General features: G+C 42.9%; 4 protein-coding genes and 1 long non-coding RNA gene across 5 annotated transcripts in view; all 5 read right to left on the bottom strand.

The window, feature by feature from the left end:
- The window catches only part of fat2 (FAT atypical cadherin 2), a 103,452-nt gene extending 86,587 nt beyond the window's left edge, over positions 1-16,865 (bottom strand). Inside the window, exons 1-2 of the mRNA XM_068572052.1 lie at positions 16,516-16,865; positions 1-2,501 (exon numbers count right to left, since the gene is read on the bottom strand). The exon at positions 1-2,501 is cut by the window's left edge and continues 766 nt beyond it. Coding sequence (XP_068428153.1) covers positions 1-2,487 — 2,487 coding nt within the window. The 5' untranslated portion in view covers positions 2,488-2,501; positions 16,516-16,865. The remainder of the gene's footprint in view (positions 2,502-16,515) is intronic.
- Positions 16,866-17,676: 811 nt separating this feature from the next.
- On the bottom strand, positions 17,677-20,408 carry LOC137784938 (uncharacterized). The gene is made up of 3 exons (XR_011077446.1): positions 19,816-20,408; positions 18,519-18,617; positions 17,677-18,338 (listed from the first exon to the last, which is right to left on the bottom strand). It is a non-coding gene; the product is annotated as an uncharacterized lncRNA (long non-coding RNA).
- A 24,552-nt stretch (positions 20,409-44,960) lies between these two features.
- On the bottom strand, positions 44,961-46,620 carry LOC137784828 (sporozoite surface protein 2-like). The gene is made up of 2 exons (XM_068575776.1): positions 46,607-46,620; positions 44,961-45,948 (listed from the first exon to the last, which is right to left on the bottom strand). Exons 1-2 carry the CDS (start codon positions 46,618-46,620, stop codon positions 44,961-44,963), a joined length of 1,002 nt encoding a protein of 333 aa, XP_068431877.1.
- A 3,707-nt stretch (positions 46,621-50,327) lies between these two features.
- LOC137784092 (uncharacterized) lies at positions 50,328-52,551 on the bottom strand. The gene has a single exon (XM_068574530.1). The coding sequence runs from the start codon at positions 52,446-52,448 to the stop codon at positions 50,580-50,582; it is 1,869 nt and encodes a 622-aa protein (XP_068430631.1). The 5' UTR covers positions 52,449-52,551; the 3' UTR covers positions 50,328-50,579.
- Positions 52,552-53,920: 1,369 nt separating this feature from the next.
- On the bottom strand, positions 53,921-69,194 carry elp1 (elongator acetyltransferase complex subunit 1). The gene is made up of 36 exons (XM_068573626.1): positions 69,068-69,194; positions 68,401-68,596; positions 68,067-68,219; positions 67,644-67,725; positions 67,180-67,260; positions 66,991-67,076; positions 66,716-66,906; positions 66,472-66,595; positions 66,272-66,365; positions 65,894-66,124; positions 65,311-65,481; positions 65,081-65,159; positions 64,821-64,979; positions 64,126-64,232; positions 63,235-63,338; positions 63,090-63,143; positions 62,905-63,010; positions 61,969-62,084; positions 61,799-61,872; positions 60,417-60,495; positions 60,246-60,325; positions 59,609-59,746; positions 59,435-59,520; positions 58,694-58,842; positions 58,159-58,282; positions 57,965-58,062; positions 57,477-57,678; positions 56,787-56,848; positions 56,639-56,701; positions 56,492-56,552; positions 56,295-56,408; positions 55,972-56,071; positions 55,749-55,876; positions 54,828-54,979; positions 54,534-54,621; positions 53,921-54,412 (listed from the first exon to the last, which is right to left on the bottom strand). The coding sequence occupies exons 2-36, from the start codon at positions 68,548-68,550 to the stop codon at positions 54,345-54,347; spliced, it is 3,954 nt and encodes a 1,317-aa protein (XP_068429727.1). The 5' UTR covers positions 68,551-68,596; positions 69,068-69,194; the 3' UTR covers positions 53,921-54,344.
- Between the last annotated feature and the right edge of the window lie 2,341 nt (positions 69,195-71,535).

Below are 71,535 nucleotides of genomic sequence, written 5' to 3'. Positions count from 1 at the left end.
TTCTGGCACACGAATCAGATACCTCGGCTGATCGAAAACAGGAGGGTTGTCGTTGACGTCCGTGACGGTCACCGCGACGAACTTCCACGCGGATGTCTGCGGCGTTCCCAGATCGTAAACGGTGATGTTCAAGATGTAGAACGCTTTGCTCTCTCTGTCCAACGGGCAAACCAACTGAAGGTCGCCGGAGAACATGTCGATGAAGAAACAGCCGTCCTCATTCCCGCCTGATATGGCGTACACCAGCTTACTATTGAACCCGGTGTCCGCGTCTGTTGCCTTGAACTGAACTATGGTGGAATTCAGGGCGTGGTCCTCGATCAGGTCGATTGAACCCGGGAGGCTCAAGTCGAACTTGGGAGAATGCCGGTTGGTGACGTGCATGTCAGAGAACTGTTCTTCCTCTTGGTTGTTCAAAATGGGTTTGATTGACTCGATCAGTTTATCCGTCAGCTGTTTGAAAATGCCCGTTTCCTGGCAGCGGACGGTCGCATCGTCGCCTCTGTTGGTGACGGTCACCCTGACAAGCGTCTCTTCGGAGAAATGCTTGCCGTCAGTGGCTACGACCCTCAAATTGAACGCACCCTCCCGCAGGGGAATCGGCTGCTCGAGGGTGACGGCTCCCGACACCGAGTCAATAGCAAATACTTGGAGCTCATTCCCCGACTCGATGAGATACCTCAGCTGCTGCAGCTCGTCCACATCGATGGCCGACAGCTCGGCGATGGTGTGCCCCACGGGTAGATCTTGAGGTATCGTGGTGTTGCAGTCCACCCTCTCAAACAGAGGGACGTTGTCGTTGACGTTGTTCAGGGTTATCGTCACGGGGCACTCGCTGACCTGACTGAAGGGGCTGCCGCTGTCCGAGGCCCAGACTCTCAGGTGGTACCGCCGTTTCATCAGCTCGTAGTCCAAGTGTTCGGAGGTAGAAATGACACCCGTGAACGGGTCTATCGCGAAGGGCGAGGGCCCCGCGTTCGCAATGGCGAAGGTCACAAAGCCGTTTTTTCCTTTATCTTTGTCCGTGGCGGCGACTTTCAGAACACTGCTGCCAACGGGGGTGTTTTCATCCAGCGTGGCCTGATAGGAGGTGCGAGCGAACTGCGGGCTGTTGTCGTTTTCGTCGGTTATCTCAATCACCACGTGAGCCTCGGCATCGCCGTGGTTGGCCACGACGTCAAACTCGTATCGCTCCTTTCTCTCGTAGTCAAATTTCTCCGTTGTTATGATGATTCCAGTTTTGGGATTTATTTTGAATTTTGTGCTGTCCGGATTGTTTTTAATACCGAAGGTAACGTTGTAAGGCACCGAGGTGACCGATACCTTCACCACATGCGTTTTAGGGGGTGAAAACTCACTCAGGGTGACGATGTAGGTATCCTCCAAAAATGCCAAAGCGCTGTGACGATAGGCCGGAACGTGGATTAGTGTAATTGGCGAGAGTAAACTCGGGAAACTCCTGTCTTTAGCTTGGAGGGACAGATTCAACCCGAAAGGAGTTTGAGACCAGATAATCCTCTTTGTAGAGATCACTTGGAAGTCACTGCCCTGCACGCCTAAAGGGATTATCTCAAAACACTTGTGTGGATCCCCTCCAACAATATTTAGGGATTCCACAGGCTTAACTCCTGCCTCAACGTGGACATCGATAGTTATTTTGCCATCTGTGGATACCGTGGGCCTGAGGGCGGGTTTGATAACCGGAGACCCCACGGACGCCTTTTGAATGTTTATTGTCACCCTTGCAACATTACCGAATTTTTGAACACCGGATATCTTCTTTGTCCGGTCCTCGGCTAAAACCGTGAGGTCGTACCTCTCTGCTCGGGTGCGATTGAGCTTCTTGATGAGGCTGACTGTGCCCGTGAAAGGGTCGACGACAAAAGGATGAGCTCTGCTGGTGAACGAGTAATAAAACTGAGCGTTGCTTCCGATGTCGGCGTCCGTAGCGCTCACCCTCACCACACTTGACTTGACTGGAGTGTCCTCGCCGATGGCCTCGTTGTACGAGGCGGGGTAGAAAAGAGCCTTCAGGTCGTTGGTGTCCAGCACTCGGACGAACACCTTCGTCTTCGCCTGGAAGTCAAAAGTGTTTTCGGTCGCCGCCACCGTGAGAGTGTAAGCGTCTCTGACCTCCCGGTTGAGTTGGGCCGAGTTGCTGCTGCGCGTTTTGATCCGGAGGAAGCAGAAATCTCCGACTTTAACCGCCTCCGCTTGGAAAAGGCCGTCGTCGTCGCCCGAGACGACGCCGTATTCGATTTCCCAGAACGGGTCCGTCACCTCGACGCCCATCTTCACCGGCGTCTCGACGTACGTCCGTGGGGCCGAGTTCTCATTGATGGTGGCGTTGTAGAGGCGGTGCGTGAACCTCAGCGGCGAGCTGTCTTTTCCTTTTCCCACGCTCCCCTGACATCTCGCCACCTGCAGGAGGACCGACGCCAAAGTGAGGAGCGCCGTTCCTAAAGCTGCCATCTTCGGCACGTCCATGAAGATCCTCAGACCTGTAGAAAAGAAAAGAAATTTAATGTTATAAACCAGAAAAAGAAGATGAAAAGACTTTACGGAAGCAAAACTAGTTGTCTGCATCTCTGCAGAAACATATCTAATACGCAAATAATCCTCAAAACTATACCATTTTCGAAATAGAAACCAATCATTGCCCCTAAGCTCCAAAATGAATACAAAATGGACACAGAACACACAATGACACAACAGCACAGGGGAGGCCCGTGGCGAGGTATCTGACTCCTGCCCCAACTTGCCTTTTTTTTTTTTTAAAAGCACATTGTTTCAGCAGCGCAACGCTGCCTCTGAGCCCTCATGGACAGGCGGCAGCTCGAAAACCTTCCCCATAATTATTACTCTGGTGGCCAAATATTAGCTAAAAGTCCAAAATTACTACTTTTAAGCCTTTGTCATCACCGAGCTATGAGGAGGGATTTGTACTTTGATGACTCGGTGTGGTGCAGATGACAGTGGGTGGTTCAGTCTTGATCCGAGTGTAAACGGCCGCATGTGTACTGTGTGTGTGTGTGTGTGTGTGCTGACTGTCGTGTGTGTGTGTGTGTGTGTGTGTGTGCACGTCCCTGAAGGCATGAGCCACCAAACTGCCGCTATCATAATCAACAAAGGATCAAAATCCCACACGGCTGGAATTTCAATATTTCAGTTACGAGGACGACTCGACCAGAATGGCAGCGCGAACACCGGGATGAATTTAGATCTCGAGCCGCAATAAAGTCGAAGCGTCTCAAATGAAAACCACGGCCGTGACTATTTCAAACATTTACATTGCCTGTAAAAGATTTACTGAATGCTGCATCTAATTAGACAGGCAGTCGGTCTTTCAAGTTGTTCTTATGGTTTTTCCAAACATGCATAAAAAAAAGATCTGGAAGGAGGGCGAGAGACTCAAGTTTATTTTGAGTTTTCTGTCTAGTACATATTCTCGTTTCTTTTCAATAAACGCACCCTCCTGTGAAGGTTCAGCCTCACTTTCAGTTTCCGTGGGACTCGGAGAAGATTCAACAGTGAGAATATTGTCTCATTGTATTCCCTTTCACCATATCTAGATGTGAATCATTGTTATTCATACTTCAGTGGTACGGTGGCATAACTGATGTCAGGATTTAGCGTTCCCTGGCTATGCTAACTGTTTACATGTGTGCAGGTACGCCTGAGTCGACCCTCAGACTGATAGCGAAAAAAGAACAAAGTGCAGAGATTTGAGTAACGTGGGAAGAATCGAGCGATCTGCAAAGCTGTCCGTTTATTATTTTGGCACCGTTCATAAATCAAGGGACACGTCTTTAAAGAAATGAACTTTATTATATGAGAAACACTTTGGGAAAGAACAAGATGAGCTCACGAAGCCGAGATGACTTTAATTAACGTTCCCAAACAATAAAAACTGGACTGTCAATTATGTTTTAGGGGGCAAATCGAAATTAAGATTCTTTTTTTTTGACGAGTCACAGATGCATGCAAAAGATTGGCCACGGTCCATTCATGTTTTTACCAATGGATTTCCATGACTTTTCCATGATTTTTAACCAAATTTCCATGATCAAACATTTTGTGAAATCTCGGTGTATACAAGAAAAGGAAGATCATTTTGTATTAAACCAAATTTCATTGACTTTTTCAGGACTTTTAACCAAATTCCCATGACTATTTAAACTAACAATGAGGATTCAAAGCATACAGTGAACCTTAAATGACACAAATGAATGAGAGACAATAGTTTGATTAAAAGAATAAACATTTATATAGATGCCTGGATGTATGCTGGTGATATTTCTTTTAAAAGCATATTAATTATTTCAAAATCGGTGTAACATGAACATATGAATACAACACATTCCCATGACTTTTCCAAAACTTTTGGGATTTTGTATTTTTTTCAAGAACTATTTTAGGCCTGGAAATAACCATTAAACAAATTCCATGACTTTTCCAGGTTTTTCAATGACCGTAAGAACCCTCTCTGCTTATATTTTGAGCGTCTTTCTTTTAAAAGCGTATCAATTATTTCAAACTAAATGAACAACATGAACACATGAATATTAGATGCCTTTTCCAAAACTTTGGACTTTTTCTGGGAAATAACCATTTTTAAATTCCATGACTTTTCCAGGTTTTCCGTGAGACTGGCTAGGACTTTCACCACGGAGACCAGTGTTCATGTCCCACGTGAAACCGAAATGCAGCTTTTAAAAAGTCAACAAGTGGTTTTAAAACACGACAAACGTTGATCTGCGATTACGTAGAAACGTTTATGTGACACGTTGACGTTCAGGGTTTGCAGAAACACGCGATTATTTGTGTTTTATTCATGCACTTGTGTCGGTGTTTTACACATGCCTTTTAGCGTGTGGATTCCATGCTCTGTAATGGAAACGTGCACAAGAAACATGGAACGACACGAGCTGAAAAAAGCGAGCCGGGGCGGACGCACGACCGCGACCGAGACGGCTCGGGTTTCACGGACGCCGGAGGGGGAAGAACACGTTGCCCTTCACCGCCTCCCCGACAACTAAAAGGCAATCAGCAACGAGCAATCCGTGCACTTCACTTTACCTTATAAATCAGCTTTGTTCAGATAGTGTTATGAAAGAGAATCTAAACCTTTTGACCCCCCAATGTGAGGCCATTAAGAGTCCTAATGAATCACACAGGAGGGGAGAGACGTCTCCACGGTGTCGGACATTATCTATTACGGGATTGATGTGTTTTTTTTTTATAACAACAGCTCGAGGACGCCGTACCGAGCGTCTCCAGGTAGACTGGCGCTGGGGGCTTCAGTGGAGGGTGACAGGTATGTGGGGCTTTATCTCCGGTGACAGAAAATCAGATTACGACAGTCGGGGGGGTCACTATTTGGGTTTCGCAAGAGATTTAAGGCATTTTTGTGCTCCTGCGGTGTCATTTTTCCACCGTCCACATCTGCCAGTGGTGGATTAAAATAGGTTTTAACATAATTTAGAGTAGCCGCTGACCGGGGACACTTCACATGTTTTTCTTGTTTGGCTCAACTCCCAACGGAGAGGCCTGATTATAGCTTCCCACTGCATGAACGCATAAATAAGAGGACGGTTCAGTGTGAGCGACAGTGTGTCTGGTTCCTTGATTACAATATGTGCACCGCATACGCATCCCCTTCCACGTTGACGGGTCTCACAGATATCGATCTTCGGGATCAGCGTAATGAGGAATAAAGTAATCCTGAGGAAAAATTAAAGGTCTGAGGCAGATTTTCTCTTTGAAAAATACTTTCATATTGCTTATCCCTGTGGACAGAACAAATCTCTCTGAATTCAAATGCGATCAAAGTTCCTCTTAAGGGTCAGTTCACCCAAATTGCAACAAAAAAAAACTACTTTCCTATAAATAATAGTAAACAAAACAGAACAATCTGCACAGAGAATCTTTGTTGTGTTGTTTGGTGGGAATTACATTGAAAGGTTTTATTTTAATGACATTTTAAAAAGAAACACAAGAGTCTCTGTATCAAGGCCATCGGATCCTCTCGTATCGGAGGGATCACTTTACAGTTTCAAACTCGAGATCACATCGGGGTCGCCCAATTTATTTACAACTGAACCGGAGTGTGACGGCGATCTGATTTAAATTGCTGGTTGTTTTTTTTTTATCAAATAAGAGCAATCTTAAGCTCCAGCTTGTCGTTCGTGGTGCATGTAACATCATTTTAAGTTCTTAGTGAACTTCACTGAGTCGCAGTCACAGTTAACGTCTTAACTTGTGTTTGTTTTTATGCACACAGGCTTTGAACCTTTGAGTTTTTGCATCACACGCTGCACCGAAGAACATTTTGTTTCTGATAAATCTGATGAAGGCAAAGCACAAATGAGTCACATGTCCCAATTTACTTCTCAAATAAAGGAATAACCTTTTGAGTCTACCGTATTTTGATCACAACTATGAACTTCCAGCATGATATGAGCAAGATTCACCAAAAATACCTCCTTGAGCGCTCCTCGAGTTTTTCAAACTGCATGTTTCAAGGCCTTAACAACAGCCCACTTACTAATAAGGCACATTTTTGGAAAGATTAGAACCTAAAGAATTGGAATATGCGACAGAAATCACAATAAAACAAAGCATCGGCCCGTTAGGAAGGCATTTCAGTCAAAAAGCTGCTTTAAAAAAAAGAAATTCTTCTCACAACGGTTGCGTTATTGCAGCAATTAATATAAAGTTACTCAACCATGTGGTTGTGGAGATAAGTAAACACTGTGCTAGACTTAAACTTAATCGAAAACATATTACTTTATGAGGTATTGCAGTACCGCTAAAAAAAAGGGGTCAGCAATCAAAAAACAAAGAGCAAAATAAATCAAGAAAACATTTTGCTTATTGGAATAAATTACAGACGACTCTTAAGGTGAGGATGGAGAGCATCGAACACTTTTTGGCACCGTCGTAACTCAAAAGGAGGAACACTCGCACACACATTTTCCTTCTCCTGAGGGTGAAATATAGAGAAATCAGCAGCTGGAAGTCTTTGGTGACCAACCAGAGGAGCTCAGAAGGAGATGAGGATGAATTACGCAAACACGGGAATATGATTCCCTCCATTTGTATCCGATGAACACTGTCAGACATGTAATGAATCCCACAAATCAGCATTACCTGCCTCATCATCAGCGCGCCGTCTCCCTGCATACGCAGGGGAGTTATGAGTTATAGTGGAAGCGCACCTTCCTATCGCGAGCTGGACTTTCTGCATACATAAAAAAAAAACTCTGAATGAACAAAACTGCATTCGGTTTCTTTTTCCTAATCGAAAAACTTCACTTTCTAGCACAGAAACTACTCCTGCTGACGAGTATTTAATGTAACACCGCTGTAAAAAATATATATATATATTTTTTAATGATTTTGCAGCTAACGGACACGTCGCTTGAGTCTCTCAGGAGCCGGTAAACTCGACTGGACTTGAATGTAAAACCTTCATCCACACATCCAGCGCTGCAGGGGCCGAGACCTCAGGCCCTTACTGCTGCTGCTCGGGTCAGATCACACACACACACACACACTCCCAGTGTGTGTGTCTGTGTGTGTGTGTGTTCCAGGTAGCAACCTGCAGCCACATGTCGAGCTCCAGCTCCACAGCTCACGTTTCACCATCGCCCCCATGGCTCCCAGTACAGACAGAGCGGTATCTGCATCTTCTTCATTCCCTCCACCACCTCCAGCGTCTGTCAGCGTGAGGCCGACGGACCTCGTGGTTCTCACACACACTTCTTATCACAAGTCAGGGGTGTTTGCGGGGGTTTTCCCCCCCTGTTCCTCGCCTGAAGGCTGAAGCTACAAAATCACCGCTGCTCATCACGTCTTCATGGAGAGTTTCCAGTAGAGCGGAGCGACATGTCAGTAGGATGTGATCAACCTAATAAAAGGTTTAACACAGGTCCATCAGCATGTAAAGGTAGTTTTAAACGTCTTTAAAGTTCATTTTTAAGGTGAAAAGCACCATGCACTGAGATTTTAGTCTATTTTTTAGTCTACTTTCAGACTAGCGGGATGAAAACAACCAAAATACACATTTAGTTATTTATTTTATCACTTTGTTTGCATCTGTAGATTTATTTGATAAAACATTATATATATATATATATATATATATATATATATATATATATATATATATATATATATATATATATATTGTTTACCCTATTCAGCTGTAGTGTCTTCACAATGTCTGTAATTTCCTTCAGCAGCTCTTACATCCACCAAACTTTACACCTTCATTCCTAAACATATCCTGAAGGGTTAGTTCATGTAACATTCACGGCCTGATCTTTACAATGTTTAATTCCTAAAAAAACATGGTTAAAACAGTTTTTTCCCATGGTTGTAGACTATTTTCTCATTTGTGGACGAATACGAAGAGCTATACAAAAACCTTTGACTCTAATATTTCAACAAAACGAAACAAAATTTTGTAACACAAAAAAAAAGGATTTCCCTGAATGTAAGTAATCAACTGTGGACCTTTCATGATGATATCTATCAGTTAAATATGTTTCCCCATTCGCCCGGCGGTGTTTCCCCTTGAATTATGTTCCTTTTTTATATTATTTATGATGATTTACAGTTAATCTTTACTGTCACGGTGGGTTTATACTTGACTCGAGAGGTTAACTAGAGCAGGAGGATTTATAGCTCGGTGTCCGGTGTCGCCTTCGAACGCCACAAAAGGAGGTTTGCGCAGCGTTCGCTGAACGGAGGAAACCACAGAGACTCGCATAAACATACCGTCTGCGATAACCAAAACGGAGTATATTATATATCAATATCTCTAATTCCAAATGAAAGAGGTCGTGAACTCTCGGTTTGGTCCAACAGACACAATTGAACTTCTTCTCAACTCTTTTTTTTTTACATAAAAATGTTAAGTTTTAGAAACATATAAGTTCTTCCAACTTTTCCGGCTAACGAATATTTAACCAGCCTGAAATTTGAGCCCCGAGGATCCCCTAAAAAACATGTCAGGTTTTAAAATAAACACAAAAATCAGGTCTAAAATCATTTATGATCCCCATGTGCAACCTCTAAACATTCTTGCCCACGGCAATTAGACTTTACAATAAGTCGCCTCTAGCCAGATCTTCTGGAGACTAATTAACCACAGTACATGTTTATATACACACTTCACATCATATTCACTACACAAACATACTTTGCAGTGTTGCACAATTTTCCCAAATTTAATTTTGTGAATTAATACTCTCGTCACTGTACATACCTCTCATTTTATATTTCTATACATCTTTACGCCGTTATTTTCATTTCTGTGTCTGCAAGCTGCTACTTTGTCGACAACAAATTTCCCCTCGGGATGAATATCTATCCACCTACCTACCTACCAATCAACCTACCAACCTATTTACCTATCTATCTATCCATCTACCTACCTATCCATCCATCTATCTAACTATCTATCTATCTATCTATCTATCTATCTATCTATATATCTATCTATCTATCTATCTATCTATCTATCTATCTATCCATCCATCTACCTACCTACCAACCAACCAACCTATCCACCTACCTACCTATTTACCTATCTATCTATCCACCTACCTACCTACCAATCAACCTATCTATCCATCTACCTACCTATCCATCTATCTATCTATCTACCTTCCTACCTACCAACCAACCTACCTATCCACCTACCTACCTACCTACCTACCTACCTACCTATCTATCCATCTACCTACCTAGCCATCTATCTATCTATCTATCTACCGACCCACCTACCTATCTAACTACCTACAAACCTACCTACCTACCCCCCCCCCCCCCACCCACCCACTCACATACCTACCTACCCACCTACCTACCTACTAAACTACATACCTACCTACCTACAAATCTACATACCCACCCACCTACCTACTTACCTACCTACCCACCCCCCACCCACCCACCTACCTACCCACCTACAAACCTACATACATACCTACCTACCTACCAACCTATCTACCTACCCACCCCCCCTCCAACCAACCACCTACCCACCTACCTACAAACCTACCTACCTACCTACCTACCTACCTACCCTCACATGTCATGCTTTGTGTGTGAAGTTTCCCTCTTCATGGCATAGTTAGAAATATAGAAAAATCAATAGATAAACCGTGGTTCATCTGCCTCTTGGCCTTATCCTCGTACAGTCACAGTCTTACTTACTCATCTGTCCTGCAACTAAATTACTTCTTTGTTTTGTACCGCTCGTAGCAGCCATCGTGACGCTTGCCACAGTTTCCTGTGTGTTGACTGTTGCAACTCAGACGTGTTGAATCACGGATCCGTATAAGCTGCCAATCTGGCTTTGTAAACCCCGGGACTGTTTTTTTTATTATTTATGATGGGCGGGCAGAACACTGTGGTTTGATCTGACGGAGCCAACGGCGCGCAGCAGGCCCCGGCCTGGCCCGGTGGCATGCAGGTAATTATTATCTCCATATGTTTGTACAAAGGCTCTTCACCACAAAACTGCGGTTAAAAAGATTAAGAAAGTGGTCTTATAAAAGGGAATTAAAGGATTTCGGAGTTTTTTTCCTTTTTCTCCACTGAAAACTACACGACATTGCTCTCCCACCCAAAACCCCTCCACCTCCTCCACCTCCTCCTCCGGCTGCATTCATCCCAGCGACCCGTTTGTTTCCTGTCCTTTTCTGTGCGGTGATTACGCCCTTCGATCTCCAAAAGAAAAGAGAGGAGAAACAAAACAGAGAGCTGGGATTCAGTTGAAATGTAATATCCGAGCTGCTGTTTTTTTGGACGTGTGAGGGCGTTTTTTTTTTTTTTTCAAAGGAAACAGATGGAGAGAACGCAGCGCTCCGTCAAAGAAACACGTCTTCATTCACCCGCCAAAAACCTTATTAATCTTTACGGCGGCGTTAAATCTCGTCCCGTTAAGCTGCACTGACGACACTTTATCTCAACTGCTCATGAAGCCGTCCATAAGAATGTCTTAATGATATGTTACGCGTATTTATATTCATGCGCTGTGTAATTATGTGTATATTTCTAATGGAATGATTGAAATTATTAATGAGGGATTTAATAACCCATAAATACTCTGTGACTCGGTGTGAAAGCTCAGGAAGAAATACAGTAAATTGTGTTTTTTTCTCTTAAAACTACAAGTTCAAAGGTCAAGAAAGAACCTTCAACATCACATTGAGTTGTTTTTTCATTCGTAAATGATTTGTCCATGTTTATAAACGGTTCAAAAATGTATTATTACATCACAAGAAGTAGTATTAAAGATATTTTATCCGGTATCCAAAGCAATACGTCGTTCATTAACTTTTTATATTAAAGTAAATGCATGAAAAAATGTCCCTGCAGCTGTAAACAATGACTGCATTGTTTAAATGTGCGTTAAAAAAAAGAGCTAAATTTGGAGTTGTTGTAAAGTGTTGTCCTCGGTGTCGACGGCGCCGGCACATTTTCCTCGACGTGCAACCGAAACCTACTTTCAGGCCGCTTCTCATTTGCATAATTGCAGAGTTCAATTTCCTCCCCATTCATAAAAAAAAAACAAGAAAAAAAACATTAACATCCATCGTCGGTGCCTTGATACAATCTAACGCGGTAATGAGTCTGAGCTGCAGTGTTAAGCCTTGATGGATGGAGAGGCTTCACTCCGTGTCACTCTATTAAACGCTCACTCTCGTAATACCCGAGGGGGGGAGGGAATAAAAAAAACAAAACAACGCCCCAAATTTGTTGACTACGAGAAGCACAAATGATGTTGAAATAAGCCGGCGAAATGTCAAATTTGACAATGAGTTGCCAACAGCGGGGTGTGAAAGCAGGCGGGACCTTTTCAGAATAAAGGTCGTCTCCAAAGACACCCGGTGCGATGTGTTGGGTCTTTAGCGTTAAACGTCCTGTGGGCCTTCGGGGGGGAAAGTGATGTGAACAACAATCAAAAGTGCCGCGTCATGTTTTAGAGTCAACTCGCAGATAAATAAGCCTCAAGTTTTCTGAAAGTTCAGGAAAAAGTTTGCCGTAAAAGGTGAAGCTCCAATTTTAAAGTCATCACAACGGTCAATATAATCAAGAATACATCATCATCTCTTCCGTAAAGCAGTTGTTTGATCTGCCATCAGTCTGTAAGACGTCTTGTCTTCATTTTTTCACATCCCTTGTCCACGACCTTTGCTAGCAGCTGCTAGCGCTCGCGAAGCCGGCACCGACCGACGATGCCGACAGATCGGACGGCAAGGGAACCCCTGCCTCTCCCACTACCTCCACAGCACTGACTAGCAGCGAACAAGAGCTAGCAGCGAACGTGAGCTAGCAGGAAACGTGAGTAAGCTAGCCTCTCCCACCACCTCCACAGCACTAACAAGCAGCAAACAAGAGCTAGCAACGAACGCAAGCTAGCAGGAAACATGAGTAAGCTAGCCTCTCCCACCACCTCCACAGCACTAACAAGCAGCAAACAAGAGCTAGCAACGAACGCAAGCTAGCAGGAAACATGAGTAAGCTAGCCTCTCCCACTACCTCCACAGCACTAACTAGCAGCAAACAAGAGCTAGCAGGAAACGTGAGTAAGCTAGCCTCTCCCACTACCTCCACAGCACTAACTAGCAGCAAACAAGAGCTAGCAGGAAACGTGAGTAAGCTAGCCTCTCCCACTACCTCCACAGCATTAACTAGCAGCAAACAAGAGCTAGCAGGTAACGTGAGTAAGCTAGCCTCTCCCACTACCTCCACAGCACTAACTAGCAGCAAACAAGAGCTAGCAGGTAACGTGAGTAAGCTAGCCTCTCCCACCACCTCCACAGCACTAACTAGCAGAGAATGCGAGCTAGCAGGAAACGCGAGCTAGCAGGAAATGCGAGCTAGCAGCGAACGCGACTAAGCTAGCCTCTCCCACCATGTCCCCAGCACCAGCGCGCGACCTAGCAGCACGACCTCGAGCTATGAAGGTGATGGGAGAGCACTTGCTGCTAGCTCACAAGCTAGCTAGTGGCTTGGTAGCGGCTTATAACCGCTAAGTAGCGGCTTATGACCCGAATTTGACGGTGGAAGCAAAGTTAAATGCTAAATGGCAGCCAATGTGTTCATCGTGTAGGGTATTTTGTTGCTGAAACTAAATACTAATAATATATTTCACAGAGAAAAGTCTGTTATGGTCACGATCCCAGGCGAGGTGGGGTGCCGCCCCTGTAAAACGCCGCAGGAAACCCTGTGTTAATCATCTTTAGCGCAGCCTACTCCAATTAGCTCGACTCCTACCGAGTCCGGCCAGACCTCCGCGAGAGAAATGAAAGTTGCGGGCTGGTGTTGAGCGACGGTGTTGACGTTCACGTTTGGCCCCACACTTCTCACCCGGCACGTCCTCCTGCTTCCAGATAATTATTAAAAGTCAGGTCAGAGGTCGGATTAAAGGAGCCTCCGTCATCTCCCTCTCCTTCATCTCCCTCTCCTTCATCCCCCTCTCCCTGCTCCAACTTATTCTCATTTATAGAAGTGCCTCCCAGCACTCGGCTCTCACTTTATTACTTTTTTCCCCTCCTGCATGACGGTTATCTGTGCTTAATGACTCTGACCTTTGACCTCGGTCCAACAGTTTTCTACTCCTCCTTCTCGAATCCCGCGTTTAGAGCCGGAGCTTATTATTCAGCCACATTATTTGAACGTTTCATACAACATTAGGATCAGACTTGCGGGTTTGAGCTTTACGGCACGGAGTCAGTTTTTTTTTAGTGTGATCAGCAAAAGCGAACTTTATCCAGATTGCTTTTAAATTGAGCGGAATGTGATCCGGACATTGAAGCTTATCGGTGAAATGACTCAGAGCTAAAACTTTAAAATACCATCTGCAGAAAACAGGACTGTCATTTCAGATCAGACCTCCTGGGTTACGTAAGAGTAAGAGTGGGGTTTACGATGCTAACCCCCCCCTCCGGCTCGGAGAGGTTCACGGGGTCTGGGAAGGGCGCGGCCTCCAACCCCGACCTCTTTGACCCCCAACAGCGTGAAGCCGGGACTTGGAGGCCTTTAAGTGGGAGCTGGAGTGGGTATACTGGTGTTGGGGATACTTGGAGGTGGACTAACGGCCTACTTGACCCCCGTCAGGACCACGGAGCGCTCTGAAGAATCTCAGAAACCAGGACAAAAACATGTGTTGCTCGGGAAAATCTTACCCAGGATACGCGTTGTGTATGAAAATAACCAGAAGAGGAAGTTTCTGCATGAATCAGCCAAATAAATAACTCATAGGCACCTTTGCATTGTATAAAAATCACATAAAAATACAATATTCTCATAACTCAACGGTCCCAATGACCTCATTCAACAGAGAAGGATACCTTGGTGTAAGTGGATTGACAAAATGAGAACAATGTGCGTCACATTATAGCATACATCGCCTCCTAACAAAAAGCAATACAGTAAATCAGTTTATGGGCGATTGTATGACACTTTGCTGCTCTGGAAATAGAGTAGATGTTCTTACTTATACAACAAAGAAGACTCTAAAAGTCCGTATAATGGAATTGTGTCATTCTGTCAAAGTTGTACTTGTTTAACACTTTAACGTTCATTAAAATAGAACAACTGCATTTGTATTAAACCAATTTTAGGAGGACCGACCCCTTCGGGAAGCCCCGCCCTCCGTCGAGCCGCCAGAAGAGCCCAAACTGTCACTAACTCCACTCAAATGGCATCGAATCCTCAGAGATGAACACACACAGAAGGGTTTTAGGATATATTCAGATGAATCAAACGGACGACGGGCTAAAAAGATGAAGATAGAAGCTAAAGCTACAGATGACGCGGCGTTCGAGGGGGCGGGGCTAAAAAGAGATGATTCATTTTGTGGTTTCTTCTCTATAACTTTTCTGCTGTTTTTGTCTGGGCCTCTGCATCGGGGCCGGGTTTGGTCATGGAAGCTTGTGTGGAAGAAAGAAGGGAGAGGAGGGGTCTTCTTAAGTTAAACTGCCCCCCCCCCCCCACACACACACACACACACACACACACACACACACACAAAGGGTCACTCAGGCCGCAGAGCAAATACCATAATTACAGGGAGGGTCAAAAATGCCTCTGCATCATTTAGCCCTAATGGAGGGGTTGGTTTGGACCCGACCGCTGATGAAGTGGGAAGACCTTTAGACGGGTGTGTGTGTGTGTGTGTGTGTGGGGGTGTGTGTGTGTGTGTGGAGGGGGGGTATAGGTGCCTTTAACTGAATATCTCACTCATACCATCACTGTCTTACTTAATTTATTTACTTCCCCGCAGCCTGACAGCTGCATTGAAGCTGCGCTCTGACCGCTGGAGGGGAAACATCCATCTCTCCTTTACGACGGGGGTCATTCCCTCCATCTCCCAAGTCCAGACTTTTTTTTTTTTTTACCTCTCACTTACTCCAAATAGCCGTGGAAGCGGCGGCGTCATTACTGCTTTCACCGAACTAACCGACTGAATGTTTGTTTTTTTTGCACTGTGACATTTCAGCGTGAACACTTTACATGAAGGGAGAACTAAACGGACTCAATCCGACTTCAGCTACGCTGTCTGATCAGAGATAAGGCATTCCTGCAGGGTGTTAAAAAAACAAACAATTATACGACTTCAAAAAATCCACCACCCCGGTGCGCCCTCAGGCAAACTCTCAGGTCAAAGAGGGGCTTCGGGTTAAAAAAACGGTAGTTTTCTTTTCACACTGTTTACGAAAACAACCACTTGTGTGTGTGTGTGTGTGTGTGTGTGTGTGTCGCTTTCCATGATAGAAAGTCACCCCTTAAATTGAGTAATGAATGGGGTCAGTGCCTTTTAAGGGTCATCTCGTCGCACATTAATCGCACAAAAGTCGCGTTTTTGCAGACGCGCAACGCGGTCAGACCTCGACGGGAAAAAGCTAATTTAAAAAATGAACAGAGGTACAGAGTCTTCGCATCGAGGGGGTTGGATTCGTGCACGTGAGTCATCGTCGCTTTGTGAAAATACGATTGAGCAATTGCATAACACACACACACACACACACACACACACACACAGAAGGAAAAGTTGGGAGAAAGGGAGGGACGCCCGAGACCAAAAGCTTCCAAACGTCAAGAGCTCAGCGGCGTGCGTTGACATGCGCCTCCGCTGACATGCAGGCACACAAAACCCTTCAATGGGAACAACTCACACACACTTTTAACTCACACACACACATTTTTCTTTTCTCCTCCACTGAAAGAAAGTTAATTGCTCCTCTGATTCTCAAAGGCAACGTGAACGAAACACACACATCGTAAAGCATCAGCGTGACTGACAGCGACATAAGAAGCACAAATGGGCAACAAAAAAAGAAAAGTTTGGTTCTTCTTCTACTCGTTTTACTCTCGCACTTTCTACTGTTTCATACACACACACACACCCCAGGGTCAGTGTTTGGTGATACTAAATAGTGGCGCCGCTCTGCAGCTTGAACGGCGGCGGCGTGAAGTGAAGGAGAACTTTACCTCGGGGTCCGGTTCGGCGGCGGCGGCGGGAATATCCGTCTCTTCTTCTCTCTCCTCCTTCCTCACACTTCAGGAACTTTAAAAGTCCTTCGACGGGACGCCGACAACCGCTGTACTCCCATAGTGCTTTGGTGGAAAGTCGATGAAACAAAAGACACAACGGGACTCTCACACACACACTCACACACACACACACACACACACAGATGTAAGAGCTTCAACTGCTGCTAAACTTCAACGTCAGCGCCGTCAAAGGCTCTGAAGCCGAGTGCTGCAGAGACACCTCAACACTCCCTCAGGACTCACTTCTCCACCCACTTCTCACACTGTCCCTCCTCTCTGTGACACACACACACACACACACACACACGAGACACACACACAGACACACACACCTTCCATTTGCCAGATTGTGGGCTGTGCCCCCCCGCCCCCCTCCTCTTGCCTGTGGGTTCAGGCCTTTGGGCCTCAGCCAGCACTGTGCTTCTCGGGTGTGTGTGTGTGTTTGTGTTTGCGTGTGTGTGTGTGTGTTAATAACGCACATACCTCTGCAATATGTTAAGTCGGAACCGTTTCATTGAAGCGTGTCCTCCGCCGACAATTTGTTATATAATAATGGTAATAATAAGATAATAATAAATAATAAATGCAGCAGCCGGATGAAAGATCCAATTACTTAAGTTATTGTATAAGAACAAAGCAAACTACACACAAACACACACCAGCTGATTAAAACGTAGTCTATGGCTTCATCTCACGCAGCGACTTTAATTAAATGGTTTTGTTATCTGTGTTTTGGTTTCGTAGTAAAATCTCCTAATTGGGAGACAAAGGTCTGAAACGAGCGGTTTTGAACTGAGATGAACCGTCAGACGGATAATTACCTGGTGAATTATCTCAGAATGGAGGAAAAAAACCTCATTAAACACACTTTCATATTCGCTGGCAACCATAAACACACATGTAGACCGCTGAAGGTTAACTGTGTGACCTGTGAGGAACTCTGAGGGCGACCAAGAGAAGCAGCAGCGAGAAAAAACTCTTTAACAGCGTCGGTTCAGACCAGAAAACACAAACTGCTGAACTCTTCCTCCTGCAGGACACACAAACAAGTCATTTTAATTTGTTTTTAAATGTGAAACACATTTGAAATACGCCGTGTTGAACACAGGGTTCATACATGTTCTGACCAGTGAATTTCCATGACTTTAAAACAAATTTTCATGACTTTGAAACAAATTTTCATGACTTTAAAACAAATTTCCATGACTTTTTCCATGATTTTATCTAAATTCCCATGACTTTTAGTCTAATTTCCATAACTTTTCCATGACTTTATCCAAATTTCCATGACTTTTAATCAAATTTCCTTGGCTTTTTATCAAATTTCCATAAATTTCCATGACTTTAAATCAATTTTTTATGACTTTAAAACAAATTTCCATGACTTTTAATAAAAACTTTCATGACTTTTTCATGACTTTAAAACACATTTCCATGACTTTTAATCACATTTCCATGGCTTTTTATAAAAATTCCATGACTTTTAATCAATTTTTTATGACTTTAAAATAAATTTCCATGACTTTAAATCAAATTTCCATGACTTTTTCCATGACTTTATCCAAATTCGCATGACTTGTAATGAAATTTCCGTAACTTTTCCATGACTGATTAAAAGAATAAACATTTATAAAGATCATTTGTATGTATGCTGCTTATATTTGGAGCCTCTTTCTTTTAAAAGCATAAATATACGTCATGAACACATGAATATTACACATTTACAGGACTTTTCCAGGTTCTCCATGACCGTAAGGACCCTGTGAAAAAAAGAAAAAAATGCAGATTCACTCATTTGACGAAGCCGGAAAATCCTCAACCACCGACCTCTGAGAAGAAGCACATTTACAAAATGAAATGTCTTTTAATTCCTGGATTAACAGGCTGCTTTGTGTGTGTGAGCCACCGGTAACTACCAGGACCAATAAAAACCATCTCACCCGAACAGAGAGGGGGAATTAGCCGCTTTTGACTTTCTCAGCGCTGATGTTGTGTAAACGCCACCAAATAAACACAGCTCTCTAACCCCCGGGCCGCGGCTGGAAACGAGAGGGAGAACAATGCATCTAATCTTCAGGACGATCGCTGCTGATTTAAGAGGTCATTTCTGTCTTATCCAGATTTAATAAGCACAAAAAAAACCACTCACAGCGACCTGGAAGTAGCATCTCGGAGTCCGTTGATAGCATCAGATTCTGAGATTATATATAAAACGGTAATTCATCAGCAGAAGATTATCTGCCAGGAAAATTGTATTTTTTTGGGGCTGCTGTTTACATTCCTTATGAGGCCAATTTGAAAAATTGCTGGAAATGTAATAACGCAGCGTTCAGGAGACAACCGTACAATGCGGACTAGTCTCCACCTCCACAGCGCTAGCTTGTAAGATAGCGGCGCAATCTAGCAGCACAGGCTAACAGCGCAAGCTACAAGCACAAGCTAGCAGTGGGAACTAGTATTGCGAACTATCAGTGCGAGCTAGGAGCACAGGCTAGCAGCGCAAGCTAGTAGTGATAACTCGCAGTGTGAGCTAGCAGCGTGAGGTAGCAGCATGACCTAGCAGCACAACCTAGCAGCGCCAGCTAGCATCGTCAGCTAGCAGCACAAGCTAAAAGCGCCAGCTAGCAGCACCAGCTAGCAGTGCCAGCTAGCAGCACCAGCTAGCAGTGCCAGCTAGCAGCTCCAGCTAGCAGTGCCAGCTAGCACTGTGGAGGCAATGGGAGAGCGCTATCCGTTAGCTCGCAACATCTGAATTCAGATGAATCTCGTTGATGCTTAATGACAATTAAACGATCCTTGAATCGTTGCGATAAATGCTGGCTTAATAATAAAAATAAAGATTTGTCATTTAATCAAAAGTTCATAGTTTTTGTGCTCCACATTATCTGGAAAACAATTTCAGAAAACTGCAGTTCATCGTTCTGTTGAATAATTTCTCACAATACATTGTAACGTTCATTCTTGTATTTTATTTGATCTTATTGTATTATAGCTTCCTTTAATTTTTCTATTTTCTTCCTCGGTCTTAAATTGCTGTTTTTAATTAAATGTCCTTTTCTCTTTTGGGCGTATGATGTTTTTTTGTAAAGCGCCTTGAATTTCCTTGTTGCAGGAATAAACTTCTCGAGACGTGCTTTACGTAAAAAGGCTTTAAATCGATCAGTTTTGACCTTAAAACGTTAACATTAACCGCGCGACATGTTTACATTCCCCTACAAATGTCCTTTACAATGTTACCCCATTGAACGTTGCATCATCCTTTAAAGCTGCAACAGAAGGTGAGGCAGAAGCTTCCCTGAGGCTCCGTGTCCAGCATGTCCAGGCCAACGTAGAGACATGATAATACAGAAGAGAGAGAGAGAGAGAACACATGGACCTGTGGAGAGAGAAAGGGAGGAGGAGGAGGAAAGAGGTGACATGGTAAATGGACGGAAAAAGCAAAGAAAGAGGTCGAGATCAATGGAAAATAAAGAGAAAAAGTGAAGAGCAACGGAGGGTAAAGAGAAAAATAAACATGCTGCTGGAGGCTGACGAGAGAAAAGAGAGGTGTAAGAAAAGTGAAACAATGCTGAAGAAATAATGTCTGTGAGGAATGTTAGGAGGTGGACGGAGGGATGAAACAACACAAAGACGGATGAGGTGAAGAGAGACAATAAGAAGAGGACGAGGAGGAAGATGAGGAGGAGGAGGAGGGACGGAAAGGAAAGAGAAAGCAGTGGAATTAATCAGAGAAAGAGGGGCTTTGTAAGAGGCAGAAGAGATGGATAAAGGTGGACAGGGGTGATGAAGGGGGAGAGGAGGAGAGGAAGAGGAGGGCTGGTCCAGAAATAAACACCAACAGAAGGTGGGCAGGCCGCCACCGGCAGCAGGTGAGCCTGAGCAAAGAGCACGAGAGCCCGGAGGAAATAAAAAACTCAAATCCATCTTACATAACCCGCTGCTGCCGCCTCATGCTGCTCCGTCCATACTGCTCACACTCACATTGATACTGTGTGTGTGTGTGTGTGTTTGAGTTGTGACTTGTTCAAATGATCATACTGTATTATACTTCTATACAACCAGAGGAGTCGCCCGCTGGTGGCCAGGAGAGAGAATGCAGCTTTAACACATGAAGCACATACTTCTATACAACCAGAGGAGTCACCCCCTGGTGGTCAGTAGAGAGAATGCAGCTTTAACACATCAAGCATATTCTTCTATACAACCAGAGGAGTCACCCCTGGTGGTCAGGAAAGAGAATGCAGCTTTAACACATAAAGCATATTCTTCTATACAACCAGAGGAGTCACCCCCTGGTGGTCAGGAAAGAGAATGCAGCTTTAACACATGAAGCACATACTTCTATACAACCAGAGGAGTCGCCCTTGATGGTCAGTAGAGAGAATGCAGCTTTAACACGTCAAGCATATACTTTTATACAACCAGAGGAGTCGCCCCCTGGTGGTCAGGAAAGAGAATGCAGCTTTAATGTATGAACTTCTATACAACCAAGGTGGGTCGCCCACTGGTGGTCAGTAGAGAGAATGTAGCTTCAACACATCAAGCATAGACTTCTATACAACTGGAGAAGTCGCCCCCTGGTGGTCAGGAGAGAGAATGAAGCTTTAACATGAAGCATATACTTCTATACAACCAGAGAAGTCACCCCCTGGTGGTCAGGAAAGAGAATACAGCTTTAATGCATGAACTTCTATACAACCAAAGGGAGTCGCCCTTGGTGGTCAGGAGAGAAAATGCAGCTTTAACACATGAAGCATAGACTTCTATACAACCAGAGGAGTCGCCCCCTGGTGGTCAGGAGAGATGAAGCAGGTTGTGAGACACTTCCTCAGCGGCTTCTCTCTTCAGAACCGGAGGTTTCCGGCTGATTGAATCTCGTGACGCGACCCGGCAGCCGCTCAGAGGATCTACCTCTGAGCGGTTTTCACCTGTCGGGACAAGCAGTTCATGCAGTTTATGCAGTTTATGCAGTTTATGCCCAGCTGGGAGCTGGGAGACGTCTAAAAGCCTGAAGTTACAGCAGCGACGAAAGAATCACAACTCGCACATCCACAGGAACCCACACACGGCGCCGAGCCAAGACACGCCCCCAGAAGATAAAACAAGATCCAACACATGTTGGAAAAGTGTGCATTGAATGATGTGACGAGGGCTTTATCGTTGTAGCCATTTTAACACTTCTTGGAACGCATTTGCATGTATAACAACTGTATGAACATTATGTTTAAATAGTTCATAAAAGCAGGATTTTTTAAGTGTGTATTCATTAATATGAGTGAAGTATTTTACTCTTTATCCTGTGAAAGCATTCATGATCTGCTGCGGTGAGAGAGACCGACCGGCAGCTCTCGTTGCTGCTCAACAATCAATCATTTTGTAGTTTGTCAGATTGATTTTTTTTTTTTCCACCTTCCAGCCGGCGCGGCTTTTATTGATGTTTGACAACAAACTTGCAGATGATAATTTGACCCTAAACTATTTTTTCTGTCTGGTTTGCGTTGCCGTTGATGGACGGTGGAGCTTTGATGGCTTCCTTTGTGCTGTCAAGACTTAACAGGCTTGTTGTTATTGTGTTACTTTTATGACACCACCAGCCCGCAATGAACCGCCGCCTGCAGGGTAGTGCAACACACACACTCACACACACACTCACACACCTAAGGATAAACAAACGTATTGGCGGAGGATCAAATTTCTGGTCGCGGCTTAACTTAAGACTCTCATATCTGATTACTTTGAAAAGTTGACAGATATATTTCTGAAGAAAACTATTCATCGCTAAGTACTTTAAAAAAAAAAGTAAAGACGTTGTCAACTGATTGACTGCGATTTGTTTCAAATTAGTCGTTTTTCTAAAAGCGTGAGGGGATTTCTGATCTCTCTTTCGGAGAAAACAACTCTCCTCATTGAGCGTTTGTTGAGTGATGGAAACCGCTGATGTCAGCAGAGTTCACGCTGGAGGGAAAGAGATGCACTCATTACCATTAATTATTATTTCTGGTTGGTTAGGAGTGTTTTGTTTTCACTTAAGTGTATTTTTTATAATGAAAATGGGATTTTCCTTTTTGTAAAAAAACCCTTAAAACACAATGTTGTTGTGAGGAACACTTAATTAAGTATAAGTGCACTTTTTGACTCCTTTCTTCAAGGAGGCACGCGAGAAAAACTCAGTTTTTCTTCCAAAAGTCAAGGTGACACTATAATTGTAATTGATATGTGCAAACGATGATGATGTTGAGGTTTTATACCCCGAACGCTTTGGTATTGAAGTGAAAATATCAAAACGAGCAGTCGAGATAATTCCCTCTGCGACGGTTATCTCATTTAAACGCTTGTTAAACCTAAAAAACACCATTTTGCATTCGTTGGAGAGACTGAAATTATGTTCACAATGTTTGACGTCGTCTAAATTAGCAGCTACGGAGCCGACTGAAAGAAAATATCCTCAACCGACCCGGCAACATCTTTTGTAATTTGCGATTTGCAAAATAGGTAAATTATACAATTAGATAGCATTGGAGAAAAAGAGCTACGTTTGCCAAAAAATGACAGTAATTTCACAGTTTATGTGCAAATCAAACAGAGCAGACAAACTAATGTCTCTCTCTCAACACACACACACACACACACACACACACACGCGGTGGGACGACACTTTCAGCTTCCCAACATGCCGACTTGCAGCGTGTAGCGTTTGATGTTCGCGTGCTAATTTCAGGATTGTCTCATGAATCCAGACTTCTGAATCACCGCCGGGGCGAGCGGGGCGAGCGGAAACAACACCCACTTTCCCAAAAACATAACGGGAATGCAAAGTCACGCCGGATGACGTCCGCGCTCATTTATCCAAAAAGACTCTTTATCAAAACTCGACGGATCCGCTCGACCGAGCGCGCAAGAGTGGTTGCGATCATTTTTTATGACATTTTTGACTGTTTTTTGTCTCCCGAGGCGATGCAACAAAAAAAAAAAAAGGTACTCGCCACGGCAATTTGTTGAATTGTCACGTCATGTCGGATCGCCGGAGAACAGAAAAACACACAACCTGAGATGGACCTGAATGACAGATTGTTTGAAAAGAATGCAACAAATCAGAGAGGAGCGGCACATCGTCTCAGCGGGAATGCAGAGTCGTCTTCCCGAGTTCACCGGTTCAGTTGCATCCCGCTCGTGTGTGTGTGTGTGCGTGTGTGTGTGTGTGTGTGCAGATCGACAGGATAGTGAAAGCAACACCGTCACCACATGTCGACACAACCAGTTTGCAGGTGCATTAATGGGTCGAGGCTGCAGGGCCCTTAAAAAGTCCTCCGATGACCTTTTTTTTTTGTTTTTTTTTCCCCGGAAGGGTGTCGACGCGTCCGTCAGCGAGTCCTTCTTCGATCTCTCCAAGTGACGAGGAATTCGGGGCCGTGGAAAGGACAACGGGGGCCGCAGAGGAAGACGTACAGACGGCCTCATGTCTTCACTGACACGGGAAGCACATTGATGAAAAGTCTCTGAGACTTCGGGGCGTTTTTTATCTCTTTAAACTGGCACATTGACGAGAAATACCATCGAATTACAGCCTTGTGTCGAACACGTTGCTTCTCTTTCCCTTCAGGACTTCCAAGTTGTGGCATGTGTGGATTCTACTTCCTGCGAAGATACGACTGCGAAGCACCCGACGCAGACTGATACGGATCAGAGCGACGTTCACCTGAATTCCTCCGAACAAAAAGCACATCGTGATGCTCAGGGTGCGTGACCTCAGTGCGTTTTGAAATCCCGCCGCTAGATATTTTCCGTGTGCGAATAAACTGAGATGAAGTGCGACGATAAAAAATAAAAAAAACACGACTCTATACCTTCCAGAAAGACCTTATACCTGAATTGAAAAGCACCTAAGAGTCATTAAAAAAAGGAGACCATGTCTCGGTTCCTCCAGTTCTGTAACACACCCCCTTTATTCCCTGAAGGTCTTGACGCAACAACCCCGTATTGTGGGTCGGTTTGATTTACAGTGTTTGCCCCCACCTCACTTAACGCCTGCTGATAATGATCACGCAGGCAGCAGCAGGCGTGAAGTCTTCTGCTTCTTCCAACACGAAGAGGAAGCTCTCTGGAAAATTTTACTTTAGCTCACTTTAAAAAAAAAAAGATTTGACTTCTGCACAAACCGTGATTTAAATTGAGCCGAAGTATTATTTAGAGTTTCAGTTTCAGTTTTAACTTCTTGGGAACGGAAATTTCCATGACTTTTAACCAAGTTTCCATGACTTTTCCATGAATTTCAACCAAATTTACATCCATTTTAACTAAATTTCCATGACTTTTCCACTTTTCAATGACTTTAAACCGAAATTTCATATCTTTTCCATGACTTTCAACAAAATTTACATCCATTTTAACTAAATTTCCATGACTTTTCCACTTTTCAATGACTTTAAACCCAAACTCCATGACTTTTCCATGACTTTCAACTAAATTTCCATGACTTTTAACCAAATGTCCATGAGCAAGCATTGTGTTAAATGTGTGTGAACAGTACAAAGTGATAAAATGTAGTATTTAAACTAACAATGAGGATTCAAAGCATACAGTAAACCTTAAATGACTCAAATGAATGAGAGACAATAGTTTGATTAACAGAATAAACATTTATATAGATGCCTGTATGTATGCTGCTGATATTTTGAGCCTCTTTCTTTTAAAAGCAGATTCATTATTTCAAACTCAGCGTGAATGAACGTTATGATCACATGAATATAACACATTTACTTTTACTACACTTTTGGTATTTTTTTATTTTAAGGCCTGGAAATAACCATTTTAAAATGCCATGACTTCTCCAGGTTTTCCATGACCGTAACAACCGTGAATTGTGAAAAAGTCTCGTGAACACGACCGTATTCAAGTCCCGTTTGGGGACAAAAACTAGATTTATTATTAGCGGAGGAACCAAAAGAGTGATTTAAAAACCAACGTTCAACAACAATGAAACTCCGGGAAGTTGGGGGGTCACGGACATTCAGCGGACCTTCTGTCTACAAGACCTCCGGGTAACGGAACCTGCTAACGAATACTTCGCGGGGGTTTCCAATAAAAAATAGTTTGATTGGAGTTCTCGAAACTTGAAAACTGTTGAGAAACTGAGGGAATGAGTCAGTATGCAACAGATGGGGAAGTGAATTTAGGGACAGACAGACTGAGGCATGCTGGGACAGATCGCGAGCTGCGGCAGGAACGTTGGGACTGGCCTGGCATCAAGTAAGGGAAAGGTTACGGACCGAAAGCACGGGAACAACAAGCACGTGTTCATGTACTTTAACACACACACACACCTCAATAATCACCTGCAGGATTTGGGTTTCCAATAAGCAACGAGAGCAATCGATACTGCTGCAGAGGTCAGTCTTGTACATGTGCTCGTAAATGCAGCGCGAGAAATATTGAAGTTTTCACCAATAAAACATATAAGAAAGTAAATAAAGTATCGACGCAAACCTTCAATTTAAATCAGAGAAGGAAGTGTGAAAAATGTAAATAGAGGAAAGCGTGTGGGCGGGAAGGAGCCTGGCCTTCTTCCATAATCAATATCCTGACTTTCCACCAACTTTCTGTCAATTTTAATGAAGCCTGTTAGAGAAAATCCTGCAAACCAGCCGGAGAGCAGGAGCAACAAAAGTGCAGGTGTGTGTGTCTGTGTGTGTAGCTGTGTGTAGGTGTGTTAAACTGTGTGTGTGTGTGTAGGCGTGTAGCTGCTTGTAAGTGTGTGTGTATATGTGTGCGTAGTTGTGTAGCTGCTTGTAGGTGTGTTTTTGTGTGCAGGTGTTTGTGTGTGTAAGTGTGTGAGTGTAGGTGTGTGTGTGTTTTTGGGTGTGCTTTTGTTTGTGTGTAAATGTGCGTGTTATTTCGTGAGTCTATAGGTGTGTGTGTGTGTGTCTGTGTTAGTGCGTGTAGGTGTGTGTGTGTGTATACATGTGTGTGCAGTTGTGTGTGTATATGTGGATATGTGTGTGTGTGGAGGTGTGTGTGTGTGTGTGCGTGTTATTATTTTGTGTCTATAGGTGTGTGTGTGAGTGTGTGTTAGTGCGTGTAGGTCTGTGTGTATGTGTGCAGGTGTGTGTATGTGTGTGTGTGTGCAGGTGTGTGGGTATATGTGTGTGTGTGTAGATGTGTGCAGTGTGTGTGTGTATACGTGGATATGTGTGTGTGTGTGTGTGTATATGTGTTTGTGTGTAGATGTGTGTGCGTGTTATTTTGTGTGTCTATAGGTGTGTGTGTGTCAGTGTGTGTAGGTGTATGTGTGCAGGTGTGTGTATGTGTGTGTAGGTGTGTGTATATGTGTATATGTGAGTGTGTGTCAGTGTGTGTAGGTGTATGTGTGCAGGTGTGTGTGGATATGTGGATATGAGTGTGTGTGTGTGTGTGTGTGTGTGTGTGTGTTCCTCACAACTCAAGGCCGTCAGCAGACAAAGTCCCGTGTCTCTGCCGGCTCATCACTTTCCTCGCTGCCGTCGGTTCCAGTTTCAAACAAAGACTTTCTTTCAGGTGTTATCGCCTCCTCGCCGCGGCCTTGTGCTCCTCCACGATACAAGAAATGTTTGCTTATCGCCAACTCATATTTCATCTTCCTGAACGTTGCAGCCAGAAACTTTACGGAGAAGATGACGGAGAAAAAAAAGAAAAAAGTCAATCAATTCTGCAACGAGGTTTTTACAAGTTACACATTACTAGACAACAAAACAACAACAAATAAGTCAAATAAAAATACACAACCGAACCACCAGACAAGGACAGAAAAACACGGACATAAATCATCCTCCTCCATTTTTATCTACAACAAAAGAAAGATTATGTTCGACCTGCTCGCTACGCAGGAAGCTAAATGCTAGAAAGAAAAATGGTCGCCCTGAACGCCTGACCTTTGACGGCTGATAACGTTTTAAATTAAACGGACACCTTCTTTATTCACGCCCCATGATTTTAGTATTTACTCCAGAGTGAAACGGCACCAACATGCATCCTCACGTGCAGAAAAAGCCTCATCAAAGTCTAACCGGCGGAAATGGCTTGAATCATATCTTATTTATCGCCCGGCCCAGCTGGACGCTAACGTCACGCGGCGTTCACGTTCATTAAACTCGTTTTAACCGGATGGGTTACGCGTGCGTTCAGCAGGCGGAGAGTTAACCTTTTAGAAACCGAGCGTTGAAATCCCCTCGCGTGCCTATTAAGAAAATCAGCTCCGTTAGCTTGCCGCGGCGGCCGTAAAGGTTTCACTAAATCCTTAATAAGTACCCCTCACGAACAAACACATCTCAGTAACCGTACGGGCTTGTGGGAGTCTAAAAAGTATTTTTTATCACGATAGAGCTCGTATTAGTACCTTAAAAATCACAAGTCGACCGGCGTTTCTCTTTCTTACATATCCGCTTCTGGTGCCTTTTGTGTACGGCACATGTCTCTGAAAAACACGTCACACAGCAAGGGGCGGGGCGGAGGTTTATGCAAATTTTAAGTCCTAGCATACATCTGTATTTAGCTGACGCTTTTATCCAAAAAAAACCCTTACATTTTAGCATTGAACACTGTTAAAACTGCAACAGGGAACAATTCAGGGTCAAATGTCTTGCTCATGGACACAACGACAAGGACTAGCGGAGGCGGGGCTCGAACCACCGATCCTTTTAATTAAATTTTTTTCGACTACACCATGAATAAGGACAATGAAAGCAGCACTAAGGCAGCACTCTTACTGATAGCACTTTGTAGTTTGACTTTATTTCAGAAATTGTTCTGTCTTGATTCTTGTTGTTCCGACTTCGTACTTACGGTTGAATGCACTTATTGTAAGTCGCTTTGGATAAAAGCGTCAGCTAAATGACATTTAATGTAATGTAATGTAAAAAAGACAGACATGCTAACCAGTGAGCCACAGTCTCGCCAGAATATTTTCCATTTTCGAACCAATTGAGACAGTTTTTTGACTAAAAATCCTTCAAAACACCCCTATGCGTTGTTTTATTGTGTTTTTTTTTCACAGACTGGGATTCTTTAGGTCCTAATCTTTCCAAAAAGGTGTTTTATTAATCTCTGGGATGTTGGTAAGAGCTTGAACAATGGAGTTGGAACAAGTCGACGACCGCTCGAAAAAAAACTTTAAAAAAAATCTTGCTTGGATCACGCTGGATGCTCATAGTTATGATTTTTAAAAAAAAGTAAATTCTGAAAAAAACTCATATACATTTTCCAAGTATTAGAACGTATTTGGGGTTCATACGACTATTTGAACTATTTGAACTACTTGAACACGGTGAACTTTGAGACCTTCCACCCACATGGTGCTTGTCTGATTGGGAGCTTCAACGTCTGCAGCGAGCAGCGGATCTGCTGGAGCGAGACCAAAACAGCTTGTGCGGAGCAGCTTGGAAGTTTCTAAGGCCAAACTCTGACAGTGTGAGATATGAACAGAAGCATTGTGGCTGCGGCGCAACACATCCGCTGCGGCACGCGATAGCACGACCGTCCAACGTTCCCCTCCCGCGATAACAACTCGGCGGAGCAGAAATAAAACAAAGTGCATGTTTGGGGGTTTTTTTTTTGTTTTTTTTGGATCGTCTCCTCCCTCCTGCTTTTGCTTTATTGTCACAGAGCAGACTCGGCGCTGATAAAGCAAACTGCACCGCGCGGTTTAAACAGTTACAACGCAACAAACAACGGCATTCTTCTTCTTCCAGGCGCTCGTTTCCCGGCTAACGAAACCACACATCTGTTGGCTTCAGATAGAGCGGCGTCCTCCGAGTCGAGGAAGCGCCTCGCTCTAATTGCAGGAACGTTAGAGGAAAAATACATATTGTAGAAGCTGTTTATTAGACACTGAGTTATTATACTCAAAAGTAGTATTGTTTAATTATTCTGGTGGTTTGATTATTGACGTAATATTTAGGATAGTTTTTTCTTTTGATAGTTTTTAGTTCAGTTGAATTATTTGTAGTTGTTTACTTGGTCTTTATTGGTTTATTGGTTTGTTGATTGGGTAATGCTGTGGGCACCTGGGGTTTATATATAGGAGTATAGGCGGGTACAGGACCAGCATGCACCTGGGTAGGCCTATGACTCTTTCTATCAGCTCAGGAGAGGCAGCATGGGGAGTTTCTTTGTTCTTTTGTTTGTTTGCTTTGTTAAGCTACAATAAATGTCCGAAAAAACGTAATCCCTCAATGACAATGCATTATTTTAGCTGATTTATGTTTATTGTCTTCGATTCATTAGACAAATACATCGTTTTGAGGATGTACATCGTCGTACGACACAGCTACACTGTACGAACACCAAATAATATCTCTATAGTATAATAATATGATGATACTGTAAGGCTAAAAGTTAGTGGATGTGGTGCTTGTGAACCCTTCTGTGCATAAATCCACATTTTAATAAACTGCACAGGATCCTTTTACAACACGTGTTTATTAGCATGTTTTAATTCCAATTACGACAGGAATGCTGCAAGTCGGACTGTCGATGTTCCCGCAGGCTTCAGTGAGTTTTTCGTGACAGTTTGACGTTTGTAGATTTGTCCGTGAAGCTGCATGTTCGCTCTTGATGTATTCATGTTCCTGTGTTTCATCACAACACCAGTGATTCTGTTTTTCTGTGTTTCACTTACCCAGCCCATAAATATATTAAAATAAAAATGTTGTTTACTTAAACCCACACACACTCACTCACACTAACACACACACACACACACACACACGCACAGTGGAGTTGTGCAGGCTGTGGAGGCGACAGCAGCAGCAGCGAGTCACAGGAATATTTCACAGTGAATGAATGGGAACAAAATAATACCAGCAGGACCAGCAGAACTGAGAAGAGAGGGAGGGGCAGAAGACAGACAGACAGGCAGACAGACAGGTAGTGTAAGGTATACAGACAGACAGGCAGTGCAAGGTAGAAAGACAGACAGGCAGTATGGGGTAGACAGACAGAAGACAGACAGACAGGTAGTATGAGGTATACAGACAGACAGACAGACAGGTAGTATGAGGTATACAGACAGAAAGACAGGTAGTATAAGGTATACAGAAAGGTAGCATAAGGTATACAGAAAGGTAGTATGAGGCAGAAAGACAGACAGACAGGTAGTATGAGGTATACAGACAGAAGACAGACAGACAGGCAGTATGAGGTAGATAGAAATGTAGTATGAGGTGGAAAAACAGACAGACAGGTAGTATGAGATATACAGACAGGTAGTATGAGGCAGAAAGACAGACAGACAGGCAGTATGAGGTATACAGACAGACAGACAGACAGGTAGTATGAGGTATACAGACAGAAAGACAGGTAGTATAAGGTATACAGAAAGGTAGTATGAGGCAGAAAGACAGACAGACAGGCAGTATGAGGTATACAGACAGAAGACAGACAGACAGGCAGTATGAGGTATACAGAAAGATAGTATGGGATAGACAGACAGACAGGTAGTATGAGACAGACACACAGGCAGTATGAGGTAAATAGACCGGTAGTATGAGGTATACAGACAGAAGACAGACAGGTAGCATGAGGTATACAGACAGACAGACAGACAGTATCAGGTAGACAGACAGGTAGTACGAGGTAGACAGACAGGCATCCAGGAGAGAGAGACAGATGGACGAGTGGACAGAGAGCATATTGGTGGAACAAAGCTGTGAACCAGCAGATCTGCTGGGAATTTGCTTCAACTTCCTGGGACCTGCTGGTATCCCATGCACACACACACACACACACACACACACACACACACACACACACACACACACACACACACACACACACGCGTACAGTGGATCTGGGCGGTCTTGGACCTCCTGCTTCTGCACCATCTGCTGCTCTTTCCCTCTTCACCGCGTTAATCCCTCGTTCAAAGAGAACACTACATATTTGACTGGAGCTTAAATACGTTGTTCCCGCGGCTCATTAACGCCGTTTAAAAGAGTCTCGCTGACACTCCTGCTTCCTTTTTATTGTTGTTTTTCTTCACATTGACAGCCGCCGGAAAGTAAAATGAATCGTTGGGTTTCAGCGATCTAAAAATGTACCTTTCAGTTCAGCACGTTGTCTCATCGTGACAGTGTTACTGACCTACTTGTTGTTTTGTCGTTTCCTGATGGATCGGCCCCAAATCTTGTGTAAACATGCATGAATCTCAGAAGACATCTCTATTATTGTTCTTATTATTGGATGGTCTGCAGCCAGAGGGTGTGTTGTAAAGCAATGATGCTCTGACCTGCACCAGCATGAGGTCATTTTGATTTATTATTCCCATCAGGCTCAACGGATCTTTCTGTTAAGTGTTATATATGATGGTGAAGAGTGGTGGAGGGTTGATGTGTTTTATTTTAAGCCAATCCCAAAAAGTTGGCATCAAAATGGTTATTTCCAGGCCTGGAAAAGTCCTTGGGAAAAATATAATCCTAAAGGTTTTGGAAGAGTCCTGTTAATGTGTTATATTCATGTGTTCATGACGTTCATTTACGCTGAGTTTGAAATAATTTATATGATTTTAAAAGAAAGAGGCTCAAAATATCAGCAGCATACATACAGGCATCTATATAAATGTTTATTCTTTTAATCAAACTATTGTCTGTCATTCGTTTGTGTCATTTAAGGTTTACTGTATGCTTTAAACCCTCATTGTTAGTTTAAATCCTACATTTTATCACTTTTTCACAAAATGTTTGGTCATGGGAAATTGGTTAATAGTCATGAACATTTTAAAAAGTCATGGAAATTTGGGTTTAAAGTCATAGAAAAAACATGGAAATGTTGTTAAAAGTTACGGTAAAGTCATGGCAATTTGATTAAAAGTCATTAAAGTCATGAAAATGTGGTTTACAGTCATGGAAAAGTCATGGAAATTTGGTTAAAAGTCATGAAAATCCATTGGTCAAAATGTGCATGAACCCTGTAAAAAACCTGTTGTGTCTGAAGTCATGAAAGTCATGGAAATTTGGTTTAAAGTCTTGGAAAAATGATGGAAATGTGGTTTAAATTCATGGAAAAGTCATGGAAAGGTCATGAGAATCTATTGGTCGAACATGTGTATGAACCCTGAAATTACATTTTGGGATTATTGCAGAGAATAAGCTCTGCGGCGGGTGAAACAAACAAGTTGATACTTCAGTGAGTTGTCTTTACAATCGAACACCACTTCATATTTTTGAGGCGTGAACACAATCACCGATTGTCCCGGTTGTCAAGTGAGGCCCAACAATACGGAGACAATTTCCTCCAATCGCAGTAAAATATTAAAAAATACCCCCCCAGCATTCGATAGCGTCGTCAAACTCTGAAAGTACGTAATATCTCTGAGGCCGCTCGTCTGATTGAAGCAGCACCCGGAGAAATGATGCATCTCTTTAATATTTGGCTGAAAAGCCGCCCGCGTGATTTGATTTGATGTTTTTTGGAAACACTTCAAATGTTTTGCTTGATATTTGTGTTACAGTGGAATGGGAAATCACTTTCCCTCCGTAATCTCTTCAGCATTATCATATCATGTTCCAGCCGTTCCTTTCTGGCACTCAGCCTCTCACACACACACACATGTACATATAACACACACACATATGGTTCAAACTCACACACAGTTTGCTGACAGATTTATTGGGTGCTCTGTCATTTCGGTCAGGATATTGGCTCGTATTTTTTAACTCCCCGTTACACAGAAGCTTAAATATTGGAGCTCAGAAACTCGTCCCTACATGTGAACAAGTCTTCTTTCTTCATGAGGTCCCTGCATGAACTCTTTGCTCTTGCACAATCTTTAATTACTATTTTTCTTTCACGCAAACACAACAAACGGAGAAACAAAACTCCAGCAAAAGAAAAAGAGCGGATGATTTAGGAGAACTGGCGGAAAAATCAATTAAACGTTTAATTATGTTCTTTATGCATTTATTTTTTTACTGTGTCAATCATTTAATACATTCCTTTGCAAAGCGGCTCAATCTTTTTGCAGGCACTCGGGTGTCACGGCTCTGTGATATGCATCCGTTGGCAGCTGAATATATCTAAACTATACTCGGCCCTACTCGCCAGGTAATTCATTTACATAATTCAGTCATACCCCAGCGCTCCCAAAAATGGGGTAATCAGAATTCTTCATCAGGAGGTCTTTCTCACTTTCAAAGTCCTCGTACTCTCGTGAATCGATGCCAGAAGCGCTGACGTGATCTAGCATAAAAGCTGCAAAGCCTTACAAGAACATATTTTCCATGTTTATAACATAATTCAACCATGAATATTAACATAAACCATGAATATGACTCGAAGGACTCAAAAGTGACTCGAGAGAGCTCCCCAAGTTATGAAAATATGAAATTGTATATCCTTAGCTTGATGCCACACATGAATGGCGCAGCTTTCTGGAAAGCTTACGACGTTTAAAATCCGCCAATTGCGCCAAAACCACCGTCAGACAAAGTCTCAGCAAAATATCAACCACAATGCATTTTTTTCTAGCCCAAAAAACTGAAATATTGCTTAGTTATGGATAAAACGATACTTGCTTTGTACGTATTGGTGCATCTGCTTCAGCAGACCCCCTCTGTAGTGGAACCAGAGGCGTTCAAGGTCCAGGAGGAAAGTTAGGGCATTTTTGCTTTCAGCGGACCGAAACCTACGGTTCACGAAATCTGCACTAAATTAATTACTTAATTAACTTCACCTAATCAAAGTGAAACTTTGCAGAGATAACACATGCTGCTATTTTATAAAGTCTAATTGAAAAGAGAAGGAAAAGAAATTCAAAAACATGAATTACAATAAATAGTAAATAATGTAATATTGGTTTTAAAAAAAGGAGAAATTTAAAAATGCAGTTAGTAATAATAAGATCCTCTGAAACTTTTCAGCTGTCCCTATTTCCTTGCTCCAACATTATCCAATATAAGAGTGGAATAATCATATTTAACATTGTACATTCACTTATGAAAAACCTCGACCATAGTTTCTAATCTGCAGTTTGCTCAAAAGAAAACATTTCACCTCAGTTTTAGCCTCGTCTTTAACCCAACCAAAGTCACAAGATTAGTTGGATTTCTTTGTCATTATTTGTGCTGTGAAGTCTGATCATCGAGAGAAACATTAGTCACACACAAGTCGCCACAAGTCGCCACAGATGATGAGCAGAATGTGAAATGCAACAAGTCTGTTGTGAAAGAGTCGGCATCATGTTTTTTGGCAGAAGTCTCTCCGACGAGATCAACGACGGATTATCCTTTAAAGCTTCCAAAACTAAAATCCTAACGGCTTCTTCGTCCACCCTAAAAAAAAAACAAAGCTTCTCAACACCAGACGGATCGTTTAGCAGTAACGTCCAAAGACAGGACTTTCCAAATGGATCCCCAACATGAGCACAATGAAAAGCTCAATTAAAATCAGTCCGAAGGATTGTAGTTCCAGAATAATGCATCTGTTATCGAGTAAGGCAAAGTCTGGTGAACAAAATAAAGAGCAGAGTAGAAAGCAGATCAACAGGAGCATCAGTGATGTGATTATAATGCGTCTATAAACATCAGTGAAGCAACAGAAAAAAGGAAATAAAACACCTTGACGTGCCGTATCAAAGCAGATAGAATCAAAGGAAAGCACCTTCTGGATTATTAATGTCTTTGTTTTTTTTTTCTTAAATTCATTTACTGGTCGATGGGTTGTCGGGTTAGGGAAAGCAAGTTAAACTGAAACTGACGTCCCAAACATTGCACCAAGTAAAATGTTAATCCAGAGTTGGGAAACTTATTTGCCACCAAATCAACTCATACAGACAGTAATAGTCAAAGTAAGTTGGCAGTTTGAACTTTGTAAGTAACCCAATTTGTGTTCTGATTTTTAGAAACAGTTTGTTTTGAGATAAGGTGCTTTTATTTTGAAGGCGGAAAACGGGGTTGAAAAGAAATTTGCGTTTGGCTACGGTAAATACGGTCAAGTTCGAATACAAATTAGAGAAATAAACGGTATTAGCACTCCAACAAAGAGGCACAAGGTTAGTTCAAGTTGGAATAAATGTAATAACTGTATGTTTAAGCTAATTAGCATGCTATCATTAAGTAAGCTAACAATAACCTGTTTTTTGTGCCTTTGTACACACATCTCTTACGTTGGTTTTGGAATTAATAAAAACAATTAGTGCAGGACCATCTGTCGGAGGGGTACGCCACAAACTTCTCGTAACTATTTCAGACTTTCGGCGCTCACGTTTCTTAAGCTTCAACCTGAAGACTAATTTAATTTTTAGGGTGGAATTCCCCATTAGAAAGCTGTAATTTTGAATTGCAACTGGCGATCCCTAAATGCCGCCTTTCCCAAATATGAACAATCGGCTGTTGTAAGCGGCATGACTCTCATTGTTGCTCGTCGATGCTGCGGTGAAAAAGCTCAGACGTCGACAAGTTGACTCTGATCCCCGAAACTCTGAGACAATATCCAGAGTAAGTATTTTGGCAACTCGGCTTATTTCAGACGCGACGGGTTTGTTCGAGCCTGTTAAGTTATGGGAGCTGTCTGTTAGACACGATGAAGGAAAATGATTTAGCGCATGTTTCCTCGAGCTTCTCTCGGTCTACTTCCTTCTCAATGTATCTCAATGTTAATTAAACATCTATTTCCATCTTCCTCTACAGTCGCATCTATCCATGCACTTTGTTCAAGTGTTGAGTCATCAGTTTCTCTGCCTTTCATAGTAATAATCAACGTAACTGGCAACAGTTTTTATTGGACTTGTGCTATTTTGTGGGGCAGAGAGCTGGAAAATCCCTTTTTTTAAAGAACTATAGATGTCATTCGACTTAAATTATATTTTATACCGACGATCAATGAATATTCACTTGTCAATATGTTGCATCAGAACAAATTGTGCAACATCATTGAAGCCCAGTTGAGGCGTAATATACTTTATATATGCATATATATGTATTCATTTTTCTTGTTGTTCCAGAACATTTAATAGTACGACCAACATAAGGATGACGCCAATACATATTTCTTATTAAAGCTCCCAGTTGCAAATTATATTAATGGAAAATTAGTATTTTTAAATGTTACAATTGTTTAGTTTTTTAATTTTTTTCAGAATAAACCTTGTTATCGCCATTAACTTTACTTGTAGAAGATATATCTATCTATCTATCTATCTATCTATCTATCTATCTATCTATATATATATATATATATATATATATATATATATATATATATATATATATATATATATATATATATATATATTGTGCATAGTATACAAAGTATAGAATTGGCTCCTTTGTCATCGATACTTGTACGAGCGTTTTGAGTCAGTACTGGCCCAAATATCTAATATTGGTATCAAAAAGAGACACAAAGAAACCTCAAATTGAGGCAAAATGACCACATAATGTTGCAAAATGACCACAAAGAGACAGGAAACAACCACAAATTGAGGCAACATTACCACATAATGATGCAAACTACGTAGCATCTAAATGTCTGACCTAATTAAACTCTAAACCTTATTTTGGTCGTGATGCAACCGCTCTCAACACGGATATTAATATGCAAAACATCTTGGGATCCAACGTTCGCTGCATCATGTCTGAAGGCTGCGGGATTGAAAAAGTGAATTATTTCTTCACACGTCAGACACTCGCTGTGCCAGAACAGACAAAAAGCAGCGAGTGCAGATGTTGTCGGCATTGTTGGTCAACTCGTGATGCGTCACCAAAACACATGGGCCCGACTGCCGTCTCGGACAATGAGAAGCAAAGTCTCCACAGAAAACCAATTCTGTCCCCCCCCCCCTGGTTTTCAGTGGGGTTTTGTTTGGTGAAAATGGAAAGTGTCTCTCTTTTCTTTTCCTTTTTGTCATGTTTTTTTTCCTCCCTTTTATAGCGTTTTATATATTTTTTCAGTTCGGAGACAAGCTTTCAAAGACGACAGGATGAAATATCTCAGCTGTTTTTTTTTTCAAACAGAGGAAGAGGAGAAAATCTGCGTTATTTTCCTGTTTTTATTCCTCACAAATACAACTTTTAAGTCTTAAAAGGTTGTCTTTTTACAGACTGAGGATCTACCAAACTAATATAATTTTACTATACAGCAACAATCGGGTTAGAAGCTGCTACTACCTTCGGTGCGTGTCCCTGCTAGCTTCCCATTGTAGCCAGTTAGCGCTGCTGCTAGTTTCCTCGCTAGCTCAACGTTAGCTCCGCGACAACCACCAAAGGTAGCGGGACCAGCCCCGGCTCGACACCCGACGCAGGCAGCGGGGACGTGGGCAGCAGCAGCAGAAGGAAGCTAGCAGCAGCGCTAGCTTGTTAGAGCAGGGAGCTAGCAGCAGCGCTAGCTTGTTAGAGCAGGGAGCTGGCAGCAGCGCTAGCTTGTTAGAGCAGGGAGCTAGCAGCAGCGCTAGCTTGTTAGAGCAGGGAGCTGGCAGCAGCGCTAGCTTGCTACAGAGGGGACACCCAACGAAGGTAAAAGCAGTTTGTAACCCGATTTTTACGCTAGGCCTTAGGAACATACAAGCATGAACTTTGTAAATACTTTTTCCTTTACAGAGGCGCAGGTTTGGTGCCATCTTTGCCGATGTAAGCTACATACTAGACAACCGGAGCTGACATTTGGTTAAAAGTCATGGAAATGTAGTTTAAAGTCATGGAAAGTCATGGAAATTTAGTTAAAAGTCATGGAAAAGTCATGGAAATGTGGTTAAAAGTCATGGAAATGTAGTTTAAAGTCATGGAAAAGTCATAGAAACGTGGTTAAAAGTCATGGAAATGTAGTTAAAAGTCATGGAAAAGTCATGGAAATGTGGTTAAAAGTCATGGAAATGTGGTTAAAAGTCATGGAAATGTAGTTTAAAGTCATGGAAAAGTCATGGAAATTTGGTTAAAAGTCATTGACATTGGTTTAAAAGTCATGGAAATGTAGTTAAAAGTCATGGAAAAGTCGTCGAAATGTGGTTAAAAGTCATGGAAATGTAGTTAAAAGTCATGGAAAAGTCATGGAAATGTGGTTAAAAGTCATGGAAATGTAGTTTAAAGTCATGGAAAGTCATGGAAATTTTGTTAAAAGTCATTGACGTTGGGTTAAAAGTCATGGAAATGTGGTTTAAAGTCATGGAAAACAGATTTGGGTAAAAACCTGATCCCTGCAGCCGAAGCCGACCCAAACAGATGGTCCTGCTGAATGCACCCGAGTGGGCCCTGTTGTGTAGCATTGTGTGCTGTATTGTTGTATTGTCGTCTGACATGTACAGTGCTGTGGAGATGAATGGGGGCCTTTAACTCATTCACCAACTTCCTCAGTCTTGTACCCCTCTGGTCGTCTTTGTCGACTTGCATGAACGCACATGTTCCCTCACACACACACACACACACACACACACAAACACACACTCTTAGTAGTTGGACGATTACTTTCACACTCGATCATGTACTGCCACGCCTCTCACTTTCCCCGCATCAAAGCTTTTGTGTCTTCGATGTGGTGAAATCCGACGCCGCCATGTTTCCTCTCACCGGTTACACACATCACCTCAGATCACCTGAACACGTACACTACCGTTCAAAAGTTTGGGGTCACACAGACACATTTTAAGTTTCTTCGTTATGAAATATCCTTAACTTCCGAGAACAAGAACAGACGGGCGAGTTTCACATGAAAGTTCTCTTGTTCTGGACATTTTGAGAGTTTAATGGACCCACAAATGTGAAGCTCCAGATCCTCAGTGAGTTTAAAGGAAGGACAGTTTTATAGCTTCTCTCACCAGCAGAGCTGCTTTCAGCTGTGTGACATCACTGCACAAAGGCTTTCAAGGGTTTTTAAAGGTTTGTAAGAGTTTTCAAGGGGTTTTAAAGGTTTGTAAGGGTTTTCAAGGGTTTTTAAAGGTTTGTAAGAGTTTTCAAGGGGTTTTAAAGGTTTGTAAGGGTTTTCAAGGGTTTTTAAAGGTTTGTAAGGGTTTTCAAGGGGTTTTAAAGGTTTGTAAGGGTTTTCAAGGGGTTTTAAAAGTTTGTAAGGGTTTTCAAGGTGTTTTAAGGATTTGTAAGAGTTTTCAAGGTTTTTTAAAGGTTTGTGAGAGTTCTCAAGGGTTTTTAAAGGTTTGTAAGGGTTTTCAAGAGGTTTTAAAGGTTTGTAAGGGTTTTCAAGGTTTTTGAAAGGTTTGTGAGAGTTTTCAAGGTAGAGTTTTTTCAGGTTTTTTTACGAGTTTTGAAGGGGGTTCAATGTTTTTAAAGGTTGTTTTATTTTGTTAAAAATTGTCAAGGATTTTCAAGGTTTTTAAAACGTTTTCTCAATTATTTTTTTATGAGTTTTTAAGGGGGTACAATGGTTTTAAAGGTTGTTTTTTTATTTTGTTAAAGATTGTCAAGAGTGTTTAAGGTTTTTTTTATAGGTTTTCAAGGGTCTCAGGGGCTTTTAAGTTTCCTTTAAGATTTTTTGTACGTGTTTTTAGGGGTTTTCAAGGGTTTTCTAATCATGGATTACTTTTCTGAGGCGATTAGCAAACACAATGTGCTATCAGAACACTGGAGTGACAGTTGCTGGAAATACACCGATTAAAAACCCGACGTTTCCACCTAGAATAATCTCTTACAACATTAACAATGTACAGAGTGTATTTATGACTCATTTAATGTTATCTTCATTGAAAAAAAACTGGGCTTTTCTTTGAAAAATCTTTTGAACGGTAGTGCATTAAAAACGGTTACACATGTCCAGTTTAGTTCTTATTGTGTTCCATTTGTATTATTATTATTACAGAGAAGAAGTGAACGGCTCGATCCAATTTCAGAAGAAGTGGTGAGAAAAGAAAAGTTTCACATTCTTTTTTCAAAAGTTGGACTCACTTGCGATGACCCCAATCAACGACCTCGACGAAAACCTCAATCGATGACCTCAATCGATGACCCGCGCAGCAACGCGTCTCTTAACAGCCCGCAATTTGTTGCGTAACCTTACATTGGAGAATGGACAAAAATTGAAACTTTGAAAACAAACGAGAATCTTTGCAAAAAGAGTGAAAGGACCTTGATGTACTTTGAAAGAAAAAACACACACAGCTATTGTGAAAGTCACAAACAGACCTTCAACAAAGCAGCAGCTTGGTAGCCGATGGAAACTGGTCCAAGACGGGTTTTTTCCACTCGAACGCTTGAAATCTGTGCAAAAGATTCATTCAAAAACGAGGCATGAATTAGGAATGTGGATTAAATGTGTTGGCCTGAACTGTTCGTGCACCTTAGTGAAATTAAATATCGTGCTGGCGTGCATCCAGAGAACAGTTCCTGCTGCTCTCCGGTGTTTTTTTTAGTATTTTTTAAGGCGGGAAAACGTCTACTTCCTGGTTTACGCTTCAAGATGAGTGTGTTTCTGAAGGATATTTAAGGAAACATGTAATCAACTGTATTGAACTCTGGTTAAGAAGAAAAAAAACTTCTTAATTTAGCCCGAAAACTGAACCACAATCTAAAGAATGACGACAGGAAATGTAGGAAATATCAAAACATGAAAAGACAGATTTGGGGTAAGCGAGTTCTCACAAAAAAAATAAGAAAAAGACAATAAAATATTCATGAAGTTTCATCTGAGGAGAAACTTTATTTTAACTTCCACTAAATAGTAAACGACTAATCTGGCAGTAAACAGATGTAACAGTGTGTTGACAACAACCAGGAGCGTAAAGAGAGACTCTGGGTTCTTGGGTTCGTCTACTGAAGCTAAAGGGATGGACTGAATGCTGTAAAGTGCAACACACGGACAGAGAAGGATGCCGAAGCGTCAACACGATGATGCCGGTGTTTAAAAAGTCTGCGTTTCTGCTCCGTCGGGTCCGACGGCGAGACGGCGAGCAAACGGGTTTAAAAACGCTCGTTTTCTGAATGGAGTCTGGGATCGATCGGAGAGCAGACCTCCGCTTCTGATTCATAATCACGTCATCGGCATCTGGTGCGAAGAGAAAGTAAAAAGATGTGAGGTGGAGATGCAGAGGGAGAAGGAAAGGAAAGAAGGAAGGAAGGAAGGAAGGAAGGAAGGAGAGGAGAGGAGAGAGGAGAGAAAATTAAAGGAGAACGTGAGAGATCAATGACAGGAAGAAGAAAGAAAACAGAAAAACAAGTTAAGGAAAAATAAGCATGGAGGATGGATGTGAAGAAGGAAGGAAGGATGGAAGGAAGGAAGGAAGGAAGGAAAGAAGGAGTTGAAGGAGGAAGTGTGAAGAGAAAACGTCAAATTAAAATTCTAAAGTGAGCAAAATGTTTGTCTTCTTAAAATATCCATTAAAATATTAAGCATGTTTATTTATTTCATTTTTTTTCTGCTGTTCTACAAATTATATTTGATTCATCTTTTTGGATACTTAACTGATTTTATCTGACTGAATATGTTTAGTATAACTTCAATTTCTTTGTATATTTTGCATAACATTTTTTAGAAATCTTCTGATATTTCATCAATACTTCAGAAATGTTCTGAATATTTTGTGGTATATTTGACTTCTACTAATATTAATTGATAATACATCATTCAACACAAATATTCATATTTCTATCTTCAGTTTGTAAGTAACTATTGGATCAAACCTGATTGGGGGTGCGTTCAGGGTCCACTCGGAGTTCGCGGCGCTCGGAGGTGCGAGTGAGGTCAAAGCGGGGAGGAAGAGATCTGATGATTTATGACCTGCAGGAGAATTTACATCTCATGTTAAAAAGTTTATGTTGAAAGTGTCATAAATTACTTCAAGTCAGAGTTCAAACACACACACACACACACACACACACACACACACACACACACACACACACACACGCACACACACGCTTTACTATCTTTGACCATAAATTCTCAGGAACAAAGCTCTGGTGTTTCAGGAAAAGATTGTTAACAACTTAAGAACATTATTAGATTATTTATTTTGCAATCTGGAGCTTTTTTGTTGATTTAAAATGTTAAAATTGTGTATTTACTCTTTTTTTAAGTGTATATACGATGAAGAAAAACTGTAATGCAGCATTGTGTGTGTGTTTTGTTGCTGTTACTTCACCATGAGAACAGACACATACACGTTTTTGTATAACTAATATTATTATTTCGTAGCTTTTGATTTGATTTGATTCAAAGTAAATATCAAATATGATTTAAACGCTTCTAAAAACTGACTTTATAATAAGTACACACTATTTAGCATCAGTAAAGCATAAATAAACCCTTAATTAATCATTTATTAAGCAACATGAACACTCATTAGTAGCTTTTATTCTGGATTAATAAACTTGACTATAACGCGTTTCATGATTAGTTTTCATATTATTATAAATGATGGATTCCCCCATTTGTAAATGAAGTATTAAGGACTTATCGGTGATTGATACGATCATTTATAAAGTGTTGGTGAGCCACCGAGAGAGCTTCCTCCTCTGGTTCCCGTTCAGCGAGGCCAGACAGCAAAACACTAATAATCTGGTGAGATTATATACGGCGACGGATTTAAACGCGGCTCGCTCCCCGACAGCTGCTGTCAGTGTGACTTAATGCAGGAACCAGAACGCCTCGTTGTGGAGCGGCAGGTGTGGACCCCCCCTCCCACACACACACACACACACACACACACACACACACACACACACACACACACACCGTCAGTACGACATCATCTGCATGAGGATAAATGGTTTATTTTGTTATCTTAACTCCTTTTTTTTGTGTGTAAAATACTGTGAACGCCTCCTCACGTTCACTTAGTGCCCGCTGACACCAGTTCCTCCCATAACAAGCCGCTCATTGTTTCTCCTCTGGAGGGGGAGAGCACTTCAAAGCATACCGAGCACTTTTTACACCACTTTCCAATCTGTCGCTGACGACAACGCGCTGCCAAAGTCGACACGCAAAGACTTGAAACTTGACTGGAGGAAGACGATCCGCTCTGTCGTCAGAACATCTTTCTTTTCATGTCGTCTCACTCAGACAGGAGGAATATTTCAGAGGGAGGCGGGTAGCAAATATGCTGCCTCACTAATGGAGACACCTTTAGTGTAACTAATAAATATAGATACTGTTTCTTCCATTGAAACAATCGCTGTTTGTTATGTTTAAATATTCGTAACATTGTTTTAAATCTTTGCAGCTGTTTCGCATTTTTCTTTCTCAAATGCATTTTGAACGATTCGGTCTCAATAATGAAATTATGTAACTGCTGCAGCTCATGTATAATGGGAAGAAGAAGAAGAAGAAGAAGAAGAAGAAGAAGAAGAAGAAGAAGAAGAAGAAGAAGAAGAAGAAGAAAAGCCAGGGGGTGTTCAAGGTTTACCTTTAAGCTTTTCAACTTTCCCTGATATTTATTCAGGTTTAGATACAAACGTTCCTCAGTCACATCTTCAGATTCTACACGTTGCTGACAGACGTGTGAAGAAGAAGAAGAAGAAGAAGAAGAAGAAGAAGAAGAAGAAGAAGAAGAAGAAGAAGGTGTTTAAATGGAACAGAGAATTAATGCAAGGGAACATGAGGCCCCTCTTCTTCTTCTTCTTCTTCTTCTTCTTCTTCTTCTTCTTCTTCTTCTTCTTCTTCTTCTTCTTCTTCTTCTTCTTCTTCTTCTTCTTCTTCTTCTTCTTCTTCTTCTTCTTCATCCGTCGTCACTTCATCTACACGCGGTCATGTTCATGAATCACACATTGCTGCAACAGAAGAAGTCGCACTTCATGTTTTTATTCACTTTTTAATAGACTTTTAGGTCCGAGTGTTGAAACTTGAAGCTCTGGAATTTGTGTCTTTTTTCTGCCTCTTTTTTAAAGGAAAAAACTAAACTTTAAGACATTGATTGGAATATTTGTTTTTAATTTAAAAAACATATCTGACACACAATGTGTTGTGTATTCTGAGCGCACCTTGTTTCAGTAATAGTACGTCACTATCTATATATAATTATTATATCGCAAGATCAATATCGTGTATATTGTGATGTAATACATATAAAACAAATTCAATATTACCATAAAGCAACATAAATGCTCATAATAGTTTATAAAACCAGAGATGGGAAGAGATCCTGGAGTTTGTAGAGTAGAAAACTTTATAATCGTCTCAAATAAATGAGCCAGAAGGGCAAAGAGAACGAGAGCAGCCATGGAAGTCCTTTAATGAAACACCTTTTAATCTGACTTAAAAAGCTTGCAGCACACACACGCACACACACACACACACACACACACACACACACACACACACACACACACACACACACACACACACACACACACACTCAGAGACAGAGCAAGTCAAGCGTAGCCGCATTGTTTGGCTCGCAGGCGTCAAAGTTCGTGAAACAAACTGAAAAAAACAAAAAAAAACTGAGATTGAGAATGAACCTCAGAACTGAAGTGGAGATGCACTTAAAGGGACGAGGGGAAGTTGAGGTTTGATGGGTTTGGAGGCTTTGGAAGGTTGGAGGCTTTGGAGGTTTTGGAGGTTTTGGAGGCTTTGGAGGCTTCGGAGGTTGGGTTTGGATGGGTCGGAGGTTTTGGAAGGTTTTGAGGCTTTTGGCGGTTGGGTTTGGAGGCTTTGGAAGGTTTTGAGGTTTTGGAGGGTTTGGAGGCTTTGGGAGGTTGGGTTGGAGAGGTTGGGGTGGAGGGGTTGGAGGCTTTGGAAGGTTTTGAGGTGTTTGGAGGCTTTGGAAGGTTGGCTTTGGATACTTTGGAGGCTTTGGAAGGTTGGCTTTGGATACTTTGGAGGCTTTGGAAGGTTTGGAGGCTTCGGGAGGTTGGGTTTGGAGGGGTTGGAGGCTTTGGAAGGTTTTGAGGCTTTTGGAGGCTTTGGAAGGTTTGGAGGCTTTGGGAGGTTGGGTTTTGAGGATTTGGAGGCTTTGGGAGGTTGGGGTGGAGGGGTTGGAGGCTTTGGAAGGTTTGGAGGCTTCGGGAGGTTGGGTTTTGAGGATTTGGAGGCTTTGGGAGGTTGGGTTTGGAGGGGTTGGAGGCTTTGGAAGGTTTGGAGGCTTCGGGAGGTTGGGTTTGGAGGGGTTGGAGGCTTTGGGAGGTTGGGGTGGAAGGGTTGGAGGCTTTGGAAGGTTTGGAGGCTCTGGGAGGGTTGAGTTTTGAGGATTTGGAGGCTTTGGGAGGTTTGGAGGCTTCGGGAGGTTGGGTTTTGAGGATTTGGAGGCTTTGGGAGGTTGGGTTTGGAGGGGTTGGAAGGTTTGGAGGCTTTGGGAGGTTGGGTTTGGAGGGGTTGGAGGCTTTGGAAGGTTTGGAGGCTTCGGGAGGTTGGGTTTTGAGGGATTGGAGGCTTTGGGAGGTTGGGGTGGAAGGGTTGGAGGCTTTGGGAGGTTTGGAGGCTCTGGGAGGGTTGAGTTTTGTGGGTTTGGAGGTTTTGAATGGGTTGGAGGCTCTGGAGGGTTAGATTTAAAGGGGTTGGATGGTTTGGAGGCTTTGGAGCTTTTGCTGCCAGACTCTGCAGGCCTGCTGCTTTCTAGCGACACAAAACCCGATGACGGAGCAGACTGAACATCACGAAACAAAATATAACAGCAACACAACGAAGGAAAGAGAGACATCACACAACCACAACAGTATAAAGAATCTGACAATAAATGACAATGAAATACAAAGTGAAACATGTCCGTCACAAGGCCCCAGAGCCCATTGGGAAGTCTGGTTTCTTTTATGAGTCAAAGGTCACTTGTTCTAAGAGAGGAAGGAGATAATAAAACATGTTATGATATCAGTGCAAAAGAGAAAGTGAAAGGTGAAATGTGCCCAACAGAAACTGGCAAAGATCCGCAACTGGGAGCTTGTTTCAGCAACACAAACACAGCCGGGCATCAACTGAAGACGCTCCAGGAAACAAAGCCGCCGCCGGCCTGAGGAAACGCTGCCTCTCTGGAGCAGAAACAAATTACTGGAACATCAACATTCAAACACAAAACAAAGGAACGCTTCATATTTTACTGTTTGTTCATTTTGTTGTCATTCACCAACAAGAACTTGTGCCAAATAAAGAGAGCGCCCTCTGCGTCAGGAGGTAATGACGTTGTGTTTAAACTCACGAGATGCAGAACATCTCATAAACCCAACGTGCTCCCAAGAAACGGCGTCAGAACTCTTCATCAGGAGGTCTTCCTCGTTTTCCAATTCCTCGTATTCCCATGAATTTATTCCAAAGCCCCTGATGTGACGTAGAAAGTCCATTTTACATTTTACTCGAAGTTCTCGAATGTGACTCGAGAGAGAGCTCCCCCCACGTTATAGAAGTATAAATGTTGATATCTCTAGCTTGATGCCACATGATTGGCGCAACTTTCCGGAGATATTTTTACGATTTATGGAATCCGCCAATTGCGCCAAAACCACTGTCAGACGAAGCCTCAGCAAGATATCGACCACATCTTTTTTCAGCCCAAAAAAACGGAAATATGATGTACTTATGGATGAAAATGGTTCTTTTTGGGCCCTGGATCCAAGTCCTTCCACACCGGGAGTTCGCTGGCTCGAGTCTGAGCCGACGCTCGTTGAGGAAATTCCCAAGTAAACTTAATTTATTGATCTGCTCGCGGAAGGAAAGTTGAAGCGATCGGCTGGAGACTGCAGCATCGTTGGAGCGACTACAAAGCGGAGCTTTTTCTTTTCCCTCGTAAACATTAAGTTGGCTGCGTTTTCGCAGACAAACAAACAAACACCGGCCAGGTTTGTGTGTCCGTGACGTTACTCGCAGAACGAGCGTTGGGATAGAATAATATTCAACTTATTCTCGTAATGCTTTCCGCACATCGACGTGACACTTTTTTATTAAAAAGTCCAACGTCTCCAAGTTCATCTCCCCTCACACGCCGCCCTAAAAAACCCGCTATGTGCCTCGGGGTGAACGCACTAAAGTTTTCTTAACAAATGAAAGTGAGTCCGTTTGTTGAACGAGCGCCAACCGAACTGCCGCCTCGTCGTTTTGTGTTGTTCATATGACACCTTTCCCCCCGTGACCGACAACCACCTGGAGGCAAAACCACCCGACACAAATACGACATGGTATTTCCTGACTTTAAGCCCTTTTTCCTCCGAAAGTCACAAACAACTGAGCGGCTTGCAAAGGATTGTGGGACACCGAGGGCCCAGATTAAATTGAACCTACGTGAGAGATAGATTTGAGAAGTTTACCGTGTAAGTTTTACATATTTTGCACACAGTCAGGGTGAAATGTAAAGCCCACGTCTTTATAAAGATTGCGGGGCGGATCGGTGATGTTGGGCGCGGTCGCACAATTAACCCACACAGGTTAAAACCCGGAGCACCTAAACTACACAATGTAATGGCCGACGGCGACGCTGAGAAAAGACAGACGAGTAGAGACCGAAGCCGCTGACGAGCCTCTGCATGCGTTTCCTCTTCAAACAGACGCTTTGCTAAGCCCCGCCCCTTCCTGTCAGCGCTACGTGAGCTACTATTATTAATTTGTTAATAATATTTGCAAATAAATAACAAATGAATACAAAATGAATAGCAAATTAATTCTAATAATACAGAAAATAAACAAAAATAATAACAAAAAAAAAAAAAAAATTATTTAATTCATTAAAAAATTATATTATATATAATTATAAAAAATTATAAACAAAAAACAAACCAAAAATAACATAATATTAGCAAAAATATTATTATCTTAATGCATTTAAGAGGATACTTAATGCATATAAGATATTTAATGCAGATAAAAAGATATTTAATGCATATAAGAGGATACTTAATGCATATAAGAGGATAATTAATGCAGATAAGATGGTATTTAATGCATATAAGAGGACATTTAATGCATATAAGAGGCTATTTAATGTATTTAAGAGGATATTTAATGCATTTAAGAGGATATTTATTCCATATAAGAGGATATTTATTCCATATAAGAGGACATTTATTGCATTTAAGAGGATATTTATTCCATATAAGAGAATATTTATTGCATATAAGAGGATATGTAATGCATTTAAGAGGATACTTAATGCACATGAGAGGATATTAAGCTGATGTCTAATGTATTTCATATCTACTACAATCTGAGGGGAACGTGTAATCTGCTCTTGTTCTCATTTTGTGATTTTGATATTAGAAAATCAGACTTAAGTGATGTGCTCTATTAAAAAAAGTAGATTACTTCATGCAGAAACAATAATGAACGAGTGAAACTCGTCCTCAGTCACGTGATCGGTCACCGGCTCGCCGGTCGAGTCGCAGCTGGGAAGGTTTTCTGGGGCGAAGGCCGCCGACCCCGAGGCGACGACTCGCTCTGCGACTCAGGGCGCAGGTGGAGGTGTAAACACACACACACACACACACACACACAGACAGACACACACTGAGGTGCTTGGATCATGAATTCTGTTTCAGTGTCGTGTTGAAAGGGTCGGAGGGAAGCTGGCAGGTTTTCACATGATCTTTATCAAATCTCATCTCAGTGTGAGAGAGTGTGTGTGTGTGTGTGTGTGTGTGTGTGTGTGAGTGTGTGTGTGGAGGCATAGAGGCTGCAAACGAAACATTTGTGTCTTGTTACAATTATTGATTCTGACAGATTTTCTTCATCATGTTTCATTTTTAACATCGATTTTTCCTTCAATAATGAATCAGGTAAAAAAAAAAAAATCATGTTGGTAATTTATGAATGAATCACTTTGGGTTGAACGTGTTGACAGAAAGCTGATTTATTTATCGAAAACATTTTCTAAAATTGACTGACACACACACACACACACACACACACACACACACACACACACACACACACACACAGAGAAGATAATAATCAATACTTTGTCTCCATCTTGTGGTTGTGAAAGACATCAACCACTCTTTAATTATGAAAATTAAGATGAACTGTCAGTATTTTCTACTGGAGTACAATATGCTGTATGTGTACATGTTGTAGTATGTACATAAAATACTGCTCTCTTTACTGCAGATATCATGTGATCTTATGAAATATGACACTGATATTGATTAAACTCTTCAATTCACGGAAAGCTGAGTTTATCATTAAATCACAGCGTGTGAGTATTACTGCCCCCTACTGGTGGCACCTGTTTGACTACTGCCCCCTACTGGTGGCGCCTGTCTAACTACTGCCCCTTACTGGTGGCACCTGTCTGACTACTGCCCCCTACTGGTGACACCTGTCTGACTACTGCCCCCTACTGGTGGCACCTGTCTGACTACTGCCCCCTACTGGTGGCACCTGTCTTTCTACTGCCCCCTACTGGTGGCACCTGTCTGACTACTGCCCCCTACTGGTGGCACCTGTCTTTCTACTGCCCCCTACTGGTGGCACCTGTCTGACTACTGCCCCTTACTGGTGGCACCTGTCTGACTACTGCCCCCTACTGGTGACACCTGTCTGACTACTGCCCCCTACTGGTGGCACCTGTCTGACTACTGCCCCCTACTGGTGGCACCTGTCTGACTACTGCCCCCTACTGGTGACACCTGTCTGACTACATTTCTCATACTACTAAAGATACTTAATGCATATAAGAGCATATTAAATGCAGATGAGAGGATATTTAATGAATATAAGAGAATATTTAATGCAGATGAAAAGATATGTTATGTAGATAAGAGGTTATTTAATGCATTTAAGAGGATATTTATTGCATATAAGAGGATATTCATTGCATATAAGAGGATATGTAATGCATTTAAGAGGATACTTAATGCACATGAGAGGATATTAAGCTGATGTCTAATGTATTTCATATCTACTACAATCTGAGGGGAACGTGCAATCTGCTCTTGTTCTCATTTTGTGGTTTTTATTTTAGGAAATCAGCCATTGCCCCACAAGGAGGTGACCTCCTTTTGGGGCAAAGGCAGTGGTTCCCCACAAGGAGGTCATCTCCTTTTGGGACAATGGTTGATGAGGAATGAATGCTGCCGCTGAGGTGTCTTGAGAGGTGGAGACCCCACAAGAAGATCACCTTCTTGTGGGGCCATGTATGTGAGGTAGGAGCTATCTGTCGAGGCAGGAGACCACCTCCTTGTGGGTCAATGGTTCCCCACGGAAGAGAAGATCGAGTTGTCTCTCTTTGGTGGACTTACTTGCCGTTCAAAAGACCTGAATAACATTTGTCCAAGTGCGTCATCCTCTTTCGTTGAAGACAAATTCATAAAAACCCTCTCCACACCTCCCAGTGTCTTGCACAGGTCCTTGAGAAGGTTCCTTTCCAAGCTCTTCGCCATTTCTTTTGTGGCTTCAAAGTCGAGGCCCTCGATTTCGGGCCATGCCATTTCAAACAGATGCCGAATCATGTTATTGGGTTCCACTGCTGTTAAGTTTACTTTGTTTTTCAGCAAGACTTCCGTAACCAGCTTCTCCACGATCGTCTCAAAGAAATGTTTTTTAATTTCTTTGGGTTCGGGTGTTTCCTCCAGTACAATGTCACTCTCACGGTGGTGGACGACCAATGACTCTATCACGGCGGGTGGTGTTTCTCTTGGCACAAGGTACCCATTCAAGAACTGTTGTATTTCTGCGCGCCAGCTTTTTTTCACTTGATTCACACAGCGACTAAAGAACGTTCTGGTACATTTCAGCGCTCTCTTAAATATTCCTTCACGGGCCGTTTCCTCCGGTTTCTTCACCTTCTTCAAAGCGTGTGTCAATCGCTGTGTGATGATTTCCAACTGAGTGTTCTCCCACCACTCCATCAGTCCCTGGAAGTTCCAGACTTTGTCCCAAATCTCTTCGTATATGACAACGTCTGACTGAAGGGGGCTCCCGGTACTGTCCGACAGACTGCCTCTTGGCGATACTGACATGTTTTTGCCCATCATGCGCTGGAAGAGGAAGTTCGTGAGTCTCTTCGTTAAAATTAACGCTCCTGCCCTCGGCATCGGCTTTAGCAACAGACACCCGCTATTCACTTGTTTGTTCTCTTCCAATGTCAATTTGGTGAGGATGACGTCTGGTATTTCGGCCAGCATTATGGGGGACTCCGTAGGGCTGTTTTGGTATTTTTTCGTGATCTGCATCCAGATACGATTCAGCCACATTTTAGTAAATTGTAGTGTAAAAAGGTTCTTCAATTTTCCTCTTTTTGGGTTCGTGTCCTCCTGCAATTCTTGAACGATGTCTTCAACCAACGTTTCTTTCAGGCAGCTGTCGGATTGGAAACTGTCAAACTGGGACTCGGACATTTCATCCACGAGAGGGCCAATCATCCCATTCAACTCATCTTGAATTATTTTGTTGGAAGTTTGGATTTCTTTCGTCTTATCGTCACTCATTGATAAGACAGCAGAAGTTTCAGCCGGGACCTCTCTGTTGAAGTCGTCACAGGAGGCTTGTGGTTCCTGTGTGGATGCGTCTGCGGTCGGACTCGCGCTATTCCATTGTGCTCGACATACAAAGATCTTTTTCACCCGAGTGGTCATTTTAACCATCGCGTCCAGTATTGCGTCGAGTATTTTTGGCATTGTGATGTTCATATACAAATTTTCAGCAGTTATATTTAAAGTAACTTGTACGTTTATCAGTTCTTGTAAGCGCTTTGAGTTTTCACAGTGTACATCATCGGTAATGTTCAGGGCGGTTTTGAAACAATCTTCGACGAGTTTTCCCAGACTGTTCTTCACCTGTTCTCCAGACGGATCCGTGTTGCTCACAACAACACGCGAAAAGGCTTTAGATACGATTGTGACCATTTCCAATATTAAGTTTGCCATCAGTAGTTTGGTGGTGGCATCTGGGCTGCATGTTTTCAACAGTGTCCACTGGTCTGCCGTCAATTGTCTAAAACAGGATATGACGACGTCGATAATCTTCGATTTCACGTCCGTTATTAATGTGTTCGTTATGCTTGTTGAGGCATTGTTTTTGCTTGTCGAGGGCTCCTCAAAATCTTCAGCGTGCATGATTGCTGAAAGTTTGTTAAAAGTTTGTTCAAAACTGAGACTTGTCCTTTGAAAGGTCGAAGCGTTAGCTTCACTAGAAATGGCGGGAATACTTCAAGCTTCCTTTGGGAAGATGTGTCTTTAAAGATATCTTCAAAGGCCTGTTGTCCCAAAGGAAGCCTGCGCTAAGCCCCGCCCCCTGGTTACTGTCGCTATGCCCGTACTGTTTACTCGCGAGGGGGGCGGAGCTTAACGAGATTTGAATTTAAGGCTGTTTAAAATATAATAAACATTGTTTGTTTTTTTTAGCTTTACTGGGATTCAATGTTACACTCAGACTTCTGTGAACTGAAGGGCGTTTAACAGCCTTAAATTTACTTAATTAAGACTCAAATGAATCAACCATCAATATACTAAAACAGCACTTTTATTTTTGTGACAAAAACGGTCAAAAGTCAAATGTTTATCAATACATCCGTGAATTTATACAAATAAAGAATCAGCAGGAAAAACATTTTGGCATATGAGCTATGTTTTTGTAATTCAAATTAAAAAAAGTGATGGAATAATTTATTTAAATGATTAGTTAATAGAGAGAAAATACAGATGATATGTGTGTGTATATATATATATATATATATATATATATATATATATATATATATATATATACACATATATTACATTTTATATATACATATATGTATATATACATACGTGTATATATACATACATTTTATATATACACACACACACACACACACACACATATATATATATATATATATATATATATATATATATATATATATATAAAATTTCTCCTTGGAGATTAATAAAGTACTTTTCATTCATTCATATATATATATAAAAAAATATTTATATTAAATGCCACTACAAAATAAGGAGAACGTGCAATCTGCTCTTTTGTGATTTTGATATCAGAAAATCAGATCCAAGTGATGTGTTCAATCAAAAATGTACATTATTCATGCGTAAATAATAATCAATGAACGAAAACTAATACATATACGTAGGATAATCAATACTTTGTCTCCATCTTGTGGTTTAAAAAAATCACTGTAATCTCACCTTGTGCTGCATTTACAGAAAATTGACAAATATATAAAAATTATGAGATTTTTCTTTACTAAATACACAAACTTTCCAAAATAACGCCAACCATGTTATTGATTATACTCATTTATAGACAGATTTCCAGCTAATGTTACCCAGCATGAGCTATCAGACTCCCAACTATGAACATTAATATTTACCATCGTTGTTTTCTACTGGAGTATTTACAATATTCTGTACGTGTATACGTCGTATGTACAGAAAATACTGCTCTCATTACTATGTAGTAAAGTATTTTGTACAAATGTAGTGACCAAGTCATAAAAACGTAATATTATACAGCACAAAATCAGTTTTTAATGAAAAAGTGTCATAAAAAACCCCTCACAGAAAAAAGGGGCATAACAAAAGTTACTATAAAGTTATAGGATAGTATAGCATAAGAATAAGTCATAGTACAAGTCAGAACAGTTATTTTAAGAAGCCGGGGAAGTCGTAGAAGTATTGAATATAATATGATAATCACAATGAAGAACCCGTCTTCACTGGTTTATGTCGCTTTTTCTGTGTTTCTTGCTTTTTATCAAAGAACCAAGCGGCTGGATCGGGTCCAGCTCATGCCCACATTTACATTACAAATAAAATAATAATAAACGGAAGTAAAACATTCACGGTTTATAGACGGAGGCGAAATGTTTCTGCACCGATTCGGAGAATCTCGACCTCGTCGGGGAGGAAACTCCAGAGAATGAACACGTTCGTAGAGAAAAACATTAACTGACGCTTTATTTATTACATAATTAACATGTGACTTTACAGTTTAATAAAAACAAACTAGTTTTACATGAGAATAGCGAGCTTCCACTTGACCCCGTTTCTCATCTTTGGCGGCATCAGGACCTCAGCAGCTGCGGAAGGAAAAAGAAAATAATTACTGGAAACGGGGAAATGAAGTCACTTCCAGATAAAATACAACAACTAAAATACAACAACTAAAAAGATGAAACGAGCCGGTAAGATCCTGCTGACCTGGTTGAGAGGCTGCAGGTCTCAGCTGCTGCTGCTGCTGCTGGAAAGAAGCCGTGATGCTGTTTGCTGTCGAGTTCGGCCCGGTGAGCTGAAGCACACAAACGAGACACACAGAGTCAAATATGCATTCTTATCCCTTCTCAGTCCACAGAAAAAAAAGGTTGAACCCTGATTTATTTGTCAAAACTACTCTGTGGTTGTTGGACCGCTCGCAGCAGCAGCACATGTAGGATTACACTAAATCAAACGGCATGTTTACTTTGAGATTAAAAAAGGATGTCGCATGAGGTTTACCTGAGCTTGGTTGTTCTGCGGGCCCTCCAGCCAAACCTCGGGGACGGCCGCCTCCATCATCTGCAGAGCCTCCTCGAAGGCCGGCTGCAGCTTCTCCGCCTGTCTGTCAAACTGGAACAGCACCAGAGCTTTCAGCAGGCCGTGCACTTCCTCTGCAGGAAGGAGAGGAAACACGGTTTGTATCAGGCATTTTATACACAAACGTTGTATTGAATTCTGATGTAATAGTAAGGTATGAAATATAATAGTACAGTAAGTCATTAAAACAAAAGGTTTGACAAAACAAGTGTCATGATAATGTAGTCATACTGTGCCAATAAAAAAGAAGGGAAATATATATATATATATATATATATATATATATATATATATATATATATATATATATATATACACACACACACACATATACACACATACCTACTTGTCTAGCTAGCTAACTTACTACCTAACCACCTACCTGTCTACCTACTACCTACCTACCTGTCTAGCTAGCTAGCCAGCTAGCTACCTAGCCAGCTACCTACCTACGTAGGTAGCTGGCTAGATAGACCAAAAGCTTCCACACTAACATTTAGTGCTGTTGCTCATGTGAAAAATGTTTTCCTTCCTACCTACCTAGCTAGCTAGACAGCTAGGTAGGTAGGTAGGTCGGTAGGTAGATAGATAGGTAGGTACCTACCGACCGACCTACCTACCTAGGTACCTACCTACATACCTACACGTAATTAAAACATGACATAGTATGATTACATGGCTGACCGCTAATGTTTTACTATTTCTATGTTTTTCTTGACATATTAGTGTGATTCTTTCAACAAGCAGACGCGTAACTGAACGCAGACTTGAACCGACTGAAACTGCCAAATCCAGCAGGGGCAGCGAACCCCCGGTGACGGGGATCCCCGCGAGCGTCCGTACCTCTCATCTTGTCCACGGTGGTGAGGATCTCCCCCAGAGCGTACACCAGCGCTCTGTCCTCCATCGGGCTTCCTTCCTTCAGACTCAGCTTCTTCCTCTCGGCTTTCCGCCGGTTCTTTGACGACCTCCTGCGGGCAACGAGGACGAGCATTAAACTGCAATTTCTCACGTGGAGGGTGAAAAAAAAAATCCCCAAGAATAAATAATCTTGAGTTGTTCTTACGAGGAGACGCGGGAGTTGCTCTGGGAGTATTTGGAGCCGGTCAGCACACTGCTGGCTTCAGAGTAGAGCTCGGCATCAGGGCAGTCTGGACCGTCCTCATCTGATGAAGCGCACGGAGGGTTATTATTCCAGCTGCACAGCATCTTTACCACTTTAATTTATCAAAAGGGATGTTTTTTTAACCTTGCAAACACTTTTGGTATTCCTCCTTGGTGAGAATATGTGTTTTACTTCTTCATGCAGACAGGATTTGAGCACATTAAGAGATATAGGAGACAGAAAATCATCAAGATATGGACTTTCTCTCTCTCTGTGTGTCTCACCCAGCATGTACAGTCTGGCCTTCTCCTTCTGCTCTCGGACCACAGCCAGCCGGGTCCTGTGCCGCGTGAACGTCGCTACCTGGGCCTCCAGGAAAGCAGTCTGGGTGCCGACAGCTGACGCACAAAGACATTATGACGACAACGTTTCACACACCGGAGGAGAGGCAGAAGTGTCCTGTGGTGCGAGTGATCCGTACCTTCCAGCAGAGCCGGTTTCAGGTTGGTTTCAGTGATGTCCTGTCGGTTGTGCATGTAGATCTGAAGCAGACAACAACAAAAAAAGTTAACCTCATGTTTTTTTGGTGATAAACTATTAAATTAAGAAGTGAACATAAACTACCGACCAATCGGAGTGCCTCCTCCCAGACTGAGCCGGTGATCAGAGCCAAGATGGCCTCCTCACAGTCCTGTGGGGGAAAAAACATAAAAGTTAAAAAGTGATTATTTTTTTTCATTATTTCAACTTCATTAGAAGACGTTTTTTGCTCTTACTTTGGCGTACTGGTCCAACAGCAAAGCGGCTTCTGCGAATCGTCGCTGTTCAGTCAGCTTTTCTAGAAACACAACGGAAAAAGTTTGGAGATTAACCTCCAATGGTGGTCTGTGTTATGTCTTACGAGCTACGTACCTACCTGTCTTGCTAGCTACCTACATGTCTAGCTCCCTACCTACTTACCTAGCTACCTACCAAGCTAGCTACCAAGCTAGCTACCTAGCTAGCTACCTACATGTCTACCTACCTACCTAGCTGTTTGTCTAGCTAGCTACGTAGCTGTTTGTCTAGCTAGCTACGTAGCCGTTTGTCTAGCTAGCTACCTAGCTGTCTGTCTAGCTAGCTAGCTACCTAGCTGTCTGTCTAGCTAGCTAGCTACCTAGCTGTCTGTCTGTCTAGCTAGCGACCTAGCTGTCTGTCTGTCTAGCTAGCGACCTAGCTGTCTGTCTGTCTAGCTAGCGACCTAGCTGTCTGTCTGTCTAGCTAGCGACCTAGCTGTCTGTCTGTCTAGCTAGCGACCGAGCTGTCTGTCTGTTTGTCTAGCTAGCGACCCAGCTGTCTGTCTGTTTGTCTAGCTAGCGACCCAGCTGTCTGTCTGTTTGTCGAGCTTCCTAGTTGTCTGTCTGTCTGTCTGTCTAGCTGTCTGTCTGTCTGACTAGCTGTCTGTCTGTCTGTCAGTCATTCGTTACCTGCCAGGTCCCTGGCCAGCAGTGCTAACTGGTCAGGCGGTAGTGGGATTTGCTGCGCGGCGCAGATGGCGTTCCTCCAGCTGGAGCTGCTGGCGAACGCCTGCAGGGCGCCGACCGGCTCCCCGCACCGCCACAGCAACAGGCCGGCCTGCTCTGCCTGCTGCTGCTCCATCAGGTGCTCGGCGTAAGCACAGCTCAAAGCCTAGAGGTCAGAGGTCAAAGCAAAAATGTGTTTCAACTAGCTGATGCAAGAAAAAAAAAAATACTGTCATTGGAACTATGATGATAATATGATGAAACTGCCGTCCTCAGTTGAAGATATCTTAAGTGAACTAATACCAGTTTCTCCACAAAAGCACAACTTCAAATCTTGTGTTTACCTGAAATGACCTCAGTTGTAATTGTGCAGCCTTATTAAAAATGGCACCCAAATATTGACAATAGCCCATCGTTTGTGAGGCCCAAACTGAAATAGTTTGAGTCGGTACCTTGTGCTGAGCGCTGTCGGCCGCGTACAGTCGCAGAGCTTCACTGTGCAGCTTCTGCTCCTTCACCAGCTGCAGAGTCTCGTGGAAATGTTCCTCACCTGAACACAAAGCACGGCACCGATTGGGTCACAGTTCATTTTTTTTTTTTTTTTAGACGAACAGGGGGCGGAGCCGACGGCAGCATCGGGACTGACCGCACTTGCTGAGGTGATGGAGGGCCTTCCTGTAGCGCTTCAGGTGCTTGTCGATGGTGTAGCGCTGGTAGTTTGTCTCCAGGCTCTTCAGCATGTTTAGGAAGGGAAGGTACTCTTTGGGGTCCTGCAGGGGATCGTGGACGATAATTAACTGGCACATAATTGCAGCGTCATTATACTGCGTTTTTGGCCAATAGAAAAAAGTTAACGCCCACCATTTTGGCGTAATTTGAAGTGGTTACCTCTTCTTCTTCTTCTCTTTATATCCTTTGTTTTAATCTCTTAGACCTTTCTTTTTATTTGTGATTTCTAAAAACACATTTCACACAAAACCAACCTGTAATCATGCAAATCATTTTTCTCCCGTCAGAGCTGATTTTTAAGCACCTTGCGGCGTAAGTTGACATATTAACGAATAATTTTTGGCAGCTCGAATGCCTCGTTACATACCGCAGGGTAGCGGGGTGAACAGAAACGAGAGCTTTGCCCAACGACCTCGCGAACATAACCCGACTGTCGCGTCGTTGTCTCGTACCTTCTGGGATTTCTCGGCCACCATGAGCACGAGGTCGAAGTCGTACGTTCCCAGCGAGTGTTCGTACAGGTCGTTGACGTTGACGAGGAAGAGGAGGTACTTCAACGCCTCTTCGGCACTCACGGACCCCGGAGCGCGAGGAGGGTTCACTGAAGACAGAAAAGACACAAAACACAGCGCACACGATGAAGAGCCTCACAAATCCTCTGCTGCTCTGTGACTCGGCGTGCGTGTCCTCTTTTTAACATAGAAAAAAATAGGAACGGAAAGTCACAAAATGATGTTTAAATGTTGCCGTCACAATCGGAAACCAGAACCAAACAACTCCTGGTGTTTTTTTTGTCCTAGACAACACAAAGTCAGTTGTTTAATGTCATTTAATTTCTCTCAAGACTGAAAACCAAACATTTTAAAGAGAGAAACTGACTGACTGGCTGTTTTTTGTTGTTTTACATCTATGAAGAAAAAGACACTCAAGATTTTGAAAAAGGGTTATCAGTTATCAGATAAAAAACACAACTAATAAATGTTATTTTAGTAGCTAGCTAAATACTTACATGTCCGTCTACCTGTTTGTCCAGCTAGCTAACTAAATAGCGGTCTGTCTGTCTGTTTAACTAGTTCGGCAGCTTTTTTTTTTTTTTACATTTATTAAAAAAAAGACACTTAAGATTCTCAAAAAGAGTTATCAGTTATCATATGAAACACAACCAACTAATAAATCTTATTTTGGGCGCTCACCTCGAAGCTCGTGGACCTTCTGCAGAGCGATGTCCAGCTCCGGCACCGTCTTCTTCACGTGGGTCGTCAGCACGGACAGAAAGAACCTGGAAGGTGACGACAACGTCGTCGGTTTCAGTAGTTTTTTGAGAATCTAAAGCACAGGATTCTCAATAAAGCTTCGTCGTCACTGACTTGTTGGGATCCATCGATTCCATGGCGCTCCGTAGAGCGTCACAAACCACGTCCACCTTCTTCTGCCCGGAAACCGGCTGGCTCTGGACCGAGCTGTCCTCGGGCCGGGGGTACATCGTGCTGGTCGTATCCTCCTCCCTGCGCACCAACGATGCAAAAACAAAATGCACAATGTTTATGTCAGAGTTCATACGCATTTTGGTCAATAGATTTTCATGACTTTTCACCAAAATTTGTTAAAATCTTAATGTATACATGAAAAAAAGTGATAAAATGTAGTATTTAAACTAACAATGAGGATTCAAAGCATACAGTAAACCTTAAATGACTCAAATGAATGAGAGACAATAGTTTGATTAAAAGAATAAACATTTATATAGATGCCTGTATGTATGCTGCTGATATTTTGAGCCTCTTTTTTTTAAAAGCATATTAATTATTTCAAACTCAGCGTAAATGAACACATGAAAATAACACATTTACATGACTTTTACAATACTTTGGGGATTTCTCCAGGCCTGGAAATAACCATTTTAGAATTTCATGATCTTTTCCAAGTAAGAACCCCGATATATAACATACCAGGTGTGTTTTTTAAAATGTTTTTTAAAAAACATAAAAACTCCCCAAGTCTTACTTGAGCTCAGTGACGAAGAGGTTGATGTGGCTGATGGAGTTGAGCTGTGTGATGAAGGCCTCCATGTTCTCCAGGAAGACCTGCGATAGGTGATAGACATCCAACAGAAACAGTCAATATGAACACATTAATAAACAAAAACAGGAGACGTGAAGTAAACTCCATGCGTACCTTTGGGTTGTGGTCGTAGAGGAGGTTCAGGTTGATCCTCAGCTTCCTCATACACTCAAAGGAATCTCTGAAACGCAAACTGAAGGGAAAAAAAAACAGTTACAGATACAGGATTGTTAAATATTATCACTTTGCTCACTTTGTGTTTCAAGTCTTAGTTAGACGTTCACACGGCTGCAATGGAAGCGTTAGTTAAAGACCGTATGCACCGTTTCACATCGAATATTCACTATTCTGTAATAAGTTCTGAAATGCGATGCTGCAGTCTAGTTTATGTTTAACAACCCAGCTGGGTAGACAGACAGGTAGACAGACAGACAGGTAGCCAGACAGACAGCTAGGTAGCTAGCTTGCTAGCCAGGCAGCTAGACAGACACCTAGGTAGACAGACAGATAGCTAGGTAGCTAGCTAGCTAGACAGACAGCTACGTAGACAGACAGACAGACAGCTAGCTAGACAGACAGCTAGGTAGCTAGACAGACAGCTAGGTAGCTAGCTAGGCAGCTAGACAGACAGCTAGGTAGCTAGCTAAGCAGCTAGACAGACAGCTAGGTAGACAGACAGCTAGGTAGCTAGACAGACAGCTAGGTAGCTAGCTAGGTAGCTAGCTAGACAAATAGACAGCTAGCTAGACAGACAGCTATGTAATCAGACAGCTAGGTAGCTAGCTTGCTAGCCAGGCAGCTAGGCAGACACCTAGGTAGACAGACAGATAGCTAGGTAGCTAGCTAGCTAGACAGACAGCTACGTAGACAGACAGACAGACAGCTAGCTAGACAGACAGCTAGGTAGCTAGACAGACAGCTAGGTAGCTAGCTAGGCAGCTAGACAGACAGCTGGGTAGACAGACAGACAGACAGCTAGCTAGACAGACAGCTAGGTAGCTAGACAGACAGCTAGGTAGCTAGACAGACAGCTAGCTAGACAGACAGCTAGGTAGCTAGCTAGCTAGCTAGCTAGACAAATAGACAGCTAGCTAGACAGACAGCTATGTAATCAGACAGCTAGGTATACAGATATGTAGACAGGCAGCTTGTTTATTATATATTGTGTATTATAATTGTTTTGTGTCCCACTAAGACTTCATCTGATTGAATGTATTTCTATGTACATGTAAGTGTTTACGGAAGGATTCTTTTTCATAACTAAACGGTACTGTAATACTACAATAAATACAGGGGGGGGCCTTATTGTAGTCTTTCCGACTGTACATGTAAATTATTGCATTTTATACCTCTTTGAGAACCAATTCAAAGACATTGAACAAAAATAAAATAAAAAAATCACCACATAAGATCACAGACGTGTTTAGTGCAGTTCAGATCAATAAAGAGTAAAAAAAAACAGCGGTTAATATTGATGGACGAGTATCTAAACTCACCTGTCCAACCACTTCCTGAGCTGAGCCAGCACCAGCGCCCGGTGATGCACCGTCTCCAGGTTCCCACGAGGCATCTGGCCACAAACACACCGACGTCAGTCAGCAGCACGGCAAGCAGGAGTAGCCCGTGTGTGTGTGTGTGTGTGTGTGTGTGTGTGTGTTAAACTGACCTGCAGAATCACTCTGGTGTCCTGCGGCACCACAGTGACGATCCTGGACCCTCTCTCCACCCGCCGCAGCGACTCGTCGTTCTGACCTCCGTCGGAGGACAAGGCCGCCTGCAGCCCTGCGGGAGGTCAAAGGTCAAAAGGTCATTCAACTCAGATTTTGAATTTAAAATAGTACGTATCTATAAATAGACTATTGCTACTCTTAATTCATACTCACGTAAATAAAAAATATCAAACCGTATTCAATCTCAGCATCAATTTTACATTTATGTGACATTAGAACATGTGTTTTTTACCTGAACACTTTTCTGTTTGTATACGTGTGTGTGTGTGTGTGTGTCTCCATCCTACTATGGGCTCAATGTTCCTTTCATTAACTGAAACTCTGACTCAATGTTTTGTTCCCTCCGTGACTGAGAAGAGACAATGATGTTAAACATCCAATATTGTTGACCAAAAAAAAGAAAAAGTGTAACAAAAACAAAATGTCTTCTTTTCTACAACAGAAAAACAAGGAAAAGGTGTATTTTTTTGGGAGCAAATTGAATTTAAAGTTAATGTAACAACGAGGTGTTGGAGTTAAAAGAAAAAATAGGATATATTTGGGCTTATCAAGGGACAAAAAAAAGACAGTTTTTATTGACTAAAACTAAAACTAAAGCAAATATGTTGTTATTCGACAAAGACGTGACTAAAGTGACCAGACGCCGTTTTAGTTGCAAATGTATCCTTTGTAAAGCTGCTGAAAGTGTAAAGGTAAAAAAACAGCTCGGTCATCCTGTTCCTTTGTCTTTAGACATTTTGTTTATATTTATAAATATATTTTTTTTAATGCAGACGATGCAAGAGTTTAAATCAGCTTTGATCAGCGGTTTCAGGACCGAAACCCCGCGTTGAGCAGCCAACACCAGTTATCGACAGCGGTTTGAACACTACCTTTGACGCTGAGCGCGGTCAGGTGGAGGCAGCGGCAGGTGTGCGAGTGTGTGGTGATGAGGAGGAAGTCGTTGCAGACGGCGAAGGAGGAAATATTGGAGGCCAGCTGAGAGAAGAAGAAGACACGAATGAGCATCGGCACTGTCGCACACAGAACTCCTCTGGAGGTAAAATACCCGGCGTACCTCTGCGTCTCCAGCGTACAGGTGGGATCTGTCCGTCAGGCCCAGGACGTATTCCTGAAGGACACAGAAGAGACACGTTTTGCACTCTGACACGCTCACTCATACGTGTTTGTGTTGTTTTTCCGATGTGTGCGTGGGTTCTTACCTCCCCGCCGATGCTGCAGAGTGCCGTCTGAACGCAGGGGACGGGGAAGTCGACGCTACAGCCGCTGGAGTCGCGCCAATCCTCCACCGACAGCTCAGCGTCCTCTACGCAGACATGACGATATAGTTAAATGTACGCTTTTGAAATGCTTCTACGGCACAAAGGAAGTAAAGCGTCAATGTACAGTACCGATCAAAAGTTTAAATTGTTAGAAATGTTCTTATTTTTCAAAGAAAAGCAATGTTTTTTTAATGAAGATGACATTAAATGAATCAGAAATACACTATTCTCGGTGGAAATGTCTGGTTTTTAATGAAATATCTATGCATAGGTGTATGGAGGCCCATTTCCAGCAGCTATCACTCCAGTGTTCTGATGGTACGTTGTGTTTGATAATCGCCTTAGAAGACTAATGGATGAGTAGAAAACCCTTGAAAAAAACTTTAAAAACCCTTGAAACCCTTAAAAAAAAAACCTAAAACCCTTTTAAACTCCCTTAAAAACATTTAAAAAAACTGAAAATCGTTTGAAAAACCTCAAAGAACCCTTGAAAATCCTATAAAAAAAACTTTAAAAACCCTTGAAACCCTTTGAAAACCCCTTCAAAATCCCTTACAAAACCTGAAAATCCTTATAAAAAAACCTCAAAACCCCTTGAACACAACGGAGAAATGTTTTCAATTTTTTTTCAAATGACAGAAATGTTGAAGAAATAATTTAATCTGCATTCTGATTTAAACCTAAATCTTAAATAGAGATAATTTGAGGGACATGATTGCGCTTCATCAGGGAACAAAACCTCCTATTTGTGAGAGTCAGACCCTCTGCATCATCTCCATGCATTTAAAAAGAAATCAAACACTTCATCAGCAGTCGACGCGTCCGGCTCACCGCAGCGCAGCTTCCTGATGCGTCCGTCCTCCAGCTGCAGCGCCACAGAGCCGGTCCGGGAGCAGTGGACCGCGCTGACCACAACCCCGTCCACCTCTACCTCAGACCTGCGACAATAAACAACAACAACAACAACCGTGTGAAGATTGAAAACACGGTGATTGAATAATTGGTTTGACCTGTTTTTCTTTTGCCCAAAACGTCTACAAACTAAATCCTGATCATCTCCTAAACAACAATGTCTTTTTAAAATAATTTCAAAAGGTTTAATAATAAGAAAACCCTTTGTGATACGAGACAAAAGGTTCATATGCATGTCAGCGGTCTATTAGGTTGTGATAGTACCCAAAAAAAACACCAAAATTGCAATAAATTGAAAGTTCAAGGTGTTCTCTCAAAGGTTTTCCAGAAACTTTTTTTTTTTTGGTGTTTTTTTCCGAGTTTAGAAATTCCCCACCTTCTCTGTGGACCTCGAACGCCCCACTCACCCACTGCGGCCGCACTCCCGTCGAGCGGGCACTTCAATGGAGTCCACACAATCCCGTTTTAAACATCGAAGCGTCATAAAGTACGTCACATTTCTATGAAAACGACTCGCGGCGAAGTTAAAGACCATATATGGGCGCGGAAAGTGGGGGAGGGGCCGAACCGGACGACGACTCGACTAAAGGTGACCCAGTTTCAGCCGCGCTCACCTGACAGCCAGCGTGTCGTCGGCGTCCCGAGCGGGGCGGAGCATCAGCAAGGTGGAGGAGGTGGAGGAGGCGGGACCGGAGCTCACGGCCACAAACAGCTCGTCCTGAAGCCACAGCAGCTGCCGCAGGGCGAGCGGCTCCTCGCCCTGAACGCTCACCCTGCGAAGGGGGGAAGAAAACAAAAAAAAATCAGACGTTGGGAAACGATTAGAGTCGACGTGACGGCGGAACCGAGAGTCCGGACGCAAGAGGTCGTTCACCTGAAGGTTTTCAAGAGCACCAGCGGACGAGACATCGCGCGGAACCCGTCGGATGTTTTGTCGACTTGTTCTCCGGAATCTAGCGCCGAAAAAAAAACAAGCGGCGTGTTAGCATTAGCGTTAGCGTTCACGAGGTACACGCGTTGTAGAACAGGCTGGAGCCGGTGGGGTTCGTCTCCTCCTCCCGTAGCTCCGATATCGCTTCATTGTGAGTGAGTCTTTAAACTGACCGTGGGCGTAGACGGAGATCTGTCCATCAGAGGTCAACGCTGCCAGCTGATTGGTCCTCTGAGGTTGGCACAGGAAGGTCACCTGGTTGACCGGGGAGGTCAGCTGCAGCTCAAAGGAGCACATGGGAGGAGGAACCACGCTCTGCCGGAAGTTTGTCACCAGGATCTTATCTGGGAGAGGGAAGGGAGGAGAGTGGATGAACACAGGGTTCATACACATTTTGATTTCTAAGACTTATAACCAAATTTTTATGACTTTAAACCAAATTTCCATGAATTTTAATCATATTTCCATGACTTTATCCATTATGTCGTCTCTCTTGTTTGTATGCCTGCTTATATTTTGAGCATCTTTCTTTTAAAAGCATATTAATTATTTAAAACTCAGCGTAAATAAACGTCATGAACACATGAATACAACACATTTACATGACTTTTACTACACTTTTCCAAGCCTCAAAATAACCATTTTAAAAGCTCCATGACTTTTCCAGGTTTCCCATGACCGTGTGAACCCGGTTAACATCGTGCCGGCATCCCTCCCCAGTCCGACCCCGAGTCCTCTCGCCTCCCCATCCCTCACCTCCGTCGATCACGGCCACGTTGGCGTTGTCGGCGGCGTCCGTCCCGGGGCTCCTCTCGGTCGCCCAGCCCCAGTCGTAGGTGACGCTGGTCCAGCCGCGCGTCACGGCGTGGAGCCGGAGCGGCGCCTCGGGGTCCCAGCAGACGCAGACCGGAGCCTTCTGAGGGTCCCTGCCGAAGTCCAGGCTCTGCTTCAGGTACCAGTGGTAGTTCCCCACCACCCACAGCTGGACTGCAGAATGCAACAACCACCTCGAGCTTTCATTTACTCTTAAATCACGAATAAAGTTCAGCTATTAATGAGTCTCTGCTTTTTAAAAAAAGTATTTTCAGTGAGAAAACTTGCCGTGTTCAAAATGGTGAAAAAAGTTGAACTCACTGCAGGTGTCGACTTGCCCGTCCTCTCCGGCAGCCGAGTCCTCCAGCCACACCGCCAGAACCGTGGAGTCGCCGTTCCACAGCAAATCCTTCACCTGACAACACAATCGAACGTCTTTTAGGAGGATTTAAAAGGAAAGAAAGGCGAAAAACACAAACTGTCGTTCATTATTTCTGCTATTCATTTCTAAAAGTCAGCACCTGGGCCTGTTCTCGGCTGGAGGGGAGGGTGAAGTCTCCGTGCAGCAGTCCGTTCTTCTCCATGAACACTACGCTGTGTTTGTTGGGATGCCGCTGAGTGCTCGCTATCAAGCTGCCGGAGGGTCTGAAACGGTGGTGGAAGAAGAAAAAGATTCAGCGGATGTTCCTTTTTTGGTAAAACTTGTTATCCACAGCAGAATCTCTCCAGGGGAAATAAACAAATGATGCATTCAATGGACTTTACTTCCAGCAGAGCGCCGGCTCCAGGCCGTTGACGGGCTCGCTGGTGGCCTGCAGGACGCCCTCCCTGTTCCAGACCCGGACCTTCCTGGCGCCGGTCCGGGGGCAGACGGCCCCGACGGCAAACAGCTGACCGTCGCCTCGCCACGTCGCCCGCGGCGCGCGGTCGTCCCAGGCCGCCGCCGGCTGCACCTCCTGCGCGTTTTACGCCCGGTTCAGAATGTTTTCGCACGAGACAACGATGATATTTTTCTGTTTTTTTGCGGTCCGAACACTGACCTGGGTTTTCCTCTGCGCCGCCTGCTTCCCCTCCGAGCCGTGGAACTGAGTCTCCTTCTTGCCCCAACCCACCGTGACGAACTTGCCTGCACACAAGGGAAAAACAGGAGACGGTGCGCGTCAACACGATGGCGCCGTCACTCATTCGTATCGTCTCGCAAACCTCCTTCGCCCGCAGAGCCATCGTACCTTCGCCGAAGTCGTCCTGGTGGATTCCGACCTCGGTGATGGGCTCAAAGTCTTTGGTCATCATGATGATCGTTTCCTGACCTGAGAGAACAAAATATGTGCGTTGTATTCATTTGTAACGCTGCTTAAGATGTTGAACTAAGTATGAACTCACTAAGAAATGGACTTGTGGCTAATAGTTCATACGAAACAGGGCATCCGGTTCGTAAACTAAACTTAACTTTTTTCCGTTTGTGGCGGTTTCAAACAACAAAAAAATGATGCAACATCAAAACATCTCAACTATCAAAGACGGCCTCTGTTTTATAATAACCCTACTCTCTATGAAGACAAGCGCCTCCATGGATAGACTTAACATCGGGCGCTTTGTTCGGACAATTTAACAAAGACACTGAGGGCTTTCAGACGGACGATTTAACAGGAATAAACTGAGAATTAACTTTACCAGCCGTAAAGTAACTGACCGGTAGTGAGAACGACGAGCTCTTCGTCAGGACTCCAGCTCATCGAGGTCAGGCCGCTGTCCACACTGCCCACACACTCCAGCTGTGGAAGACGATCACACACACACATTTAGTGAGGACCCTCATTGACATCACACAAGAGAAAGCTGAAAAAGCCGGTTGTGACTTCCTACATTTCACTCACCAGACGCACATGAACCTCCGTGGGAAAGGAGTCCTAAGTAAGCCCTGATATTCTAGTTTCTAGCTTTGAGATGCTAGCTTCACTGACCAATCACAGCGCATGTTAATGGTCACGTTGTCCCCCCGTGACGAATCACACTTCCAGGGTTTCGCGAAGGCTCTCTCATGTATTTTTAAAACCAGGCTAATCTCACATAGATAAAGTTGCGTGAAATGTGATTGGATGAGCTGCTCGCTCACCTGGCAGGTGTTGAAGTGGAAGAGGACGACGTCGCCGGCGGCTGTGGACAAACACGCCGACTCCAGCTCGGCCAGGTCCTGCAGTCCGACCACGGCGCCGCTGCCGTCCTCGGGAAGGAAACCGCCGGCTGTCAGCGAGGCCTCGCTCACCACCTGCAGATCAGAAGAAAAGTGACACTCCTGCTTGAAATAGCTGCAGCTTTCCCTCAGTCTGCTTTGCATCTCCACGCGCATTACGACCCTCATCCATACGAAGCTGAATGAAAGAGTGAACGCAGCTGATGCTGTCCAGAGACACACGAGAGACACACGGCACGTCTTTGAACCAGCTCACCTGGCCGGTCCGCGGGTCGTACTCCGCGATGGAATAGTGGGAAGCGACCAGCAGGGAGCCGGTGTCGGCCCGCACGGACAGACGCTGCGGGGAGCCGGGGCCCCGCAGCTCCGAGCTCCGCAGGCTCTTCAGCAGCTTCAAGTTACGCATTTCACCTCAAGGACCGACTGGAAACCACGAAGACGGGAGCCACAGTCTGCAAAAAACACATGACACAGCAAAACATTTCACATGTTCGGTACTGAAACCATTCATAGATATATGTGAGTGATACATCGGTGCAATGTCATGACTGTGATGAAACATTCCTGGGATTTTATTGATAGAAATGGGAAGAAACTGCCTTAATGTTTCACATTACAGTTCATACTGAGCTATCTATGGTCTCTCACACCGCATGAACCCATTATCGGACACAGCCCTGTCCCGCATTATAACATATTTAATACAAAAGTGGATAACAACGTGCCCGTTGGAATATTAAACGGCATAAAGACCGGTTTAAAAGGATATTTCGCATTAATGCTATGTACTCAACTTATTACTTTAACGTGTATCTACGTGTACCGAGAAGCAGCGACATGTTTTATTCAGTGATTCAACCAACAAACTGACAATAAAACGGTTTGAAGCTTAAATATATTCACAGGAAAACTGTAAAACTCACCGAGAGAAACCGGCTTGAAGTAATAAACGCGTTTTAAACGTCCAGCAGCCACAACAACCGTCAACAACACAACATCGCGCGTGCGGCGCTGTCACACAGGTGACCTTTCAACTATGACGCAGTCAAGTGACGCCGCGTCGGTGGAGCCCCCTAGCGCCGTGGAGTGTACCTACATCTTCTTCTTCTTCTTCTTCTTCTTCTTCTTCTTCTTCTTCTTCTTCTTCTTCTTCTTCTTCTTCTTCTTCTTCTTCTTCTTCTTCTTCTTCTTCTTCTTCTTCTTCTTCTTCTTCTTCTTCTTCTTCTTCTTCTTCTTCTTCTTCTTCTTCTTCTTCTTCTTTTTTGTGTGTGTGTATTGGCGGGCTACCATGTACACAGCGCCCCTTGCTGTACCAGAGTGTGTAACTTCATGACTTTTTGCTTCTTTTTAATGTATCTCCGAACCTTACTTTACCAAAAGTAACGTCTTTTTTTCTACATTTACTTCCATCACTTCTCACTCCGACCGACGTTTGAATTGTGTCATAATTTCTACTCTTACATTGTCATTATTGTGTGTGCTGATAACTGATTCTGCTTTTGACCACCCAAAAAAAATACAAAATATTATTATTATTTTGTTTTATTTATTTATTATTTCTCAATCGACTCATTATTTTTTGTTTAGACATTACATCTTACACCTTTTACTTTGAAAACAAACACGCATTTTTTTTCTAAAGCCGTGACACCGGAAGTCGTGTTGGCTTGTTCCTGTCGCGAGCTTGACGGGCCGTTGACACGACAACAGGTGAGCAGGAGTTCAGCGGTAGGAAAACGCCGACAGAGCGCGAGGCGTCCGGCGGCATCAGCAGCGTCAACCGCCGGGACGACGAGAGCACGCGGACGGAGACGGAGAGGTACACGGTTATTTATTTATATATATATGTATTTACATGTCCCCGTTATTCTCTGCAATGGGTAGCGGACACACCGCGGTATCTGCTTTGCGGGTGCTATCTATTTAATAACGCGCGTGTGTGTTGTGTGTAGCGTGTAGTCAGTGTGTAGTGTGTGTGTAGTGTGAGTGTGTAACGCTGTATGAATATACATATATATATATATATATATATATATATATATATATATATATATATATTTGTGTGTATTTAAATGTGTGTATACATATATGTATGTATGTGATATATATGTATATATGCACTTGTCTGTATATGTGCATATATTAGAGTTATAGACGTTTTATTTATATTTAATATAGATACAATGAATCTACATTTGTCTATACACTTTTTTAAATACATTTATTGTTTTTTTTGGTCGGGTTTGAATCAAATGAAGATCTCGTGAACCTCAAGCCTCACAATATATATTTGTATTCATTGAAACAAACAGAAAATACTATATATATATATGATTAGAAAACAAAAGGGGACTCTAAAGCACACACTGTGTGATAACAAACCGATATCACAGGCAATACATGACGTGAATGTTCTTATGGATGCATTTCAAACTCTGGTGCTTTTTCCCAGAATGCACTGCACTGACACGAGGATGTTTAGTGTGAATGAGTTCCTCTTGTGTCCCCGCTGGAGGAAGACACTCGTCCTTCTTGTGTCCGTGTGCCATAATAATAATCTACTTGTGAGTCGTCTCTCAACTATTTCATCCTGTCCCTCTCGTTTCATGACAGGATGCTCACAAGTTCTTCACTTTCACTTTGAAATCCAGGTGAAGCTGCCGCTTGCACCCTCCAGCGCTCCGGGGAATAAACTCCCGGAACGAGGTTTTCATTTATTTTATTTTTTTACAACTTTGGGGTTCAAAGTCTTTCTCTCTTTTCGGGAGGAGCATCGTCACCGGCGGTGATCTGTTTTTTTTCTTGATCTGTGCCAGATCAGATTTAAAGATTTCCCGATTTCCCAACTTGGACCACCGTGGCGCTCCGTCTCATAAAAGTCGAGCCTCGTCGTGAACCGGACCCCACCCTGCAATCACGGCTGCTATATTTAACCTTCTCACTGCAACTCTGACTCCTCTTGAGTCACCTTCCCACTCCTGTCCTGATGGTGTGTGTGTGTTTGTGAGTGTGTATCTCTATTGTCAACAGCAAAAAGGTGCAACGGCGATCGGGAATGTTTTGATTTCCAGGAACGTGCAGGTGTTTGGCATGGTTCTGCGGAGAGTTGGATCAGTGCCCCGGTGTTTCTGCTCGAAGCCTCGTTCTTCTGCAGCGCGCTTTTTTTTTACTCAAGTCAGCTGATAACAAGATCCCGTCCCGCAGCATTCCTGCCCGACATTCCGATTTGACAGCGTGTAGCCGCTTTCCTGCCTTCCTCCTTCTGCCTTCCTTATTCCTGCTTTCATACCTTCCTCATTCCTGCCTTCATACCTTACTTATTCCTGCCTTCTTGCCTCCTTCATTCCTGTCTTCTTGACTCCTTCATTCCTGCCTTCTTGCCTCCTTCATT

This window comes from Clinocottus analis, unplaced genomic scaffold (genome assembly GCF_023055335.1).
Source record: "Clinocottus analis isolate CAN_PGR_092001 unplaced genomic scaffold, fCliAna1.0.p SCAF_1, whole genome shotgun sequence".
Lineage (NCBI taxonomy): Eukaryota > Metazoa > Chordata > Actinopteri > Perciformes > Cottidae > Clinocottus > Clinocottus analis.
Note: the sequence above shows the minus strand (reverse complement) of the source record. Positions and strands in the feature narration are given on the sequence as shown.

Coding starts and splice junctions, on each gene's coding strand:
- LOC137784092 (XM_068574530.1), bottom strand. CDS start 52,448: ATGCACGCTGAAGATTTTGAGGAGCCCTCGACAAGCAAAAACAATGCC.
- elp1 (XM_068573626.1), bottom strand. CDS start 68,550: ATGCGTAACTTGAAGCTGCTGAAGAGCCTGCGGAGCTCGGAGCTGCGG. Junction 63,011..63,089: donor TGTACGCTGGAGACGCAGAG/GTACGCCGGGTA, acceptor TTCTTCTCTCAG/CTGGCCTCCAATATTTCCTC. Junction 58,283..58,693: donor TGGCCGAGAAATCCCAGAAG/GTACGAGACAAC, acceptor GATCCCCTGCAG/GACCCCAAAGAGTACCTTCC.